General features: G+C 38.0%; 5 protein-coding genes, 1 non-coding gene and 1 pseudogene across 7 annotated transcripts; 4 read left to right on the top strand and 3 right to left on the bottom strand.

The window, feature by feature from the left end:
- Positions 1 to 2,077: 2,077 nt before the first annotated feature.
- LOC125587528 (histone-lysine N-methyltransferase, H3 lysine-9 specific SUVH7-like) lies at positions 2,078 to 4,213 on the top strand. Its single transcript, XM_048758236.1, has one exon. The coding sequence runs from the start codon at positions 2,136 to 2,138 to the stop codon at positions 4,209 to 4,211; it is 2,076 nt and encodes a 691-aa protein (XP_048614193.1). The 5' UTR covers positions 2,078 to 2,135; the 3' UTR covers positions 4,212 to 4,213.
- Positions 4,214 to 46,293: 42,080 nt separating this feature from the next.
- On the top strand, positions 46,294 to 46,400 carry LOC125588092. Its single transcript, XR_007324489.1, has one exon. It is a non-coding gene; the product is annotated as a small nucleolar RNA R71 (small nucleolar RNA).
- Positions 46,401 to 48,663: 2,263 nt separating this feature from the next.
- On the top strand, positions 48,664 to 51,925 carry LOC125587527 (annotated as a pseudogene).
- A 5,908-nt stretch (positions 51,926 to 57,833) lies between these two features.
- On the bottom strand, positions 57,834 to 59,927 carry LOC125587526 (transcription factor GTE5, chloroplastic-like). The gene is made up of 4 exons (XM_048758235.1): positions 58,554 to 59,927; positions 58,440 to 58,476; positions 58,227 to 58,331; positions 57,834 to 58,139 (listed from the first exon to the last, which is right to left on the bottom strand). The coding sequence occupies exons 1-4, from the start codon at positions 59,748 to 59,750 to the stop codon at positions 58,090 to 58,092; spliced, it is 1,389 nt and encodes a 462-aa protein (XP_048614192.1). The 5' UTR covers positions 59,751 to 59,927; the 3' UTR covers positions 57,834 to 58,089.
- Positions 59,928 to 60,882: 955 nt separating this feature from the next.
- Positions 60,883 to 62,312, top strand: LOC106427151 (probable aquaporin TIP3-2). Its single transcript, XM_013867883.2, has 3 exons — positions 60,883 to 61,141; positions 61,384 to 61,649; positions 61,716 to 62,312. Exons 1-3 carry the CDS (start codon positions 61,000 to 61,002, stop codon positions 62,109 to 62,111), a joined length of 804 nt encoding a protein of 267 aa, XP_013723337.2. The 5' UTR covers positions 60,883 to 60,999; the 3' UTR covers positions 62,112 to 62,312.
- On the bottom strand, positions 62,283 to 65,724 carry LOC106427149 (testis-expressed protein 2-like). Of its 2 annotated transcripts, XM_048758234.1 has the most exons (8): positions 65,320 to 65,724; positions 64,879 to 65,114; positions 64,159 to 64,786; positions 63,753 to 64,086; positions 63,506 to 63,600; positions 63,183 to 63,377; positions 62,936 to 63,108; positions 62,283 to 62,881 (listed from the first exon to the last, which is right to left on the bottom strand). In XM_048758234.1, exons 1-8 carry the CDS (start codon positions 65,611 to 65,613, stop codon positions 62,446 to 62,448), a joined length of 2,391 nt encoding a protein of 796 aa, XP_048614191.1. In that variant the 5' UTR covers positions 65,614 to 65,724; the 3' UTR covers positions 62,283 to 62,445. The 2 variants fall into 2 exon arrangements, with proteins under 2 accessions (XP_048614191.1, XP_013723335.2); XM_013867881.3 differs by having other exon boundaries at positions 62,283 to 63,108.
- A 1,514-nt stretch (positions 65,725 to 67,238) lies between these two features.
- Positions 67,239 to 69,657, bottom strand: LOC106427112. The gene is made up of 6 exons (XM_048758233.1): positions 69,292 to 69,657; positions 68,488 to 68,705; positions 68,177 to 68,399; positions 68,003 to 68,088; positions 67,815 to 67,906; positions 67,239 to 67,671 (listed from the first exon to the last, which is right to left on the bottom strand). The coding sequence occupies exons 1-6, from the start codon at positions 69,388 to 69,390 to the stop codon at positions 67,400 to 67,402; spliced, it is 990 nt and encodes a 329-aa protein (XP_048614190.1). The 5' UTR covers positions 69,391 to 69,657; the 3' UTR covers positions 67,239 to 67,399.
- Between the last annotated feature and the right edge of the window lie 1,459 nt (positions 69,658 to 71,116).

Genomic DNA, 71,116 nt, shown 5'->3' with positions numbered 1-71,116 from the left:
AGCATCTTAGCGGCTTAGCGCATATGTTTGCGCTTGTACTTATCGACAGCTTTTAAAAATTGTTTCTCCTGTAAATTACTTCTATCTATCATGTACTGTTTGTATTTTTCTAGAATGATTAATCTAATTGATTATTGACATGTTTGTTTTGTTTTTCGACATGCTTTGTTTCTTGTTGTGTTCTTGGCAAATTATTATCCATTATCTATCTATCTCTCCAGCAATATGCGAGTATCGGTTTTACATTTGAAGCTGTTGGAAATTTTATTCTAAAATTTGTTGTATATACATATCAGATTTCAGAATATATATCTCTAGTTTACACTTGTGCGTAAAAATGTGTATGGTTCGTGTAATGGCTTTCTTAAATAATTATCTCTAGTATACAGTGTGCGTAAAAATGTGTAAGGTTTGAGTGTATTATGTGTAACGTTAAAAACAATACCGTAATTGTATATGTGTACAACTATGAAGAATTTCTCAAACAAAAAAAAACTCATGACTATGAAGAAAAAAGAATTGTAAATAGGTGCTGCAGATTATAGTACTGTGCCACAAACTACCGCTTGGGATATTGACCTTTTCCATTATTCATGTTCTACGTTTCTGTCTAAATGTTATTGCGTATAATGAATTTGCTAGATATGATACTGTACTAATAACAACAAATTTCTTAAACATGTATGCGAAACAGATTTTTTTTTTTTAATTCAATGACTCAAAACAAAAGAACAGTCAGAAGTTTGGTAATTTTTGGAATGTTTATCTCAAACCATTCAAATTTTGAAAGTTATATATAGATATATATTATATTATTATAATTTAAAATGGAAGAAAAATATTTTTTTATGTTCAAGTCAAAAAGTTTTAAGGCAAAACTGGTAATACCATTAATGGCTATTATTAGATTCATTGAATAATACAAAAAAAATCTAAGGTTGTTTATGATTCAAAATCTTAGACGGTTAAGATGAATTAAGCTAAGATCTAAGGCTCTTATTCTTCTTGTAGACAACACCCTATCATGTTGAAATCCTTTTAAATAGAGGCTCTCTCTTATGTTGTTCGTCACTACCAACTATCAATAATCAGTATATTTGTTACTTCAACATATTCTATCAGTATAGTTTTCCTGTTTCTCCATTTACCGATCTCTCTTGTTTTTTCTTTTCTTTTGAAAGCTGAGCTACTTCTCATCATTTCTTCTCTTTCAAAGGTATTTGTTACTTTTCTCTTTAATATATAGTTCATGTTGAACTTGTTATATAATTTACTTATCCTTTTTGTTTATTTTATGTGTATTTATTTTTGGTGATGTTATCATTGAGACTATATTTTGTAAAATATGATTTAATACAAATTTCAGATTAATTTTCTCTTATCTCTACATTTTAGTTTTAATAATCATCCTACCATTGACTATCCTTTATTTTTTTAAGAAAATAAAAAGTAAAATGAAAGGACTATTGTTAATACATTGCTGTTCACTATAACTCAGATCTGAATATGTTGGTATGTAGTTTAGTAATTATTATGCGGTTCAAATATTGTGAAGATAAGATCGAACATTGAACTTGCTCTGTGTTTTTAACCACGCGTCTGTGGTCGGGTGGTCAAGGCGTTCCGTGGATCCCCAAAAGATCCGAGTTCGAATCCGCACCACACCAGATTTTCACGGCGTGTGGCCACCGGGACTTTTACATTCTCTTTCCGAGGAATGGTTTACCATTTTTTTTTGTTCTGTGTTTTTTTTTCAGGTAGACCCTAACGATCATTTCTAGTCTTTTATTCTTGAAGTTTTGAGATTAAAAAGAAAAATAAGACTTGATAAAAAAAATAAGATAAAATAAGAAAAAAAATAAGATTTTTTTAAGAAAAATATTAAATTTTATAAAAAAAAGTTTATTGAAATTGTACTTTTCTCAAAAAGTAAATTTAATGTTTGTGTTATGATTTTATATACGTATAGCTATTTGTTTTGATAATATTTTCTCAAAGCATTTATCACTGAGATTAAAATAAAAAGGAGATTTAGTGGTTGACTTCAAAACATTAATAATTATAGTTATGTGGTTGTTTAATGATTATGAACTTTTGATCATTATTTTTTCCTTAATGCAGGACTTACTTTTGCAATGGATGAGTCTACTCCAATCGAAGCTACGCCGTTCAGCTATCTAATCCCGAGCTTTGCTGACGATGAAGACAATCTGATGGAGAACATCTCATCACCAACTTTCCAAGGGGTTACACCACTTCAAACCGTTGATGATGAGACCCCTTACACAACACCACCTCCCATTCCTCAAGCCTCACCGCTTCAACCCACTAATGAGGAAAACTACAACACACCAACACCCTCTCAACCTCTATTACTGGCCACACCACTCAGCTTCGTTCCACCATCTGATGAATCCAACACTGTTGATGTCGATCCCAGCATAGGTCCTATCAAAAGAGGACGAGGCCGACCAAAAGGTTCAAAGAATTCAAAGCCGTCCAAGAAGAAGCTGGGAACGTCTCATCCCAACAATGAAGTGGTTGTATCTGGTCAAAATGATGAAACTCACAACAACACATCATTATCCCCTCATCCTCCTCTAGTGGCCACAAATCTTCAAGCTATTGTACCATACGATCACTCCGACAACAACTCTTTGGCTGATGATGATGCTGCTCCGAGTAGCGATGCTATTAAAAGAGGACGGGGCCGACCAAAGGGTTCCTCTGTGAAGAAGCTGAAACCCAACAATCCCGACGACAAAATGGTAATATTTTGTCCGAGTTTTGACTCGATGATAACCGAAGAGGAGAAAGAAAATGGGAATGAAGAGCTGGTGGACTCCGTTCGGATGCGTTTCAACGCCGTTTGTCGTCGTTTAGGCCACGTAAGCAGTGAGAAAGCTGTGGTCACAACTGCCTTCAGTATCTTTAACAAACAGGGTGTCAGGACTAACAAGAAGAAGAGAGTCGGTCCGGTTCCGGGAGTAAAACCAGGAGATATATTCTACTTTTGGGGAGAGATGTGTTTGGTTGGACTTCACACTCAGATGCCTGCCGGTATCGACTATTTACTAACAAAAGATGGTGCAGCAGAAGGCTTAACAACAAGTGTCGTTACATCAGTAGGACACTACAACGACAGAACGGACGAGCTTCATACTTTGGTTTACACCGGGCAAGGAGGAACGTGTAAGGATGGTAAACCTAGAGATCAAGAGCTTACAAGAGGAAACCTAGCGTTGGTCGCAAGTCAGAAAAAAGGAAATGAAGTTAGAGTGATTAGAGGTGTAGAGGATCCGAGCGATAAAAAGGGGAAAGTATATATCTACGATGGTCTCTATGTGGTAACCCATTATTGGATAGAGAAAGGGACCACCGGCTTTAATGAATTCAAGTTTAATCTTGTGAGACAACAAGACCAGCCTCCGGGTTTCGCTACGTGGAGGTTAGCTGAAGAATTGATGAAGTGTGGTTCGAGTAATCAGTTGAGGAAGGGTTTTGTGTTTGGAGATATTTCTCTTGGATTGGAGGCGTTACCAGTTCCGATCGTGAACGAGGTCGATGAGAACGACAAGGAGTGGCCTCTAGACTTCAACTACAGAGTCTCTTCCAAAAATTTAAGTATGATGATCATTCCAAACCATCAATCTACGGGATGCAACAACACTTGTAAAGGTGGTCAGTCATGTGGAGATCCGATGTGTTCTTGTATTCAAAGAAACGGCGGCCAGTTACAGTATGATAACCGCATTTTACTATATCGCAGACCGATGATATACGAATGCAGCGACCTTTGTGCTTGCCCCGCGGACTGCAAGAACAGGCTAACTCAAAGCGGGTTGAAGCTCCGGTTGGAAGTGTTTAAGACGAAGAGTTGTGGTTGGGGTTTACGTTCGTGGGAGCCCATACGAGCCGGGACTTTTATCTGCGAGTTGGTTGACACAGTTAAGGAAAGAGATGAGATAGAAGAAGACGACGAGTACGTCTTTGACACCTCTCGAGTTTACAAAAAGTTTAGGTGGAACTACGAACCAGAACTTGTGGGTGAAGACTGTTGGGACCAAGTCTCTGAAGTTTATAAACTTCGGTCGGAAATCTTGGTCAGTGCGAGAGCGTTTGGTAACGTTAGTCGGTTCATGAACCATAGCTGCTTGGCTAACGTTATGTGGCAGCCTGTTGAGTATGAAAAGGATGGCCAACCTTCGTGATGCGCCTCGGATCATAGACCCGGGCCAGGATGATGCGACCATGGCTGAGCCAGATGATTCTTCAACAAAAGACAAACCAGGATGGATTAATGGTGAGGATACTGATCTAAAACCAGCTGATGAGACTGAGGACGAGCTGGAACCAGCTGAAGAGAGTATGCTTGAGCTGAAACCAGCTGAAGTGATAGTAGATGAGCTAGATGAGCTGAGTGAGCTACGTGATACTAGCTTGGAGCTGAATGAGCTAAGTGACACTGAAGATGGAGCTGGTTTAGTTGCTGGGCGAAATGAGCATTTTTCAGCCCAAAGAAAAATTCATAACAAATTCAATTTGGGTCGGTTTTACACCAAATTCGACCAGACCTTTCCTCAGTCCATTTCAAGCCCATTCTCATCAAGAATGCCAAGAGGGAGTCAGCAAGGAAGTCTTGGTCGTGCATGGGAAAAAGAATTCAACAAAAATCATTAATTTCGGTCTTTAGTCAAAGTCTTCATTTCTAGTTTCCATGTCTTGTTTTTAGCACATTCTTCTTTGGATTTCTACAACTTGTAATCCTATATATAGGGCCTAAGAGCCACGAAATAAGACAAGCTTTTTCCCCTTTTATTTGAGTTTATCTCTTTGTTCTTTGTAGAACACTTCTTTGTTTCTTGGTGAGGTTATCTCCGAGTAAACAGCCTCTAATTCGTTGGACCTGTGCGTCATATCAGGCAACGTTTAGAAATCCTTCTTTTGGTGGACTTGTGAGTCATATCAAGCACCAACTGAAGTCTGGTAGTATCATTGGGCCATCCGCAACCCATTGTGTCACCGTTCAATCCATCAGTTCTCCCTTTTGGCGAGTTCATATCCCTTTAGTCCGGTCGAGTGATCCTTCCCTATTTTAGGGCGTATCAAGTGGTATCAGAGCCACTCAACCGGTACTATCTATCCATCTTTCTCATCTTTCATTTCTAAACACTTCTTCTTCATCTTTCTATCTCAAATCCGGGCCACTACCTTACCTATCGCCATTCTTCTATAAAAAAAAAAAAGAGAAAAGAAAAGAAAAAAAAAAAAAAGATCTATCAAAAAAAAAAGTTTGATTTATTTGGCTAGGTGGTGGAAGAGAAATCCTGCTGGCTGAGGAGAAATCCAGCCTTGGAGTGGTTAATACGGATTTCAAAACAATTCTCTTTATCTTTCTATCTTGTGTTCATCTCTTGCTTGCTTGGAGAAATCCATTGGGTTATTTGATTTGTTCTCTTAGAACTTTGAGAGGAGACTCTTGAGTGACCATAAAATCTGAGAGAAACACTTGTGTGGGTGAGATCAAACACTTGAGAGTGTGAGGATTATTTTTATCTGTTAACCTTTTGTGTTGAGAACTTTCAGGTTAAGATGTTTGAAGCTGATCAAAGAAGGCTTTTCAGTCAGTTTGAAGTCTGGGAGTTTTGTGACAACCTTGTGGAGGGTGTGGTGAAAGCCCTCAAGGACGTCAGCAAGATCCAAAAGAAGAGCACAACCACACGTGCATCTGTAGCTAAGCCTTCCTTATTCATCAATGAAAAACCCAAAGGTAAATCTGAAAACAACCTTGAAGATCAAAAAGATTTTTCAGATTCTTTACCAATTTTTGATGAGTATGATGAAGAGCTGATTGAAAGTTTGATCATTTGTGAGGATGAATGTGATCTTCCATCTCCAAAATCTGATTTTATGTTTGATGATGAAGAGACTAATGGACTAACCTGTTTTGAACCGGAGCATCCGAGTAGTCTTGTTCTATTTTCACAGGATTTTAAGGAAGAACCATTCGACTACTCACATCAAGGACTGCTTCTTGGCACCAGGAGACCCATGAACGATGATCTAGGTCCCATATTTGATGAGGAAGGCGAACCTGGTCCAACCTTTGAAGCGGAAGCACCAAGCATAACATCCATCATCATGGAGAACCAACTTTGCTTTGATCCCGGCACAACTCCTACGCCTTTGACCACATACATTCAAGAGCACTGTGAGAAACTTGATTTGATTAATTTTCTGCCTGATCTGTTTGATAAAGTCAGTTCCAATGACATAAAACTTTCTGGTCTTGATCATCTTGAAAAGTCATCTGAGCTTGATTTGCAACAACTAGTTTTCTGCTCTAGAAAATCGTTTGATTCATTTGTCTTCAAAGAAAATAGCTTTAGTCTGAGATCTTATGGACATGAACTGATCACTGGAATTTTGTTTGCATCCTCATATGCTTTGGAAGATTTTATGGTTAGCACATTGCTGGAACAGAATTCACATAAAGCTGAAACAGATTTTTGTGGTGATTCTGTTTTGAAACCTGTCCATTCTTATTCTGAATCTGATCTTGAACTAAAACTTTTGTGTTCTGAATCTGATCAAGTTAGGCACGTTTTAGAAATGTTCTATGGTAGTTCATGCCTCGAAAACATTCTGATTTACAACACCTTCTTTGATAAACATGCTGAGCCTTGGATAAGAAATTCTCAATTTGAACTTAATCTTTTGTGTTCTAAATCTGAGAAACTTGCGCATGATTTGAATTTGTTCTTTAGGAACTGTGCTATCACGTGCCCTGACACCATTCTGGTGTACAAGACTTACTTTGATAGGCTTCATGATGATCTGAAACGTGTGCTACATGTTCTAGGGAAAGAAACTTTGGTTTATGATCCGAACAAGTACTTGTCTTGTACATATGATCCTGGTATTTTAATGTTTGTTTTGAGTGTCCAGGATAAACATGATCAGTCTCCAAGAGGTGTCAGGAACAGAAGCAGAGATCGTGCTTATCAGTTTAAGACTTGGAGATGCATGTACTCGAGGAAACCAACTTCAAAACTCCAAGGAAGTTTCTTTCCAAAATTTTCCTTCACTAAATTTTACATGATTTTTAAATTCTTTTTGTCTGATTCATTTCCTTTTGATACAGGTAAAATGGATTTGAGGTCAAATCCTTTTCAAGAGGGAGGGAATGATGCGCCTCGGATCATAGACCCGGGCCAGGATGATGCGACCATGGCTGAGCCAGATGATTCTTCAACAAAAGACAAACCAGGATGGATTAATGGTGAGGATACTGATCTAAAACCAGCTGATGAGACTGAGGACGAGCTGGAACCAGCTGAAGAGAGTATGCTTGAGCTGAAACCAGCTGAAGTGATAGTAGATGAGCTAGATGAGCTGAGTGAGCTAAGTGATACTAGCTTGGAGCTGAATGAGCTAAGTGACACTGAAGATGGAGCTGGTTTAGTTGCTGGGCGAAATGAGCATTTTTCAGCCCAAAGAAAAATTCATAACAAATTCAATTTGGGTCGGTTTTACACCAAATTCGACCAGACCTTTCCTCAGTCCATTTCAAGCCCATTCTCATCAAGAATGCCAAGAGGGAGTCAGCAAGGAAGTCTTGGTCGTGCATGGGAAAAAGAATTCAACAAAAATCATTAATTTCGGTCTTTAGTCAAAGTCTTCATTTCTAGTTTCCATGTCTTGTTTTTAGCACATTCTTCTTTGGATTTCTACAACTTGTAATCCTATATATAGGGCCTAAGAGCCACGAAATAAGACAAGCTTTTTCCCCTTTTATTTGAGTTTATCTCTTTGTTCTTTGTAGAACACTTCTTTGTTTCTTGGTGAGGTTATCTCCGAGTAAACAGCCTCTAATTCGTTGGACCTGTGCGTCATATCAGGCAACGTTTAGAAATCCTTCTTTTGGTGGACTTGTGAGTCATATCAAGCACCAACTGAAGTCTGGTAGTATCATTGGGCCATCCGCAACCCATTGTGTCACCGTTCAATCCATCAGTTCTCCCTTTTGGCGAGTTCATATCCCTTTAGTCCGGTCGAGTGATCCTTCCCTATTTTAGGGCGTATCAAGTGATGTGCCCTGGTTCGTGGATCAGTCCATTGGAGCCAACCAGCATGGAGATCAGGACGTTCTGAACAATTTGACCGAGGTTCGTTCATTCGACCCTACTGATCAGACTGACCGAGCCGTCCCGCGTGCGTCCCGATTGGAGCTTCGGCTGGAACCACGTCCAGACGACCTAACCGACCGAACCACAGCCCGTCTTCCCCGACCAACTCGACATTCTAAAACCCACGGTCGAGCCAGAATTAGCTTGGATCATGAAGAAACCAAAGACGGACATGCATTCTTATCTGGCGGACCATCCGGACAGTCCCGCAAGCGTCCTTATCTTTACCCCGTGCATCCATCTGGTTCGGATGAACCTGGACAGTAGCCGAAGGGTTTCCTTGACCAGAACGTGAACCGAATGGTCATCTTTGACTAATCTGCATGGAAGACTGAGTCTTTGACTCATTAATAATATTCTAGTCAATGTTTCTATTTTCTATGCTTTGTTTTCCCACAATTCTCTTTAATTCTCTTTGACTACAAGTAGTATAAATATGTAGTCCCTTTGATGAATAAAATCAGTTCATTTTGGTTGTTTATTTTCGATTCTTCTTTTCTCTGAGTGAGAGAGAGAGTTCTTAGCTAGTTCATCGGTTTGAACCAGCTTGTTGATTTGGTGGTCAGCCAATCATCTTTTGTGTCGTTTGGTGGTTAGCCAACACACCTTCATCGTTTCTTAGGTGGTTAGCCTTAGATCGTGGTATATCAAGAGTCATTCCGCATCTCTTGACGATCCATTCATTCCATTCCAGTTCCAGAAGTGCCATCGCCTTCTCGGTTCATATCAAACACCCGGCCAAAGCCATCCTTCCCGTTTTGGGCGTATCAACTTGGTATCAGAGCCACTTTGGCTGGTTTGTTTTCTTTCATCTCTCATCTTCTCATCTCTCCACGTTTTTTTCTTTTCTTATTTCTTGGATCCGGGCTGTTCCTTTACTCCCTTGTGATCGCCTATTATAAAAAAAAAAAAAAAATCGATAAAAAAAAAAAAGTTTTGGCGTGAATCACTTCTGAAGAGAAATCCAGGGGGAGTGGTGGAAGAGAAACCCTGCTGGCTGAAGAGAAATCCAGCCTTAGGACAGTTAAGGCGGATCCATATCAAAAATCTCTTCATCTTACCTTCTCTTTTCTTTTTCTCACAAAAGTTTGTTTTGGGTTTTGATTGCTGAATTTTGACTGCCTATCATCCTTTGAACCAGTGAAAGAACTCTGAGTGACCATCTAAAAATCGTGAGGTAAACACTTTGAGAGTGTGAGGATTTTTATTTGCTAACTTTGTTAAGTGTTTCAGGATGTTTGGACTTCTCAAGAAATCAAAACCACTACAAGATGATGTCTACTTTCCTTTTAAAACTATTGTTGAAAAGAAGCAATTGATTTTTGACAAGAGACAGTTTGCTTCTAATGAATTTGATTTTGTGCAGAAACAAAGGAAGAGAGAAAACAGGTCCAATGATGAGAAGTGGGTCAGAAGTGGTGATCGTCTCTTCACCAAAACCAAGAGAAGCAACCGTGTAGTGCTTGATCAAAACGAGCTTCAAACTTATGCTAGTTTGGAGAAGATGTTGCATAAGGCAATTCATGCTATCCGACAGCTCAAAAGGAAGGGAAACACCAACACTTCTTCGGCACCAAAACAGCAATGTAAGTCTTCTTATCTTTCAAATTCTGATTTGAAAACTAATGAGATTTCTTTTGATAAAAGCAAAGCTGTGAAACCCACAAGCAAAGCTCATTCCACCAGGTGCTTCAAATGCCATAGGATCGGTCATTATACTAACAAGTGTCAAAAGCAAAAACCGTTGGTGACTTTGGAGAATGAGAACCTTGAAACCGAGCCAGAAAAGGAAGAGCCTTTGCCAATTCAAATACCGGACCAAACCCAAGGTGAACATTGTGCTGATTATGGTTTTTTTGCGTATAATCCTTTTCCTTTTAATGTTTCAGATTTGAGGACAAATCTTTTTGAAGAGGAAGGGAATGATGTGCCCTGGTTCGTGGATCAGTCCATTGGAGCCAACCAGCATGGAGATCAGGACGTTCTGAACAATTTGACCGAGGTTCGTTCATTCGACCGTACTGATCAGACTGACCGAGCCGTCCCGCGTGCGTCCCGATTGGAGCTTCGGCTGGAACCACGTCCAGACGACCTAACCGACCGAACCACAGCCCGTCTTCCCCGACCAACTCGACATTCTAAAACCCACGGTCGAGCCAGAATTAGCTTGGATCGTGAAGAAACCAAAGACGGACATGCATTCTTATCTGGCGGACCATCCGGACAGTCCCGCAAGCGTCCTTATCTTTACCCCGTGCATCCATCTGGTTCGGATGAACCTGGACAGTAGCCGAAGGGTTTCCTTGACCAGAACGTGAACCGAATGGTCATCTTTGACTAATCTGCATGGAAGACTGAGTCTTTGACTCATTAATAATATTCTAGTCAATGTTTCTATTTTCTATGCTTTGTTTTCCCACAATTCTCTTTAATTCTCTTTGACTACAAGTAGTATAAATATGTAGTCCCTTTGATGAATAAAATCAGTTCATTTTGGTTGTTTATTTTCGATTCTTCTTTTCTCTGAGTGAGAGAGAGAGTTCTTAGCTAGTTCATCGGTTTGAACCAGCTTGTTGATTTGGTGGTCAGCCAATCATCTTTTGTGTCGTTTGGTGGTTAGCCAACACACCTTCATCGTTTCTTAGGTGGTTAGCCTTAGATCGTGGTATATCAAGAGTCATTCCGCATCTCTTGACGATCCATTCATTCCATTCCAGTTCCAGAAGTGCCATCGCCTTCTCGGTTCATATCAAACACCCGGCCAAAGCCATCCTTCCCGTTTTGGGCGTATCACTTCGGTTCATATTGCCTTTTTTGCAAAGAGACATATACCTCCGTTGACAGAGTTGAGATACGATTATGGAATGTCTTATGATACTGGAGAGATCGATGAAGGCGGAAGCAGGGTTTTTACAGGTAAAAGGGTTTGCTTGTGCGGTTCGGAAAATTGTTGTGGTTCTTTTGAGTGAGGTTGAACATTTTTATTATTATTGTTGTCGTCTTTTTTTTTCTGTTGTTTTGATTATTATGGTCTTGTATTTCCTTTTAATCATTAAGAAAAAAACTTATTTAAGTTTTTAATCATAGTGTATATTATTTCATTATCAGTTAGATTTGTATCATTAGAAATCCAAATCATGTTTAAGTTAAGCCAATTAATATAAGTCATTTCTAGTCTTTTATTCTTCAAGTTTTGAGGTTGAAAACAAAAATAAGACTTGATAAAAAGAAAAAAAAAAGATCTTTTTAGAAAAATAGACTTGATACAAAAGACAATATAAGAAAAAATAATATTTTTTCAGAAAAATATTATTTTTATAAAAAAGAAGATTATTGAAATTGTAATTTTCTCAAAAAGTAAATTTGATGTTTGTGTTATGATTTTATATATGTAGTGCTATTTGTTTTGATAATATTTTGTCTAAGCATTTATCACTGAGATTATAATAAAAAAGAGATTTAGTGGTTGTTTTAGTCTTAGATATGATTCACGATTGAATTCAGAACATTAATAGTTATAGTATATGGAAGGTTAATTAGATGATAGTCTTGTGTTTTTCTCAAACTAAAAATTCAAAAAAAAAAAAAAACTCGTCAGGTCATGTACTTCTCGAGTTTACAAAAACTTTTGGTGGAACTATGAACCAGAATTTGTGGGTGAGACTGTTGGGACGAAGTCTCTGAAGTTTATAAACTTCAGTCGGAAATCTTGGTCAGTAGGAGAGAGATTGGTAACGTTAGTCGGTTCATACACCATAGCTAACGTCATGTGGCAGCCTGTTGAGTTTGAAAAGGATGGCCAACCTTCGGTTCGTATTGCGTTTTTTGCAAAGAGGCATATACCTCCGTTGACAGAGTTAAGGTATGATTATGAAATTTCTTATGATACTGGAGAGGTTGATGAAGATGGAAGCATGGTTTTTAGAGGTAAAAGGGTTTGCGTATGTGGTTCGGGAAACTGTCGTGGTTCTTTTGAGTGAGGTTGAATTTCTTCTTATTATTGTTGTTGTCTTTTCTTTTTTTTGCTGCTGTTTTGATTATTATGGTCTTGTGTTTCCTTTTAATCATTAAGAATAAAAAACTTATTTAAGTATTTAATCATATTGTTTACTTACGTTATTTCATTATCAGTTAGATTTGTATCATAAGAAATCCAAATCATGTTTAAGTTATGCCAATTAATATAAGTCATTTCTATTCTTTTATTCTTCAAGTTTTGAGATTGACAAGATAATAGGACTTGATAAAAAAGAAAAATAGACTTGATAATAAAAAAAATAAGAAAAAAAAATTATTTTTAGAAAAAACATTTTTTTTATAAAAAAAAGATTATTGAAATTGTAATTTTCTAAAAAAGGAAATTTGATGTTTGATTTATAATTTTATATATGTAGTGCTATTTGTTTTGATAATAATTCTCTAAGCATTTATCAATGAGATTAGAATAAAAAGGAGATTTAGTGGTTGTTTTAGTCTTAGATTCACGATTGACTTCAGAACATTAATAGTTATAGTTATATGAAAGGTTATTTAGTTGATTTTTTATTTGATAGTCTTGTGTTTTTCTCAAGCTAACAATTAAACTCGTCATGTCACGTATTTCTCAAGCTTACAAAACTTTAGGTGGAACTATGAACCGGAACTTGTGGGTGAAGACTGTTGGTATGAAGCCTCTGAAGTTTATAAACTTCGGTCGGAAATCTTAGTCAGTGCGAGAGCGATTGGTAATGTTAGTCGGTTATGAACCATAGCTGCTCGGCTAACGTTATGTGGCAGTCTGTTGAGTTTGAAAAGGATGGCCAACCAACCTTCAATTTGTATTGCGTTTTTTGCAAAAAGGCATATACCTCCATTGACAGAGTTGAGGGATAATTATGGTATGTATTATAATACTGGAGAGGTTGATGAAGATAGAAGCATGGTTTTTAGAGGTAAAAGGGGTTTGCTTACGTGGTTCGGGAAACTGTCATATTTCTTTTGAGTGAGGTTGAAATTTCTTATTATTATTGTTGTTTTGTCTATTTCTTTTTCTGTTGTTTTTTGATTATTATGGTCTTGTGTTTCCTTTTAATCATGAGACAATTAGCTGAATATACCCAACTTACTAAGAAATTAAGAAACTACCCTAAAGCAAGAAAAACTCATGTCCACTGTAGATATTTTGTCATTTTTTCTCATTTTATCCCTGTCCTAAATTTTTATATGTTTCTCTTTCTTGCCCTAAATTTTTAATATATATGATACAATAATTGTTAACCGCTTGGATAATATTAGTTGAATAGATAATGATTAATTTAGCACGTTAACATAATTTGTAACTTCTAACAGAATAATATATTAGTTAACGATTGCTACTTTAACCATTTTACCAATGTAAAAAGCGATAACATGTTTTGTAACAGTTAACCAAACATGTATCAGCTAATCATAATATGTTATATGTAATATTAATAAAAGTTTCAACGTAAACTGTTATGTGACTTGTTTTAACCTACTAACTTATTTCATAGCATCTAACAAACTATTTATCAGCCAAGTCAAACTATTTTTTAGAAAAAATTACAAACCGTTTTAAAAGGCCGTTAACATGTTTTATAACAGCTAAGTAGACATTTATCAGCTAATGATAATATATTTTGTGAAAAAATCGGCATCCACCGGTTTAGTAACAACTAACTAAACATGCATATGCTCACAATATGTGATTTGTAGCATGTAATAAAAAATTATCCGTTAACTTAATAAATATCGACTACAAGCACAAATAACTTAAATGTTAGATTCAGGTTTCATCAATGTCGGGAAATCTCTATATTTCTTGATTATATAAACCATCAATACAACCATGAGCTTTTACCAGCGAATGAATTGAAGAGATCTCACATGTATATTAAACAAAATTTCTTAGACATTCATATCACGGTCAGATTGAGTAAAAGAATAGAGATGATAGATAGAAAAACTCATGTGAGGATAGTACTCATTAGATTCATACTCTGTATTAATTGAAATATATGTACATGTTGTTGATTCACATCGTTGGAAATAGAAAAGATAAGGAAAAAAACATTTAGATTAATAGGAAAAAATTGTGTTTGGTGATTTTAAGAAAATACAAGAGAGAGAGAGAGAAGTAAGAAGATTGTTATGGGCATAAGATAATAAGAAGACACAAGATAGAGAATGGTTCAGATAGTTGGGGCATGGGTAATTCTGTATTATAAAGATATCAACAGTGTCAAAATTAGTCATAGGATATTTTGCAAATATTAGTTTTGTTGTGTATATGGAGCCTAATTTCTCTTTAATCATTAAAAATTTCTCTTTAATCATTAAGAATAAAAACTCAATTAAGTATTTAATCATATTGTTTACTTATTTATTTCATTATCAGCTAGATTTATATCATAAGAAATCTAAATCATGTTTAAGTTAAGCCAATTAATATAAGTCATTTCTAATCTTTTATTCTTCAAGTTTTGAGATTGAAAAAAAATAAGACTTGATAATAAAAAGACAAAAAAAAAAAAATAATAATTTTTTTTTAGAAAAATAGACTTGATAAAAAGGCAAAATAAGAAAAAAATAAGATTTTTGTAGAAAAATATTTTTTTTAATAAAACAAGAAGTTTATTGAAAATGTATTTTTCTCAAAAATTAATTTTGATGTTTGTGTTATGATTTTATATATGTAGTGCTATCTGTTTTGATTATATTTTCTCTAAGCATTTATCACTGAGATTAGAATAAAAGGGAGATTTAGTGGTTGTTTTAGTCTTAGATATGACTCACGATTGACTTCAGAACATTAATAGTTACAGTTATATGGAAGGTCAATTAGTGATTTTTTTATATGATAGTCTTGTGTGTTTCTCAAGCTAACAATTCAAATAAAACTCGTCATGTCAGGTACTTCTCGAGTTTACAAAAACTTTAGGTTGAGCTATGAACCGGAACTTGTGGGTGAAGACTGTTGGGACGAAGTCTCTGAAGTTTATAAACTTCGGTCGGAAATCTTGGTAATGCGAGAGAGATTGGTAACGTTAGTCTGTTCATAAACCATAGCTGCTCGGCTAACGTTATGTGGCAGCCTGTTGAATTTGAAAAGGATGGCCAACCATTGGTTCGTATTGCGTTTTTTGCAAAGAGGCATATACCTCCGTTGACAGAGGTGAGGTATGATTATGGAATGTCTTATGATACTGGAGAGGTTGATGAAGATGGAAGCATGATTTTTAGAGGTAAAAGGGTTTGCTTATGTGGTTCCGGAAATTGTCATGGTTCTTTTGAGTGGGGTTGAATTTCTTATTATTATTGTTGTTGTCTTTTTCTTTTTTGTTGTTGTTTTGATTATTATAGTCTTGTGTTTTCTTTTAATCATTAAGAATAAAAAACTTATTTAAGTATTTAATCATATTGTTTACTTACGTTATTTCATTATTAGTTAGATTGGTATTATAAGAAATCCAAATCATGTTTAAGTTATGCCAATTAATTTAATTATTTTCTAGTCTTTTATTCATCAAGTTTTGAGATTGATAAGATAATAGGACTTGATAAAAAGACAAAATAAGAAGAATTTTTTTTTTAGAAAACTAAACTTGATAAAAAGACAAAATAATAAATAAAAAAAAATTTAGAAATATATTTTTTTTATAAAAATATAAGATTATTGAAATTGTAATTTTCTAAAAAAGGAAATTTGATGTTTGGGTTATAATTTTATATATGTAGTGCTATTTGTTTTGATTTTATTTCTCTGAGCATTTACCACTGAGATTAAAATAAAAATGAGATTTAGTGGTTGTTTTAGTCTTAGATATGATTCACGATTGACTTCAGAACATTAATATTTATAGTTATATGCAAGGTTAATTAGTTGATTTTTATATGATAGTCTTGTGTTTTTCTCAAGCTAACAATTAAACTCGTCATGTCACATACTTCTCGAGTTTACAAAAACTTTAGGTGGAACTATGAACCGGAACTTGTGGGTGAAGACTGTGTTGGGACGAAGCCTCTGAAGTTTATAAACTTCGGTCGGAAATCTTTGTCAGTGCGAGAGCGATTGGTAATGTTAGTCGGTTAAGAACCATAGCTGCTCGGCTAGCGTTATGTGGCAGCCTGTTGAGTTTGAAAAGGATGGCCAACCAACCTTCGGTTCGTATTGCGTTTTCTGCAAAAAGGCATATATCTCTATTGACAGAGTTGAGGGATGATTATGGAATGTCTTATGATACTGGAGAGGTTGATGAAGATGGAAGCATGTTTTTCTTAGTTCAGGATTTACTTTTGCAATTGATGAGTCTACTCCAATTGAAGCTACACCCTTCAGCTATCTAATCCCGAGCTTTGCTGACAATGATAACCATCAGATGGAGAACATCTCATCACCAACTTCTCAAGTGGTTACACCACTCCAAAGTCCAAACGGTTGTATGAGATCCTTTACACAACAACACCTCCTATTTCTCAAGCCTCACCGCACAACAACACCTCCCATTTCTCAAGCCTCACCGCTTCATCCTGCTAATGACGAAAACTACAACACACCAACACCCTCTCACCAAGGGGCGAATCTAGAAAAATTTTATAAACGCCAAAAAAATATTGTTGATGGGGGCACTTTTACATTTTTTCTTCACTAAACTAATGATATTTAATAAATTAAATTAAACTATCAAAGAAAAAAATAAAAATCAGTAGGGGACACGTGACCCCGTACCGCCGTACTTCCATCCGCCCCTACTCTCACCTATATTAATGGCCACACCACTTAGTTTTGTTTCACCATCTGATGAATCCAACACTGTTGTTGTCGATCCCAACATAGGTCCCATCAAAAGAGGGCGAGGCCGATGTAATGGAATGTCTTATGATACTGGAAAGGTTGATGAGGATGGAAACATGATTTTTAGAGGTAAAAGGGTTTGCTTATGTAGTTCAGGACTCTGTCGTGGTTCTTTTGAGTGATGTTGAACTTTTTATCATTATTGTTGTTGTCTTTTTTTCTGTTGTTTTGATTATTATGGTCTTGTGTTTCCTTTTAATTTATTAATAATAATAAAAAACTTATTTAAGTTTTTTAACATATTGTTTACTTATATTATTTCATTATCAGTTAGATTTATATCATAAGAAATTCAAATCATGTTTAAGTTAATCCAATAGATGTGTATTTTATTGTGTCTCAATAAAAAGATGGATATTTTTATTTTTAATTAAAGAGAAAAGTCTTGTACTATTATTTCATTATCGGTTCATGTGTTGTTGTGATGGTTTTTGTTCAGAAAGGTATTTATTTGGGATTTGGTGTTACGTTTCAGTAGTGTTGTTGTCCTTGTGTGTCAGCTATGAACAAAGGATCCAAAAAGAGAGCATGGGATGGTAAAATCTACGTAAACTGTAATTTTGTTTGTGAAATTTGGGACCCTACTTTACAAATTTTCAGAAAATTTGGACCCTAAAATGCAAAGGAAAAAATAATTAATAGGACGGGACCCGGTGCAAATGCACTGTCTGCACACCCTTAAAGCCGACACTGTGAAAAAAGGATTCAAAAAGAGAGCATGGGATGGTAAAATCTACGTAAAATGGAAACTATTCTTGTGGAGGTGGACAATTTGGCTTCTCAGGCCTATCAGAGTTCTTCTCTATGTTTCCTTGAGATGTGTTTTGGGGATTTAAAGGATGTAAGAGGAAATGGGTTCTCTTGGTTTTCTTATGTTTGACAGGGTAAAGCTTCTTTGAGTTCAAGTGATCCTACAGGATTGGATTCTGTAAGGGATGAACCAGAGGAAGGGATGGAGGATCAAGATGAGTTCTTCATCGAAGACTGCTGCATTTGTACGGCATGAGATTTTCGTGAAGACCCCTCAGATTTTGAGGGCAATTTGCTTTATGCAGCTCGTGACAGGACTAGGCAGGTCAGATCATTCAAGGTCCTCGCTCTCTCTCTTACTCTCTTATGTTTCTTGTTTACCATAATCATCAGACAAAGGATAATGGATGCTTTAACTTCGTAAAGAATAAGAGAGAAGGAATATGAGAAGCTTGCAATATGATTTGGAGATGCAGGCATGGGTGTTGATGTGACGAACAGTAAGAAACATGCGACAACATATCCAGACCCTAAGAACACAGAGTCAAACCTGCCATTTGCATCAGACGATTGAGACACCTTCTATGCAGGCTTGACTGTCATGTGATGCTTTAAAGTTTGAACAATATTATACCAAGAACCAATCTGTTTCTTCTAATATGAAAAACATTAAATTCTTCTTAATGCACCTTCTAGTTTCCTTTACTGCTCTAAACAATAGATTTGTTCCACTTAAGACGCAGGGAACAAGCATGTTGATTAGAGGACGCATCTACAGTTCATTCTTCTGTACAGTAAAACATCTTTATACAGAAACCAATCCAATTGGGGCAAACTCATCGACTAAGAAAATAACATGACAGCTCTTATTCTAAACTCTAATTACCAGTATCTGATCCACGTCCAGAGGAGCTGTCACTGTCAGAATCTGCAGAACAAAAAAGAAGAAGAGTGATGTTAGTCGTGATGCTGATAAAGGTGATAAAAAGAGCTGACAGATAGGTTCAACATTTACCACTAGAGCTAGATCCTGAGTCACTGCTGGAACTGTTATAACTACTTGATCCACCTGCCTTGTTTTCTTGCCGAACAGGAGAAGAAGACATGCGAATAGCTTTCCCTGGTTAGAAACAATCATTATATATATATTCCATTGGTGTTTCCTTTTCGTGTGAAAATAAATACTAACTACATCCGAATTTGGTATGAGCTAGTGACCTAAAACCTTACCTGATTCAGTAACTCTCGATCTTTCGGTGCCAGTTGCCTGAAACGAATGATTATGAGGCAAAATCAATAAAGACCTGAAATAAATAACATTTGGCTAAGGAAGGAAATCTTTACCGGTTCTTGGATAATGTTGTGAGCAGATTCAGCATCTCGTTCTGAACCAAACCCCTGATCCTCCTCCTTTTTAATGCTCAAGCTCTCCTTATACCCAGTCACAAAACTATAAAGCTCCCAAAGCGTCTGGATGTCAAGACTATCAATATCCAGCTCAATCTCATCATCCTGTTGAGAGAGTTCCGGATTACTATCAAGATATTGAGAGAGAGAGCACAAAAACTTAAACTGTATCTATTAGATTAATGAATCATGTACAATGTGTTTCCTTTATATACATGTATACGGTATATCGAGAAGTATACTAAGCCTCTGTTTCTATACAAGTATTAGAGAGCCTAGTATACTCAATACGCCCCTCTCAAGCCTCTGAAACAGAAGGTAGAGTTGATGAAGTGGAAGGTAGAGATGATGAAGTGGAAGTTGAAGATGATGATGGAGTGAAGAGGCTTGAAACAGACATACGTGAGAGGATGTGATGGAATGGAGATGGATGAAGCGGCTTAGTGAAGATATCCGCATGATTGTCAGCACTGATAACATGTATGAGCTTGATGAAGCCCTTCTTGACCTGATCACGTGTCGTGTGACAATCAATCTCTATGTGTTTCGTGCGTTCATGAAACACCGGATTAGTCGCAATGTGAATGGTAGAGTTGTTGTCACAAAAGAGCTTAGCCGTGTGGTGAACCTTGATCTTCAAATCAGTAAGCAACTGCTGTAACCAGATAAGTTCACAAGTCGCCAAAGCCATGCTTCGATACTCTGCTTCTACTCACTGTCTGCTGCTTCTTACACTTCCAACTTATCAAAGATTTGCCAAGATACACACAGAAGCCAGTAACATAGCGTCGAGTATCAGGACAAGAAGCCCAATCTGCATCTACAAAAGCATTTAACCATGTCTCTGAGTCAGCAGCATAGAACAGACCTTGGCCAGGATTAGACTTCAGATAATGAATGATCCTTTGAGCAGCCTGAAAGTGGACATCAGTAGGAGCAGAGAGAAACTGACTCAACCGATGGACAGCATAAGTAATATCAGGCCGTGTTATCGTGAGATAGAACAACCGTCCAATCAACTCACGATAAGGAGTAGCATCAGGTAAAGAGACTCCAGTAGTTGCACTCAAAGGAATAGAGGGATCCATTGGGACTGCACACGGCTTTGATGCAAGGAAACCCGTATCAGCAAGAAGATCCAATGCATACTTTCGTTGAGAGACAGAAATGCCTGTCGAGTTTCTTGCTATCTCCAGTCCAAGAAAGAATCGAGCAGGACCTAAGTCTTTGATCTTGAAAGCTTGATGAAGAACCTTCTTAACATCAAGAACAGCTTGAGGATCATTGCTAGCGATGAGAATATCATCAACGTAGACAAGCAACGCAATAATGGATGATCCAGACGTCTTCACAAAGAGAGAGTGATCTCCTGGAGAAGGTGAGAACCCATCAGCTAGAAGAACGGAAGAGAAGCAGTTGTACCATTGTCTAGACGCCTGCTTAAGACCATAGATTGATTTGTTGAGACGACAAACCGGATTTGGTGGCAAGCTAACACCAGGAGGTGGAGTATAACCCAATGGTAAGCTCATGTATATCTCCTCATTGAGCTCACTATGCAAAAAAACATTAGTAACATCCATTTGATCCAGACTCCAACCATGCGAAGCAGCAAGACTAAGAATAAGCTTCACACTGGTCATTTTAGCCACTGGAGAGAAGGTATCGGTGTAATCAAGGCCCTCTTGTTGTGTATATTCTTTAGCAACAAGACGTGCTTTGGGTCTCTCCACAGTACCATCTGCATTGTATTTGATCGTATAGATCCATCTGCAACCCACAACATTTTTACCCGGGGGCAGAGAAACAACAGTGAAAGTCTCATTACGATCCATTCCCTCAAACTCCACATTCATTGCTTTTGTCCAGAACTTAGACTTCACGGCTTGCTTAAAAGATGTAGGTACTGTCTCAAGGGAACATGTAAGAACAGCATCTTTGAAAGAAAAGGAGAGGTTATCATAGGAGAGAACAGATGAAAGTGGATAAAGGGGTTCTGATGATGATGAAGAAATGATATTAGCAACATAATGGTTGTTCAAAGAAGAATCCATAGAAATCAGAGAACAATGGTAATCTGAAAGATAGGTAGGGGCCTTACCTGTTTGTTTTGGCCGAGCTCTACCAAGTCCAGTATCTGTTGTTCCAGAAGCCACAGCTCCTCCATCCAAAGGAACACTAGAAGGAACCGATGGTAATGCAGAGGATGATGATGCATGTGAATGCAAAGGAACATGAACAGGAATGGCAGAATCAATGGCAACAGGAACAGGCAATGGCAATATGGATTTAGAGAAGATAATATCTGGTTGGGAACTACTCTCAAGTTTCATAAAGGGAAAATCAGTTTCGTGAAATAGAACATTACGAGAGACAGAGACAGTACGAGTTTCAATATTGAGAACCTTGTAACCCTTAATGCCTGATGGATAACCTAAGAAAATACAAGGTTCAGCTCGAGGTGAGAATTTATGTCTATCCTTTTGTAAAGTTGATGCATAACACAAGCATCCAAACGATTTAAGGAAACTGTAATCAGGTTTCTTTCCTGTTAACTTCTCATAAGGAGAGATTTTGTTCAAAGTAATGATGGAGTTCTATTGATGAGAAAAACAGCATTAAGAACACAGTCACTCCAGTATTGTAATGGGACACTAGATTGAAACATTAATGCGCAGAGCAACGTTTAAGAGATGCTGATGCTTACGCTCAACAACAGAGTTCTGTTGAGGAGTGTAAGCACAGGAAAATTGATGCATAATACCATTCTCTCTTATCAGGTTTGAAAAGGCAAGTTCTTGAGCATTATCACTATGAATCATTTTGATATTAGCTTTATATTGAGTACGCACAAGTTTAACAAAAGATGGTAAGATAACGGAAACATCACTTTATATTTCATCATATAGATCCACGTTACACGAGTATGATCATCTACAATTGTAAGAAAGTATTTGTAACCCTCAACAGACTCAACACTAAAAGGACCCCAAGTGTCTATGTGAATAAGATCAAATGGTTCCTTAGACATGTTATTCTTATGTGGAAAAGGTAAACGACGCTGCTTAGCTAATGGACAGACAGGACAACTAGCATGTTCAAGTAAAGAAGACTTATCTAAAGCAATATCAGCAGAGAGATGTTGTAACTTGGCAGATGACGGATGTCCGAGGCGTTGATGACAAAGAGAACCATCAACCTTCAAGGATCCACAGAAGTTCAACGACGAAGAAAGCATATGTTGATCAAGAATGTATAGATTGTGAATCACAGAACCTCTACCAATCATCAAGCCCTGAGTATGCTCGTGTATATGACAAGAATCAAAACAAAAATGAGCAGAATGGCGATGTTGTTGTAATAGACTACTAACACTTATGAGATTAAACCGGAAAGATGGCATATGTAAGACATTCAACAAGACAAGTGATTCAGATAAATGCACTGTGCCAGTATGAGTTATCGGTTCCTTAGCACCATTTGGAAGAGAGACTGTAACTCCTGAAATAAGAGACACTGAACTAAACAGAGCCAAGTCAGAACAAACATGTGTAGTAGCACCACTATCTATAATCCAGGAACCCAAAGGGAGATTTGCAGATAAGGAAGAAAGTGTTTGGTGTTGAAAAGTTAAGGATTGATGTTCAAAACGAAGACTAGTGGAAGGAAAAGAAAAATTAGAGACAATACCACTTGAAGATTGAGCAGCCATGAAACCTTTGTCTGTGATTGACGCATTGACCAATGACTGTGAAGCAGGAGGTTCAAGAGGTCGCATATGAGACTGTAACTGTTGAATGAGCTGATGAACTTGATCAGGATGAAAAGCACTCAGATCCAAAGTCCCTGCCTGAGAAGCAATCGAAGAAGCAGTTGTGGCATTAGCAACGTTGTTCTGCTTAGAGTAAGATTGGGCAGGCTTTGTTTGAAGTTGTCTCTGAGAAGAACCAGACTGAGGATTGTTCTGAGAATTGCTTCGTTGAGAGTTGTTGTTGTTGTAGAATCTGTGACCAAGCGGATAACCATGCAACTTGAAACATTTCTGCACAATGTGTCCTGCAACGCCGCAATGAGTACAAATGGGACGTGGCCTAGAATGATAGGAGTTGTTGTTGTTCACAGTAGCATAAGCCGCATTCTCAACTGGTCCAGAGTAGTGAGACTGATCAAATTCACTCGTCGAGTTTTGAAAGACAACATTATCAACTCTTGTAGCCGGCTTAATACTCTTCTGACGCTCATCTTGAGTAACCAAGTTAAAAACTTCCTCAATTGGTGGAATAGGTTTCAGCATCAGAATGTGACGTCGAGTAGCTTCATAGGACTCATTCAAACCCATCAAGAATTTCATGACACGACTCCTTTGTTGGAGCTTTTCCCAAGACGTCGCAGCACTGCATTCACACTTGCCACACGTACACACAGGGAGATCAACATAATTTTGATACTCCTCCCAAAGCGTGACTAGGTCCGTATAATAGGTACTGATGTCTAAAGAACCTTGCTGGATGGAGCTCAACTTTTGCTCAATCTCAAAGATGCGAGGAGCATCATCCTGCTTGAACCGCGTCATAAGATTCTTCCAAATACATTCAGCACTAGACATGAAGAGCAAACTCTGACCTATCTTCTTAGAAATCGAATTCATAAGCCACGTAGAGACCATATCGTTGCATCTAGACCAAGCACCAGAATCTCTATGATCAGTAGAAGGTTTCAAGATTGTACCGTCAATGAAGCCGAGTTTGTTTCTGACATTAAGAGCCATACGAACAGAACGACGCCAAGAATGGAAGTCAGCACCAGAGGCAAGACGATCCGTAACAAGCGCCAATCCAGCATGATCAGAGTTATGAAGATAGTAAGGATTTTCATACTGATTTACGAGCGGACGAGTCGAATCAGAAGACAAGGTCGCCATCGAACGATTCAAGAAACGAGTCGAATCAGTTACGGGAAGTTGAGTTGAGCTGAATCAAAGTTCGCAAAACAGAATCAAAGATCAGGAACGAAGTAACGAGAAGAATGTGATGCGAATCGGAGCTCAATCGAATATGAATCAGAGCTCAGAGGCACGCAAGACAGAGGATGACGACGAAACAAACGATAGCAATCAGATCCAGAACTCGAATCACCAATGAGCTGAGGAAATCGAAGAAAAGATGAGAGATCGAAGCACTCATGGCGAGAATCGAAGCTCAAAAACGAAGAAAAATGGCGGAAAAGTTAGTTATGCTCTGATACCATATCAAGATATTGAGAGAGAGAGCACAAAAACTTAAACTGTATCTATTAGATTAATGAATCATTTACAATGTGTTTCCTTTATATACATGTATACGGTATATCGAGAAGTTTACTAAGCCTCTGTTTCTATACAAGTATTAGAGAGCCTAGTATACTCAATAATTACTCTTCTTTACAATCTGAACAACTGTCTCTAGTTTGTCATAAGGCAAGTCCTGAAGCTCTTCACTGAGTCTCCGTTTCTCATCCATCGTCAGGTCCCTAATATCAACAGGCGCCTCCTCATCTCCTTCAGGCTTCTCGAGGGAAGTAGTAGTGACAGCTTCAGGTTCCAACGGTGTCGTCATAGATTCAGCAATCTCCAAAATCCTATCTTCAAGCACCGTAGGCGGCAGAGAAGGAGGAGGAGGAGGAGGAGACGGGGAAGGTGTAGGAGCTGGTAAAGGCTCAACAACAGGAGCATGACGAGGAAACACAACATCACGAGCCGGTTTGATCTCCATGTGAAGATTATGATACTGCACTTCAATAGGAGCCGGTCTGGTTTTCAAATTGAAATCAGTCGTAGTGAATTGTAGAAAACCCAATATCTACAATTGATTACGACTAATAATATAATGGAACGAGTTCTGTATTCCATATAATGATTTATTCATCAACTCCTTTTGAACTTTATCAAATTGACCTACGGTAAGAAATTTCATTTGAATGCTACATCTGGTCTACCAGTTGGATGACAAATTTTAGTTTGAATCCCAGCTAATATATATAGATGCATGAGTTTGCATTTTAGTAAAGACAATACGTGTGTTTTAGTACGCGTGCATTTCAGCATCTTAGCGGCTTAGCGCATATGTTTGCGCTTGTACTTATCGACAGCTTTTAAAAATTGTTTCTCCTGTAAATTACTTCTATCTATCATGTACTGTTTGTATTTTTCTAGAATGATTAATCTAATTGATTATTGACATGTTTGTTTTGTTTTTCGACATGCTTTGTTTCTTGTTGTGTTCTTGGCAAATTATTATCCATTATCTATCTATCTCTCCAGCAATATGCGAGTGTCGGTTTTACATTTGAAGCTGTTGGAAATTTTATTCTAAAATGTGTTGTATATACATGTCAGATTTCAGAATATATATCTCTAGTATACACTTGTGCGTAAAAAAATGTGTATGGTTCGTGTAATGGCCTTCTTAAATAATTAACTAAGAATATGAGAGACCCTTCGAAATCAAAAATATATTATTAGGTTTGAGTGTATGTGTAACGTTAAAAACAATACCGTAATTGTATATGTATACAAACTCATGACTATGAAGAATTTCAAAAAAAAAAAAAAAAAAACTCATGACTACGAAGAAAAAAGAATTGTAAATAGGTGCTTCGATTATAGTACTGTGCCAAAAACTACTGCTTGGGATATTGACTTTTTCCATTATTCATGTTCAACGTTTCTGTCTAAATGTTATTGCGTATAATGAATTTGCTAGATATGATACTGTACTATAATAACAACAAATTTCTTAAACATGTATGTGAAACAGATTTTTTTTTTAAATTCAATTACTCAAAACAAAAGAACAGTCAGAAGTTTGGTAATTTTTGGAATGTTTATCTCAAACCATTCAAATTTTGAAAGTTATATATAGATATATATTATATTATTATAATTTAAAATGGAAGAAAAAGATTTTTTATGTTCAAGTCCAAAAGTTTTAAGGCAAAACTGGTAATACTATTAATGGCTATTATTAGATTCATTGAATAATACAAAAAAAAATCTAAGGTTGTTTATGATTCAAAATCTTAGACGGTTAAGATGAATTAAACTAAGATCTAAAGGCTCTTATTCTTCTTGTAGACAACACCCTATCATGTTGAAATCCTTTTAAATAGAGTCTTATGTTGTTCGTCACTACCAACTATCAATAATCAGTATATTTGTTACTTCAACATATTCTATTAGTATAGTTTTCCTGTTTCTCCATTTACCGATCTCTCTTGTTTCTTCTTTTCTTTTGAAAGCTGAGCTACTTCTCATCATTTCTTCTCTTTCAAAGGTATTTGTTACTTTTCTCTTTAATATATAGTTCATGTTGAACTTGTTATATAATTTACTTTTTCTTTTTGTTTATTTTATGTGTATTTATTTTTGGTGATGTTATCATTGAGACTATATTTTGTAAAATATGATTTAATAAAAGTTTCAGATTAATTTTCTCTTATCTCTACATTTTAGTTTTAATAATCATCCTACCATTGACTATCCTTTATTTTTTTAAGAAAATAAAAAGTAAAATGAAAGGACTATCGTTAATACATTGGTGTTCACTATAACTCAGATCTGAATATGTTGGTATGTAGTTTAGTAATTATTATGCGGTTCAAATATTGTGAAGATAAGATCGAACATTGAACTTGTTCTGTGTTTTTAACCATGCCACTACAAGAAAACAGCAAGGATTCTGAGGGAAAAAATCGTCGGAATTTCGTCGGAATATCATTATTCCGACGACATACCGACGAAACAAGTCGTCGGAAATAATTCCTCAGAATTTCTTCTTTCCTCGGAAATCCTTCGGAATTTTCCGACGGAATTCCGAGGAAACAAACTTCCGAGGAAATTCCGAGGATCACTATTTTGTCGGAAATGTCCTCGGAATATACCGAGGGAGAACTTCGTCGGGATATTTCCTCGGATGTTCATCGATCGATGCGTTTTTGGACATATATACATCGATCGATACGAATATACCGACGGACATATTCCTCGGAATATTCCGAGGAACATGTCCCTCGGTATATTCCGAGGAACCGGTTCCTCGGAATATACCGAGGGCAATGTCCCTCGGTATATACCGAGGGAACAGTTCCTCGGTATATTCCGAGGAACAGGTCCCTCGGTATATTCCGAACGTTTTTTTGTAAACAGATCGATCGATGGATTTATGTCCAAAAACGCATCGATCGATCGAGTAAAAAATATAATTAATTTCCTCGGAATGTAAAAAATATTAATATTATTAAAAAAATAAAATTTCTGAAATTTAAATTCGAAAATATGAAATTAAAATTAAAATTGAAATCATATTAATTAATATTCAAAGTTTCATAAATAAAAATAAAACATTCCGAGTTTTTGGAAAAAAAAAAACTATGGGTCTGGCACGTCCGGGAACACCTCGTTCGGGTACATCCTCTGCATCATCTCCATCATTTGCTGGTTCAGCCTCCTCTGTGCCTCATAGCCCGCCTGTTGAGCCGCCATCTGGGTCTCCAACAAAGATATACGATCATCTTTGTCCTTCAACTGAGCCGTAAGTACTTCTGGATCAACAAAGGGCGGTGGTGCAGAAGAAGGAGGAACCGACCGGGTGCGACGACCCAAACCGACCAAACGTCCCTTCTTCTTTGGAACCGACTGAATAGAAAATAGCCAAATTTACAAATTTAAACCAAGAAATAAATGAATTGAACTTGTAAAAAAAAAGAACTTACGGATTCAACGATTTCGTTGATTCGAAACCGGGACAAGTTGGTCGAAGCCGTCGAAGCGTCATCCTCGGTTTGAAGCTGAGACACTTCGTCTACCACCTGAGTTTGGACCAGGTCGACCACGTCCCTCACAAGACCGTCATCAATCTGGCCGGTCTTCTTGTTGGTATACGTCCTCCTCATTAGGGCGAGATCATCAACCGGCTCGCCATCATTTTCTTCCGCCTTGAAAAAAAACATAAATTAAAGAAACATTAGAAATTAGAAGAAATGCACAATAAATTAAAATTCTGAAACTCAAATAGTTGAAGAAAAAGCGGTTGAACTTACCATGTGATCTCCCAGAGTGGCAATAGATTGAGCACCCAAGTTATGTTTGTAGATGCCCTTCCCTTTACGGTCGCTCCTGCGGTTGGTGGAGTTGGTGGAAGAAGTTTCTTTCGTCTCTTCCTTATCCCAATGCGCACACAACTCCTTCCAGACCGTGTCGTTCATCGACTTTGGGACCTTTTAATAAAAAAAAAAAGAAAATAGTTTAATAAATTAAAAAATAGTTTAATAAATTAAAAAATTGTTTAATAAATTAAATCGAACCTTATTGATTTCCAACTTCTTCTTCCACTCGTGGATCTGCTTCCCATAGTTGTCCATAACTTTATGGACGAAGTGGTGATAGATAAAGAGCGTCTCATCGGAATTCCAGTTGAACTCTTGCTAAAAAAAACACAATTAGTAGAAAATTTATATTAAAGATTAAAAATATAAGTAAAAAATTAGAATACATACCGCAAACTGACGAAACCACAGAACCTGCTTGTCGGTAGGGAAGTGAGTGAAAGTCGGATGTCCACTGTCGAGGGCCGAGTACATCATACGGTTGATCCATGCGCTGATCCCGTTCCCGGATCGGTTGAACCTAATAAAAAGAATAAACGGTTAATAATGAATCCAAATTTAAAGAAAAAAAAATGTTTAATTACCATGTTTGACCCCGTCCATGTGGATACGGAGTGAGATACAGAAGATGGTCACGACCGGGCTGTTGAACCAACTCCGCAACACGCATCACTCCCGGAGGACCCGGAGGAACAGGAGCGGATGCAGCAGCGGGAGCGATAGGAGCAGGAGTGGGTGCAGCAGAGGGAGATGTATGGTTGGAGCTGTGGGGCGAAGGGAAATCCTGAAAACGGCTGGAATCCCGAGACTGGCTCCCCGTACCACCACGACCACGACGCTATCGAGGCCGTGTCTGATCATCATGAGACCTGTAAATTAAAAAAATATATTTAATAAATAGAGAAATATATAAATTAATTTTTTTTTTTAAATCCCAAATAATTTAATCACAAAAAAGATTTATATATATTAAAAATATTTAATAAATATATAAAAATAGTTCTAATAAACAAAAAATAGTTTTAATAAATAAAAATAGTTTAATAATTACAAAAAAAAATAGTTTTAATAATATATATATATTAAAAATATTTTTAAATCCCAAATAATAGTTTTTAATCACAAAAAAAGTTTTATAGATATTTTAAATGTTTTGTAAAATCCAAAAAATTGAATTTATATACAAAAAGTTTTTTGTAAAATCCAAAAAATTGAATTTATATAGAAAAATCGATTTGTAAAATACAAAATCGATTTTATATACAAAAATCGATTTTATAAATACAAAAAAAATAAAAAAATTATAAAAAAATTCTAAATCAATTCAACAAAACAAATTATTCAACCAAATCATAATTCTAAACCTATTATACAACCAAATCACAATCCTAACAAATCACCCTAACAAAAATCTATCAAAACAACACAAAAACCTAACAAATAGAACCTAAGAGAGTGGGATACGGTCCTTACATGATTTGTGTAAGAGAAGGGGGAGATCGCCGGAGATATCGTCGGATTTCAGGGGGAAATCGCCGGAGAGAAGAGAGGAGTCGCGCAGAGGAAGAAGAGAGAAATGGGGAAGAAGAAGGGGCTCGTGGTTATAAAACCTAGGGTCCGACGGACATTATCCGTCGGAATTCCGTCGGAATTCTAATTTCAATTTTCGCGAAATAATTGCCCGGTAAAATGAAAATATTCCGAGGAAATTTCGACGGATAGTAAAATATCCGTCGGAATTTCCTCGGAATATTCCGAGGAAATACCGAGGAACTAGTGTTTGGGGTTTCAAAACATCAATTTTTTTGCCGTATTTCATTTCTTATACAATTGTAATGCATACCATTGAGGATTCTTTGTATAGATGAGCATAAACCATGAAATAACAAATTTCAAAACTAATTGAAAGTATTCCCTTTACCGTTCATTAAAAGGTATAAGTGTTTCTCTTATGTTGTGGGATTTCGTTCATACAATCGGAAAAGTGTTAATTATACGGTAAGGAACAAATATTTGACTTCATAATGAACGTAAGACACTTAATAAGGGTTATATAGGTGTTATTCAAACCGCAAAACGTTGTTTTCGGTTTAAAAACCCTATTTCCTCAGAATTTCCTCGGATTATTCCGAGGGAACTCCGAGGAAACCCTCTTCTTCCTCGGAATTGCCTCGGAATATTCCGAGGAAATTCCGAGGAACTAGTGTTTGGGGTTTCAATACGTCAATTTCTTTTTATAAACGGATCGATCGATGTATATATATCCAAAAACGCATCGATCGATCACTAAGATGGACCGGACCGTAAGAATGTGATCGATCGATGAGATTATCCAATCGATCGATCGAGAATCTCAAGTGTTACTCGGAATGTCCTCGGAAAATCTTGTAAGTTTTTATATAAACGGATCGATCGATGGATATATGTCCAAAAACGCATCGATCGATCACTAAGATGCACCGGACCGTAAGAATGTGATCGATCGATGAGATTATCCCATCGATTGATCTAGAATCTCAAATGTTCCTCGGAATGTCCTCGGAAAATCTTGTAAGTTTTTTTATAAACGAATCGATCGATAAATATATATCCAAAAACACATCGATCGATCACTAAGATGGACCGGACAGTAAGAATGTGATCGATCGATGAGATTATCCCATCGATCGATGGAGAATCTCAAATGTTCCTCGGAATGTCCTCGGAAAATCTTGTAAGTTTTTTTATAAACGGATCGATCGATGTATATATGTCCAAAAACGGATCGATCGATCACTAAGATGGACCAAAGCGTAAGAATGTGATCGATCGATCCGTATTTGTTCAAAAATGCATCGATCGATGCGTGTGCGGGAAACAGAATTATAAGGCAAAACCCGACCTTTTTTGGATCTAAACCTCAGAACTTTCATCCCCTCTGATTTCCCCTATAATTCCCCCCCCCCCCTTTCTCTCTCTATAATCATCCGATTTGAACAATTTTGGGCTCTATTCCCCTTGATTTTTCGAGCTCTACCTGATTCCTACACTCGTTTTCACCCTAAGACAGGTATACTCCGCGAATCTCCACATTCTGAAATCGTGTTCTTGAGCAATTTTTTGGGTTTTGTGAATTTCTTATTTCCGTGTTGATTCATTGATCAAATATGCATGAAACAGATGTTTAAACATGGAATAGAACACAATTGTCTGTGATCAACGAGTTTGGAACAGGATTTGAGATGATTTAGGGATTGAGAATTTTTTTCAATTTGGTTTTTTTTTATCACAACTCGATTTCGCCTTTCATTTTCATGTTGCTTTGAGTTCTTAATTGATTATAACCATGTTGAGAGCAATGATTCTATTTTGTAGAGAATGAAGCGCACGAAAATATCAGCAAAGAAGAACACACAAGAAGAGGGTTCGTCTCAGCGAGAGAAGCAAAGGCCAAAGAAGTGGGATAAGTCTGGTACCACCCACTACAACAACATGAAGAAGGTAGCCGTTCCGGCTACACAACTAGCATGTCCTGAGACGATGACAATATTGGGAATCAAAGCAGACATTGAAGGGCTGTTCCAGAACATGGGTCTAGGCCAACTATGCAACCTCAACTAACGTTTTATGGTCTTATTTTCAGTTAATTTTGAACTTAGTTTTTTTTTTTTTCTTAATTATGAGTTCGTATTTCTTTTACATGGTTTCTTCGTTTTATTTGGTTGTGTTTTGAGTAGTTTTTAATTCGTATTCAGCTTTGCCTTGCTAGATAAACCAAATAACTAATATCCGAGGAAAGAGGTTATATCAAGTGTTCCTCGGAATATCCTCGGTATTTCTTAAAAAAAAAAAAAAAAAATCAATGGTAGTCTGTTTCCGAGTCATCATCACCAGATGAATCTGGATCTGGATCTTGTTGAAACTCTCCAATCACTGGTTCATCCTCTACGTGAACGACCGCTTCCTCTCTAAAGTCGGTTAAATCGACAACAAGGCCAACTCCAGCTAAATCTTCTGCTGCACTTAAGTTGCCGGATGTGCTTGGTTGTAGTGGGTCTTCCAGCTCAGAACTTCCCTGAACTCGGCCTCTCGGGTTGAGTCTTGTAACAGTAACCCATGGATCATCTATGTTCCTTACCCGGGGGTACTTGATATAACAAACCTGTAACATTTAGAAAAATTATAAATTAATACACATGATGATGAATCATTCTGAATAATTAACATTTAATTACCTGATCGGCCTGAGAAGCAAGAATGAAAGGATCATAATATTGCAGCTTTCGCCTCGTATTTACTGATGTAACACCAAATGCATCTGTTCTCACACCTCGATCTGGAGTGTTGTCGTGCCAATCACAATGGAAAACAGTACAGCGCAATCTAACCATGCCCAAATACTTGATTTCCAAAATCTCATGTATGTGTCCGTAGTATACATCATCTCCTGATGCAGAACAAACGCCAGCATCATAAGTCGTACTCGAACGTCTCCTCTTCTGAGTTGTGAATGCATATCCTCGAGTACAAAATCTCGGATATGACTTCACAACAAAGTTTGGTCCAACGACCATCTCACGTATCCAATCGTCAAATGTTTCACCTCTAGCCAAACTAGCAGACACCTATTAATAGCACATATATATATGTTATATCAATAAATGTGAATTAGTATAAATATGTGATAAAATATATTTTAATTTGTTTAAAGCCCTCACATAAGTAAACATCCATCCAGTAAATTCTCTCTGCTTCATTTCTTCTAGTTCGTCCTCTGTGGCGTATCTATACTCGAACCGCTTTTCTGCCATGAAAATCTTGTATATGATGACAATAATGTAATTAATTAAGATTTAAATTTCAACTTGTTAAAATAAAAATTTGTAAGCTCATTTATTTACCTCTCATATTGTAGAACGTCTTTGCAGTTGGTGAGCAAATATGTTTGCAAATGACTGCGCTCCTGCTCAGTAAGTCGACGGTCCTTTGGTTTTCTTCTAAGTCGTCCAACGTCTGTGAAAATGTCTGGAACCGTAACATGATATGTTGCCCGTTCACCTCTATCATCATGCTGAGCAGGTCTTCTGTTTTTGGTCTGAACTTCTGCTGGAAAGTAGTACTCGGCAAAGTTTGAAGTTTCTTCATTGATCATCTGTGCGACTATAGAACCTTCCACCCTACTTAAATTTTTCACCATCTTCTTCAAATGGAACATATACCGCTCATACAGATACATCCATCTATACTGCACAGGACCACCAAGTTCCAATTCTCTTGCCAGGTGAATAACAAGATGCTCCATAACATCAAAAAATGAGGGAGGAAATATCTTCTCAAGGTTGCACTGAATCACGGCTATGTTAGTCTTCAAATTTTCAATACCTTCAAGAGTCACTGATCTCGTGCATAAATCGCGGAAGAAACCACTTATCCCTGCAATTGCTTCATGAACATTTCGTGGTAATAGTTTCTTGAAGGCGAACGGAAGGAGGCGCTGCATCATTACATGGCAATCGTGGCTTTTCAAGCCAGTAAACTTTCCTTCCTTTCTGTCGATACAGTTATGCAAATTTGATGCGTAACCGTCTGGAAATTCCACATCATTTGAAATCCAATCAAAGAACGCATCTTTTCCCGCTGCATCAAGTCGGTATATGGGAAAAGGAGCCCTACCATTCTCATCAACATGAAGTTCTGAACGAGCACATATATCGACTAAATCCAGTCTTGACTACAAATTATCCTTTGTTTTACCTTGAACATTAAGGATCGTGTTCATGAGATTGTCAAAAAAGTTCTTCTCAATATGCATGACATCTAAATTATGCCTTAGCAGATGATCCTCCCAGTATGGCAGATCCCAGAAAATACTTTTTTTGCGCCAGTTATGTAGTTCTCCAACAGCATCTACCGGAAAACGCTCATGTCCACCGACGTCTGGCGTCCTTTCTGCACCAAAATCTCTTAGTTGTATCTTCAAATCTTTCCCACAAATTTCCGGAGGTGGACTGTCAAACACCCTCTTGTTCTTCGTAAACAAATTCCTACTCCTACGATATGGATGATCAGGTGGTAGAAATCTCCTGTGACAGTCAAACCAACACGTTTTCCTTCCGTGTTTTAGTTGGAAAGCATCAGTGTTATCTTGACAATATGGACATGATAGCCTTCCATGCGTTGTCCATCCAGACAACATACCATATGCTGGAAAATCACTTATTGTCCACATTAGTACTGCCCGCATTTGAAAGTTTTCTTTACACGAAACATCGTATGTTTCAGCACCTTGAGCCCATAGTTGTTGCAACTCATATATTAGTGGCTGAAGAAACACATCAAGTGATCTCTTAGGATGCTCTGGTCCGGGAACGAGAATCGAGAGAAACAAAAACTCTCGTCGCAAGCACAAGTTTGGGGGTAGGTTGTATGGTGTAAGAATGACGGGCCATAGAGAATACTATCTTCCACTCTTGCCAAACGGACTGAAACCATCAGTACATAATCCAAGGTAGACATTTCTTCTCTCATACGCAAAGTCAGGATACTTTGATTGGAAATGCTTCCACGCTTTTGCATCTGAAGGATGTCTGATCTCACCATCTGTTGAGTGCTCCGCATGCCATCTCATTGGTTGCACTGTGCGTTCAGACATATACAACCTCTGCAACCTTTCCGTCAAAGGTAAATACCACATCCTTTTATATGGCACTGGAACTCTTCCACTCGTATCTTTATAACGAGGCTTTCCACAAAATTTGCATGTAACCCGCTGTTCATCCGCCCTCCAATAAATCATGCAGTTGTCGCTGCATACATCTATTACCTGATACGATAAACCAAGACCAGCTACGAGTTTCTGAACCTCGTAGTATGAACCAGGAGCTACATTATCCTCGGGTAGAATACTTTTTACAAAATCAGCAATCGCATCCACACAGTCTTCAGCCAAATTATAATCTGTTTTTATGCCCATCAATCTTGTAGCAGATGATAAAGTTGAATGACCATCTCTGCAACCTTCGTACAATGGTTGCTTTCCAGCATCCAACATATCATAAAATCTCCTAGCTTCTGCATTGGGTAAATCTTCCCCTCTAAAATGATCATTTACCATCTGCTCAGTACCTACACCATAATCTACATCCGTTCTAATTGGTTCTTCTAATCTAACCGCTGGCTGAGGTTCGCTAGTACTACCATGTTCATAATCAGTTTCCCCATGATGATACCAAATTTTGTAACTTCGTGTAAACCCACTCAAATATAGATGAGTCCAAACATCCCACTCTTTAATAACCTTTCTATTTTTACAATTACAGCAAGGACATCTTAACATACATGTTTTTTCTTCCGGTTGTCGGTGAACTAACCCCATGAATTCGGTTATACCTCGTTGGTATTCTTCCGTAAGCAATCTCGTGTTCGGATCCAAATGAGGTCGATCGATCCAAGAACGAAAATAATTTGAAGAAGACATATTTTTTATGAATCAAATTCGTGTGTAAATAGAGTAAGAGGGAGGATGAAGATATGGAGTGAATGAAGAGGAAGAGGAGTGCTTGTATTTATAGTTTAAATCATGCCGACAGACCGAGGAAATTCCGACAGAGTTCCGACGGAAAAGGCTAGTTTGTCGGAATTTCCTCGGAATTTTGTAAAATCCCCCAACGGCTCTCCAACGGCTATAATATTTCCTCAGAATTCATCGGTTTTTTCCGAGGAACCCATTTTTCCTCGGAATTTCCTCGGAATATTCCGACGGATTGATATTTCCTCGGAATTCCGTCGGTATATTCCGAGGAAATTCCGAGGAAACCCAATTTTGTGTTTCCTCGGAATTTCCTCGGAAATTCCTCGGGATATTCCGGGGATTTCATTTTCCGTCGGAATGTCCGTCAGAATACCGTTGTTTTCTTGTAGTGTGCGTTTGTGGTCGGGTGGTGCGTTCCGTGGATCCCCAAAGGATCCGAATTCGAATCCGCACGACACCAGATTTTCACAGCGCGTGGCCACCGGAACTTTCACGAGAATGGTTTACCATTTTTTTTTTCTGTATTTTTTTCAGGTAGACCCTAATGATCATTTCTAATCTTTTATTCTTGAAGTTTTGAGATTAAAAAGAAAAATAAGACTTGATAAAAAAAGATAAGACAAAATAAGAAAAAAAAAAGATTTTTTTAAGAAAAATATTATATTTTATAAAAAAAAGTTTATTGAAATTGTACTTTTCTCAAAAAGTAAATTTGATGTTTGTGGTATGATTTTATATATGTAGAGCTATTTGTTTTGATAATATTTTCTCAAAGCATTTATCACTGAGATTAAAATAAAAAGGAGATTTAGCGGTTGACTTCAAAACATTAATAATTATAGTTATGTGGTTGTTTAATGATTATGCACTTTTGATTATTATTTTTTCTTAATGCAGGACTTACTTTTGCAATGGATGAGTCTACTCCAGTCGAAGCTACACCGTTCAGCTATCTAATCCCGAGCTTTGCTGACGATGAAGACAATCAGATGGAGAACATCCCATCACCAACTTCTCAAGTGGTTACAACACTTGATGTGTCCAGTTTTAACCCGATTATCTAACTGCAAGTGCACAGTAAAGTACGCAGTAGTAATACGGGATCGAATCCACAGGGACCGATGATCACACGTAGAGTTGCAGACAAGTTAATAGCTACAGCGAATCAAGATATAATTTTGATGGTTTTTATTTAATTTTCTCTAGTGTCACAAAGCATAAACAAGCTGTAAAAAAAGATGATTTAAATGATTTGAAAACTATTTTAAAACAAACGTTGGGCAATGGGAATTCTCAGGGATTTCTTTTTAATCAAGATACAATTAATGGCAGACACAGGGATATATTAAGAACCGTCTAGAACTCAAACACGATATTAGAATTAACCTACTTCTGTAGCGCTAATTCTCTATGTTATAGAAATCTCCACACTAACTTCCGCTGAGTTTCAATTTCTAAACAAGCATTAAGAACAGGTTCAATATGTTCACAAAGCGCAATAACATCAACTTCCGAGGGTTAAGGACACTTTGCTCATCTAAAGTATTTTCGGAAGTTCAAACAATCACTTTCGGTGCATCAAACAATCTAATATCATGAACTAAGTGATCAATTCAGTTCAAGCAGTAAGAAATCCATTAGATGAAGAACCAAAACGTAATCCCTTAGTCTACACACGTTTTATGAATCAAAACATCAAGAAATCCCCTATGAGAACCCCTAAACCCAACTAGATGACTACTCACACATAACTAAGCAAGAACAAAACGATTTTGATGAAGAAAACATGATAAGATTGTATTAAAACAGAGTAAAGGTTCAGAAGATCTTCTCCAAATGGTTTTGAGATGAACTCCTTTACAAATCTTCACAAATCACACAAAACAAGTACAAAACTCTCAAATCTCTCTCAAGAACTTGTAAATCTCCTTCTTGGTCGCCCCTGGTCTTTTCTGAGTCCCAAAGGTCGAGTCCTTCTGTCCATTATTGAGGGGAGTGGGTAAAAAGGAGTGAAAAGCTCGTTTGTGCGTGTGGAGCCCGTAGAGCGTGGGATCGGTCGATCCACATGGACCAGATCGGTCGATCTGTTGCTGAAACCGTGGATCGGTCGATCAACATTTACCGGATCGGTCGATCTGTGGCTCTGTGCGATCAATACTTCTCGTTCGGTCCATTGTTCGGTCCATCTTGCTTCTGAATAAATCCCGAATGCGTTCTTTTCTTTCAAGCTATCTAGTAACCTGCATATTACACTTAAGAACACCAAAACGCATCAAATAGACCAAAACATTAATTAAAACCGACCATTTAATTGCTCCAAAACGAGTTTAAAAATGTTAAAAACACGGAATATCAACTCCCCCAGACTTGAATCTTTGCTTGTCCTCAAGTAAAGAGGATTAAAATTTGGGAGCTCACTAACCCTCAGTAGACCTTACCTTGTGATTTCGCTAACCACTTAAATCAGAGACTGTCAAGGCATTCATTCCAAATCCCCACCAAGACCGCGCAAACCTTTCCATATTTCAGACCTGCAAGTCTCAGTTTCAAGTAATCAACTCTTTACATTCATTAAAAAGGGCGTGACCTTTCCACCAAAGATATCTCCATCAGGTATAACGGGCTTGGTGTTTGGGAGGCTGTTTTAGTGTTTAATTAGGTGAGGCTCAAGTGTTTGTGGGTATCAGCGATAACAAAAAATGCAAAACATTATGCAAAATCGCTGGAGAAACCGAGTATATTGATAACCACGTTTTCGAACTGCTCAAGTCTCAAATGATCAAAACCCAACAAATCTCAAACTCTAACCCCAAATTTAAACAACGCATCATCTCTGGTACACAAAATAAAAATAAAATGTCTAAATCAAATCTACTGAATGAGATATAAACATGAACTCTCTTTTTTTTTTTTTTTTTTTTTTTTTAGTTATGATTTATTATTATTATTTTTTTTTTTTTTTTTTTATTTCAGAACGAAAACTTATACAAACCGAAATCGAATATATACACTGCGATGCAATCACACACTTACAACACCCAATTTTTCTATTTACACCTCTAGACACACAGGTCCGTGTCTAACCACCTAAATGTTCCGATCCTACCTAAGCAGTCGGATGAACCATGTCTACCCTAATCTCTCCATTGTTTTTGCACATGTATGCACATATAATCAGCGTGTAAGAATGCATGGAGATGAAATAAAAGGGTAAGGTGTAGGTGTGGTACCAAACTATTGATGAGTCTGGCCATTCAGGATTATTAAAGAGTGGTAAAATGTGGTAAAGAAAATCCTGAATGTGTATATGGTGTACCGTTTCCTGATGTTGATTCCTGGTCAAAAGAAATTAAATTCATTAATGGTCAAAAATAGTTGAGTCGATTACAATTCACCGAGACTTGATAAAAGATTTAAGGAGAGGTTGTTTGGTCAAGTGGTTCCTCGGTTTGTCTGCGCTAACAGTCCTGAAAAATGGCCAATATGAAATGTAATGCACAACACACAAGGAAATAGTCTAATAATCATCACAGGGTCTGATAAAAATACGTAGAGAGTTTTTAGAGTTTTTTTTTTTTTTTTTTTTTTTTTAAAAAACACAATCAAATCCGATAAAGTAAGAAAATAAAAGAAATAATAGCAATATGGTACATAAGTAGCATCCTCCCCCAGACTTACTTCACACCGTCTCGGTGTGAAAATAATTCCAAGAGAGATTACCGATCAGGCGTTGCGGTCAGTGCGCCTCTTCGAGCGCCTCTCCAAGGCTCTATCATCATCAGAGTCCTCCGCTGCCTCAGGTCCAGCAGCGGTGTCGTGAGCGCCTGAGTCGTCATCGCTATCTCCAGAAACAGCTGGCTGTGATGCGCATCCCTTCTTAATGTTGCAGATTCCCTTCCACATCTTCAGCAGTATGGAGTTGTTGGTTTGATGGCTCTTGATGGACCAAGCGTTGATCTAAGCAGCGGATGCAGTAGCGGGAGGTGCTGGTGGCAGCATATACGGAGTGAAATCCGTGGGGAAAAGACTTTCCTCATCTTCAGACTCCTCCTCTATATCATCATGTGGTGCCTGCTGGTGTGTCGATGATGATGCGACTCCTTTCTTCTTCAGTGTCGCGGGTCTGGCGCAGAGAGATGCAGCGGTGGTAGAAATATGATAGCACCTGGATCAGTCAGCTCGGTGATGGCGGTATCGGGTAGCTTGACAAATTGCTCTCTCCCTTGTTGGTTCTGGAACTGGTAGATATGAGGGGCTGACTTGTCGATGCTACCTCGCCAAGGGCCGGTGAGGTAGTGGCTGCTAATGAGTGCTCTCATGTCGAAAAAGTTCTGATGCATCCCCTTCTTATCCACCACTCTGTCAGTAGGTGGAAGAAACACTCCACATTGCCTTAAGATCTGTGTGATAACCGCTCCAAACCCACATCTCTTCGTGTCTGAAACTTTGAAGTACGCAAGCTTCTCCGCGATCACAGCTCCTATGTTTATGTCCTTCCCGCTAACATAGGTAATGTCTGCGCCTTGAGGCCATAGGTGTCCAGCCCCGATGAACAGAAGAGCTAGCTCATCTTTTGTCACTGCAGCGGGTTCTGTCTTCCCATAGATAACACTGCTGATCACTCTCACTGCATATCGCAGAACAGGGCTACGAATTCTAGCTTGCTTGGCCTCTCGAGAGATGAAGTTTCCTGAAGCGATGAATGTCCAGAAATCATTGTGTTCCGGGAAGTCAGGAACACAAGATTGACGTCCTTTCCCGAACCCAAAGACGTCGCACAGCTGAAAGATGGTCATGGAGTGGAACTGCCTGTTCACAATGAAGGAGAACATAGCCTTATCAGCTACCGGGTTGTCCTCGTCAGGATGGTAGAGGCGGGCTGATGCGAGGAACTGCCTGGTCAAATCAGCATAGCAATCACAGTGGAGATCGAAGATGTACCCCATGCCAATTTTCTCGAACAAGGCTTCAATATCCTCGGTTATCCCCAATGCATCTGTAGTGTCTATGTGAGCGAAGCGCGACGGACCTATTTCCACGCCCCTCATCTGCTCATAGAAATCATCATCATGTATATCCCACTGTTGGGTTATCTCTCGGTTCGCAGGATGAGACCTGTCCGTCTTTCGGAACCTGCCCTTTGTGCTGAGCCTAGCAGTCTGTACCGAGGAACTCTCACGCTCACCCTGCTTCTTCTGTCTCTTAGGCATTATCTTGGATCGACCGATCCTATGTTTATGGATCGACCGATCCGTGACATGGATCGACCGCTCTTAGTATCCCGGATCATTACCTGGATCGCCCGTTCTGTTTCTTTTGGATCGATCGATCTCTGCCTGATCGTGATACATGCCTAAAAATCATCAAAAAAAAAAAAAAAAAAAACACAACCAAAAATCAATTCACACAAGAAAACATAATCACAAAAGAGAAAGAAAATCAAACCATGTGGGTTGCCTCCCACTCAGCGCTTGTTTAAAGTCGCGAGCCTGACTATTTTGTTGTCCTTAGGCGAGATCAGGTTCCGATAAAGGAATGTTGGTTCCTTCTTCGGGTTTTGCATCTGTGAAGTAAGGTTTTAGCCTCTGCCCATTGACTGTGAACTTCCTACCATTGTCTTCCAAGACAACAGCTCCATAAGGTCTAACCTCTGTGATGGTGAAAGGTCCGGACCAACGAGACTTAAGCTTTCCAGGAAATAGCTTGAGTCTAGAGTTGAACAGAAGGACTTTGTCTCCAGCAGCGAAGTCTCTCGGGATTATCTTTCTGTCATGCCACGCCTTAGTTCTTTCCTTGTAGATTTTGGTGTTCTCATAGGCGTTCAACCGAATCTCGTCCAGCTCGTTCAACTGAACCATCCTCCTTTCTGCAGCGGTTTTAATGTCGAAGTTCATCAACTTCGTTGCCCAAAAACCACTGTACTCCAATTCCACAGGTAGGTGACAAGACTTTCCATAGACCAGATTAAAAGGAGTGGTGCCCAAGGGAGTCTTGTAGGCGGTTCTATACGCCCATAAGGCGTCATCAAGCTTCACAGCCCAATCTTTCCTTGTTTTGCCTACAGCCTTCTCCAAAATCCCTTTGATTTCTCGGTTCGATATTTCAACCTGCCCACTTGTCTGAGGATGATAAGGTGTAGCTACCTTATGCTTTACTCCATGTTTCTTCAGCAGTTTATCGAACGTCTTGTTGATGAAGTGAGAGCCTCCATCACTAATAACCACTCTCGGGATCCCGAATCTTGGAAAAATGACTGTCTTGAACATTTTCTTGACAACACTAGAGTCATTTGTCTTGCTGGCTACTGCTTCCACCCACTTGGAGACATAATCAACCGCAACCAGATGTACTCATTTCCATAAGAAGATGGGAAAGGGCCCATAAAATCAATTCCCCATACATCAAAAACTTCAAGGATGAAATTTTGGGGCATCTCACTTCTCTTACTGATGTTGCCCTTCCGCTGACATGCATCACACTTTGAGACAAACTCATGGGTGTCTCTGAAAAGTGTAGGCCACCAGTAACCAGCCTGCAGGACCTTAGAAACCGTCTTGAATGTTGCAAAATGGCCTGCGTATTCTGAACTGTGGCAGTGGAAAAGAATCCCTTGCATCTCATTCTCCAGAACACATCTCCTGAATAAACCATTTGAGCATCTCTTGTAGAGGAAGGGATCATCCCAGTAGTAGTGGTTCACATCTCTCATGAACTTCTTCCTCTCATACCCCTTCAGGTTCGGTGGTTCAATTCCAGCACATAGGTAGTTTGCAAAGTCTGCAAACCATGGGAGATCATCCTGAATTTGTCTCATGACACAGCAATCAGCCTGATCCAAATACTCATCTTCCAGCAAGGTGATCACATAGACATTCTCCTCGGGTAATGTATCATCCAGTGGTGTTTCAGCTTCCACTCTCATTCGGGAAAGATGATCTGCCACTCCATTTTCTGCTCCTCTCTTGTCTCTGATCTCAATATCAAACTCCTGTAGCAGTAAGATCCACCTTAAGAGTCTCGGTTTAGCATCTTTTTTCGTCATCAGGTACTTCAAGGCTGCATGATCTGTGTGCACAATTACTTTCGAGCCCACCAAATAGGACCTGAACTTCTCGAAAGCATAAACTACTGCCAGCAACTCCTTCTCAGTGGTAGCATACTTGATTTGAGCATCATCAAGCGTTCGGCTGGCATAATAGATCACATGGAGTTTCTTGTCTTTTCTCTGCCCCAAAACAGCTCCAATCGCGTAATCACTTGCGTCACACATTATTTCAAATGGCAAGTCCCAATCTGGTGGCTGCACAATGGGAGCACTGACTAGAGACTTCTTGAGAATCTGAAACGCAGCGAGGCAGTCAGCATCAAAAACAAACTTCGCTTCTTTGCACAGCAGACGGGTGAGTGGCCTCGCTATCATAGAGAAGTCTTTGATAAACCTCCTGTAGAAACCGGCATGTCCCAGAAAACTCCGAATATCCCTCACTGTCCTAGGAGGCTGTAGGCTGGTCATAACTTCAATCTTTGCTTTGTCAACCTCGATACCCTGCTCTGATATCCTGTGACCCAAAACAATGCCATCTTTCACCATGAAATGGCACTTCTCCCAATTTAGCACCAAGTTCTTCTCCTCACATCTTTCCAGCACCTTGCACAGATTAGCAAGGCAGTCGGTAAATGAAGAACCGTAGACTGAGAAATCGTCCATAAAAACCTCCATAATGTCCTCAATAAGATCAGTAAAGATCGACATCATGCATCTCTGGAAAGTGGCAGGAGCATTGCACAATCCGAAGGGCATTCTCCTGTAGGCAAAAGTACCGTATGGACAGGTGAATGTTGTCTTCTCTTGGTCCTCTGGATGAATGGGTATCTGAAAGAACCCGGAGTAGCCATCGAGAAAACAGTAGTAGGGGTGGTTGGCTAGTCTTTCCAGCATCTGGTCAATGAAAGGAAGTGGGAAGTGGTCCTTCCTTGTGGCTGAGTTTAGCTTCCTGTAGTCAATGCACATCCTATGCCCTGTGACTGTTCTGGTAGGAATCAGCTCAGCCTTCTCATTTGTGATGACAGTGATGCCACCCTTCTTAGGAACCACATGAACCGGGCTCACCCAAGTGCTGTCTGAAATTGGGTAGATCACCCCTGCACTCAACAGCTTTAGAATCTCCTTTTTCACAACTTCCATCAGTTTGGGATTCAGTCTTCGCTGGTGCTCTATGGACGTCTTTGACTCATCCTCCAAGTGAATCTTGTGCATGCAAAGATCTGGAGAAATACCTGTAATATCATCCAAAGAGTACCCCAATGCTTTTCTATACTTTCGCAATTTTGAAAGAAGCAAAGCGGTCTCCACATTATTCAGGTTAGCACAAATAATAACAGGATATGTGGAATTCGGTCCCAAGAATGCATACCTCAGCCCAGCTGGGAGGGCTTTAAGTTCCACCTTTGGAGCATTCTCCTCACTCCAATCTGGTTGGGAGGATGACGGTTTGACGGTTTTATCGGTGCCTGAGTCTTCAAGGCTGACATAGGCGACATGCTTCTCAATCGGTGAGGCTGAATCCAAAATCTCAGAAAATCCAACCACTTCTTGGTTCATGAACCCGAACTCACTCTCCCTTTGGGTCAATGCGACTTGTAGAGGATCATCAGTGTGCAACTCTTCATCCATTTCCTCCACCAGTTCAGTCAATGTATCAACCCAGAAAGTCTGTCCATCAATAGTCGGATTTTTCAGCACCTTCTCCACATTGTATCTCATCGCCATGTCTCCTAGACGTAAGTCTATATGCCCATTCTGTACATCAATCATGGCTCCAGCAGTAGCTAAAAACGGTCTGCCCAAAATGAGAGGATCTTTAGGTTCCTCTTCCAGCTCCAGAACTACAAAATCGGTAAGCACATATCCCTTTCCAACACCAACAGGGATGTTTTCTAGTACACCGACTGGTCTTCGCACTGATCGGTCAGCAAGGACCAAGGAGATCCTTGTAGGTTTGTAGTTCGTCATGCCTAGCCTCTCAGAGACAGAGAAAGGCATTAGGCTCACTCCTGAACCCAGATCGCAGAGACTCCTCTCAAAGGTAAGTGATCCAATGCGGCATGGTAGAACAAATGCTCCGGGATCTTCACGCTTTTTAGGCATGACATTTTGTAGAACTGCGCTACATTCCTCATTGAGCATCAACACACCACGCTCTAGGCTCATCTTATCGGTAAGAATCTCCTTCATGTACCTTTTAAGAGAAGGTACCATCTTCACCGCTTCAACGAATGGCAATCTCACATGTAACTCCCCAACAAGGTTCTTTAGCTTCTCGTACTCACGTTCTTTGATCTTCTGCCTTGGTCTGGATGGGTATGGAGCCTTAGGAACATAAGCAGGAGGCGCCACATACACCTCTTCAGGTTCAGAGGAATTTGGCTTTGTTGACACGGGATCGGTCGATCCAGATGGACCGGATCGGTCGATCTCCTTCCCCTTGGATCGGTCGATCTGTTCTTGAGATCGGTCGATCTCTTTCTCATTCGATCCCTCAATCGTTTTTCCACTCCTAAGTGTTACAGCATTCACAAACTCCTTGGGATTCGTCTCTGACTTCCCTGGTAGAAATCCAGGTGCTGTTCTGCTGCTGGAGGCGGTTTGAGCAACTTGCTTTTCCAAAACTTTCAAATGGGTGTTCAAAGTTTCAAACTTCCCATTAAGCTCTCCATACATGTTATCCACCTTGGTGTTTATCTCTGCAGTGCTATTCTTCTGACCTTCTAGCACCATTTGCAGCATCTTCTTAATTTCGTTATCCTGAGAAGACTGTGACGAAGAGGCATTCCCTTGATTCTGGTAGTTGTTGTACTGCTGCCTTTGCTGAAATCCTGAGTTGCCCGAGTTGTTCCCCTGATATTGATTTCTGTTCTGATATCCTTGGTTGAACACACTCTGGTTCTGATTCTGGTTCTGCCTGTTTCCTGCCTGAGGGTAGGACTGATGTTGTGGATTCTCCACATTGTTGCTCCGGTAAGACAGATTATTTTGCTGATTTTGACTCCATCCAAGGTTCTGATTGTAGCCTCTGTTGTAGTTTCCTTGACCACCAATGTAGTTCACATCAGCTTGCATATCATCTGAATCATCACCAACAGTTTCTTGTGAGGAACGATAGCCTTGCTCCTCCACAAATTTCACAGATTTCTGATCTCTCTTGAGAAGCATCTCAATCTTGGCATTCAGCTCATCTATCTTCTTGGATTCATAACCAACACCCTTCTGGCTGGTGTCAAACCTTGACTTGCGGTTTGCTTTGCTGGATGACAGGTTGTTCAGCAAGGTGTAAGCTTCTTCAACAGTCTTGGTCATGAAATCACCATTACTTGCTGTGTCCATGGCATCTTGACTCTCTTCATGAACTCCATTATAGAAAATGTTCAGCAAGCTCACATCAGTGTAACCATGGTGAGGGCAGTCCTGTGTGTACTCCTTGAAACGCTCCCAAGCCTCATGAAAGCTTTCTGAATCAAGCTGCTGAAAGCTTCCAATTCTGCTTCTCAGATATGTGGACCTTGACTTGGTGAAGAAATGCTGTAGAAAAGCAGCTCTTGTCTCTTCCCATGTAGTAAGAGATCCTGGAGGGATGGACTTTAACCATCTGATAGCTTTATCAGCTAAGGAAAACGGGAACAACCTGCATTTCAAAGCGCCTTGAGGAACTCCATTATGTCTGCTGGTGTCACAGACTCGCTCAAAATGCTCCAAGTGATACATCGGGTCCTCAGACGGGTTTCCATGAAACGGATTTTTCTCCACCAAATTAATGAGACCAGTCTTGATCTCAAAGTCTCTTCTCTCAATGGGAGGTGGGCGAATCCCAGAACGATCGGCATAGAATGCATCTGGTGTATCATAATGTGCAAGCGTCATCCTAGGCATGCCATAGTCTCCAGCCTGTTGTCTTGCAGCTACACCAGCCTGCTGATTATCACCAGCATTGTTGCCTTCTCGTTCATTACAGGAATTGGATTTTGCGGGTTGTCCTGAAACTGGTCTTCTTGGTGTTCAGCCATTTCAACCTCTTCAGCGGACTCAAGTCTTTTCTTTTTCACTTGTCTCTCTAGGCGGCCGAGCTCTAACTCCAAAGGTATTAAATTCGATGATCCTTTGCTTCTAGTATGAAATCCGCTCATTCACCTGAAAACACAAACAGAAAGAGAAAGACAGAAACATTAGACAAAATAAAAAAAATGCTATAGTCTTAAACTGATCATTAACTCTAGGGTGACCAAATGGTCCCCGGCAACGGCGCCAAAAACTTGATGTGTCCAGTTTTAACCCGATTATCTAACTGCAAGTGCACAGTAAAGTACGCAGTAGTAATACGGGATCGAATCCACAGGGACCGATGATCACACGTAGAGTTGCAGACAAGTTAATAGCTACAGCGAATCAAGATATAATTTTGATGGTTTTTATTTAATTTTCTCTAGTGTCACAAAGCATAAACAAGCTGTAAAAAGATGATTTAAATGATTTGAAAACTATTTTAAAACAAACGTTGGGCATTGGGAATTCTCAGGGATTTCTTTTTAATCAAGATACAATTAATGGCAGACACAGGGATATATTAAGAACCGTCTAGAACTCAAACACGATATTAGAATTAACCTACTTCCGTAGCGCTAATTCTCTATGTTATAGAAATCTCCACACTAACTTCCGCTGAGTTTCAATTTCTAAACAAGCATTAAGAACAGGTTCAATATGTTCACAAAGCGCAATAACATCAACTTCCGAGGGTTAAGGACACTTTGCTCATCTAAAGTATTTTCGGAAGTTCAAACAATCACTTTCGGTGCATCAAACAATCTAAATCATGAACTAAGTGATCAATTCAGTTCAAGCAGTAAGAAATCCATTAGATGAAGAACCAAAACGTAATCCCTTAGTCTACACACGTTTTATGAATCAAAACATCAAGAAATCCCCTATGAGAACCCCTAAACCCAACTAGATGACTACTCACACATAACTAAGCAAGAACAAAACGATTTTGATGAAGAAAACATGATAAGATTGTATTAAAACAGAGTAAAGGTTCAGAAGATCTTCTCCAAATGGTTTTGAGATGAACTCCTTTACAAATCTTCACAAATCACACAAAACAAGTACAAAACTCTCAAATCTCTCTCAAGAACTTGTAAATCTCCTTCTTGGTCGCCCCTGGTCTTTTCTGAGTCCCAAAGGTCGAGTCCTTCTGTCCATTATTGAGGGGAGTGGGTAAAAAGGAGTGAAAAGCTCGTTTGTGCGTGTGGAGCCCGTAGAGCGTGGGATCGGTCGATCCACATGGACCAGATCGGTCGATCTGTTGCTGAAACCGTGGATCGGTCGATCCACATTTACCGGATCGGTCGATCTGTGGCTCTGTGCGATCAATACTTCTCGTTCGGTCCATTGTTCGGTCCATCTTGCTTCTGAATAAATCCTGAATGCGTTCTTTTCTTTCAAGCTATCTAGTAACCTGCATATTACACTTAAGAACACCAAAACGCATCAAATAGACCAAAACATTAATTAAAACCGACCATTTAATTGCTCCAAAACGAGTTTAAAAACGTTAAAAATACGGAATATCAACACTTCAAACCGTTGATGACGAGACCTCTTACACAACACCACCTCCCATTCCCCAAGCCTCACCGCTTCAACCCACTAATGAGGAAAACTACAACACACCAACACCCTCTCAACCTCTATTACTGGCCACACCACTCAGCTTCGTTCCACCATCTGATGAATCTAACACTGTTGATGTCGATCCCAGCTAGGTCCTATCAAAAGAGGACGAGGCCGACCAAAAGGTTCAAAGAATTCAAAGCCGTCCATGAAGAAGCTGGAAACGTCTCATCCCAACAATGAAGTGGTTGTATCTGGTCAAAATGATGAAACTCACAACAACACATCATTATCCCCTCATCCTCCTCTAGTGGCCACAAATCTTCAAGCTATTGTACCATACGATCACTCCGAAAATAACTCTTTGGCTGATGATGATGCTGCTCCGAGTAGCGATGCTATTAAAAGAGGACGGGGCCGACCAAAGGGTTCCTCTGTGAAGAAGCTGAAACCCAACAATCCCGACGACAAAATGGTAATATTTTGTCCGAGTTTTGACTCGATGATAACCGAAGAGGAGAAAGAAAATGGGAATGAAGAGCTGGTGGACTCCGTTCGGATGCGTTTCAACGCCGTTTGTCGTCGCTTAGGCCACGTAAGCAGTGAGAAAGCTGTGGTCACAACTGCCTTCAGTATCTTTAACAAACAGGGTGTCAGGACTAACAAGAAGAAGAGAGTCGGTCCGGTTCCGGGAGTAAAACCAGGAGATATATTCTACTTCTGGGGAGAGATGTGTTTGGTTGGACTTCACACTCAGATGCCTGCCGGTATCGACTATTTACTAACAAAAGATGGTGCAGCAGAAGGCTTAACAACAAGTGTCGTTACATCAGTCGGACACTACAACGACAGAACGGACGAGCTTCATACTTTGGTTTACACCGGGCAAGGAGGAACGTGTAAGGATGGTAAACCTAGAGATCAAGAGCTTACAAGAGGAAACCTAGCGTTGGTCGCAAGTCAGAAAAAAGGAAATGAAGTTAGAGTGATTAGAGGTGTAGAGGATCCGAGCGATAAAAAGGGGAAAGTATATATCTACGATGGTCTCTATGTGGTAACCCATTATTGGATAGAGAAAGGGACCACCGGCTTTAATGAATTCAAGTTTAATCTTGTGAGACAACAAGACAAGCCTCCTGGTTTCGCTACGTGGAAGTTAGCTGAAGAATTGATGAAGTGTGGTTCGAGTAATCAGTTGAGGAAGGGTTTTGTGTTTGGAGATATTTCTCTTGGATTGGAGGCGTTACCAGTTCCGATCGTGAACGAGGTCGATGAGAACGACAAGGAGTGGCCTCTAGACTTCAACTACAGAGTCTCTTCCAAAAATTTAAGTATGATAATCGTTCCAAACCATCAATCTACTGGATGCAACAACACTTGTAAAGGTGGTCAGTCATGTGGAGATCCGATGTGTTCTTGTATTCAAAGAAACGGCGGCCAGTTACAGTATGATAACCGCATTTTACTATATCGCAGACCGATGATTTACGAATGCAGCGACCTTTGTGCTTGCCCCGCGGACTGCAAGAACAGGCTAACTCAAAGCGGGTTGAAGCTCCGGTTGGAAGTGTTTAAGACGAAGAGTTGTGGTTGGGGTTTACGTTCGTGGGAGCCCATACGAGCCGGGACTTTTATCTGCGAGTTGGTTGGCACAGCTAAGGGAAGAGATGAGATTGAAGAAGACGACGAGTACGTCTTCGACACCTCTCGAGTTTACAAAACGTTTAGGTGGAACTACGAACCAGAACTTGTGGGTGAAGACTGTTGGGACCAAGTCTCTGAAGTTTATAAACTTCGGTCGGAAATCTTGGTCAGTGCGAGAGCGTTTGGTAACGTTAGTCGGTTCATGAACCATAGCTGCTTGGCTAACGTTATGGCAGCCTGTTGAGTATGAAAAGGATGGCCAACCTTTGGTTCATATTGCCTTTTTTGCAAAGAGACATATACCTCCGTTGACAGAGTTGAGATACGATTATGGAATGTCTTATGATACTGGAGAGATCGATGAAGGTGGAAGCAGGGTTTTTACAGGTAAAAGGGCTTGCTTGTGTGGTTCGGAAAATTGTCGTGGTTCTTTTGAGTGAGGTTGAACATTTTTATTATTATTGTTGTTGTCTTTTTTTTCTGTTGTTTTGATTATTATAGTCTTGTGTTTCCTTTTAATCATTCAAAATTAAAAACTTATTTAATTTTTTAATCATATTGTATGCTATTTCATTATCAGTTAGATTTGTATCATTAGAAATCCAAATCATGTTTAAGTTAAGCCAATTAATATAAGTCATTTCTAGTCTTTTATTCTTCAAGTTTTGAGATTGAAAAGAAAAATAAGACTTGATAAAAAGAAAAAAAAAAATCTTTTTAGAAAAATAGACTTGATACAAAAGACAATATAAGAAAAAATAATATTTTTTCAGAAAAATATTATTTTTATAAAAAAGAAGATTATTGAAATTGTAATTTTCTCAAAAAGTAAATTTGATGTTTGTGTTATGATTTTATATATGTAGTGCTATTTGTTTTGATAATATTTTGTCTAAGCATTTATCACTGAGATTAGAATAAAAAAGAGATTTAGTGGTTGTTTTAGTCTTAGATATGATTCACGATTGACTTCAGAACATTAATAGTTATAGTATATGGAAGGTTAATTAGATGATAGTCTTGTGTTTTTCTCAAACTAAAAATTCAAAAAAAAAAAAAAACTCGTCAGGTCATGTACTTCTCGAGTTTACAAAAACTTTTGGTGGAACTATGAACCAGAATTTGTGGGTGAGACTGTTGGGACGAAGTCTCTGAAGTTTATAAACTTCAGTAGGAAATCTTGGTCAGTGGGAGAGAGATTGGTAACGTTAGTCGGTTCATACACCATAGCTAACGTTATGTGGCAGCCTGTTGAGTTTGAAAAGGATGGCCAACCTTCGGTTCGTATTGCGTTTTTTGCAAAGAGGCATATACCTCCGTTGACAGAGTTAAGGTATGATTATGAAATTTCTTATGATACTGGAGAGGTTGAGGAAGATGGAAGCATGGTTTTTAGAGGTAAAAGGGTTTGCTTATGTGGTTCGGGAAACTGTCGTGGTTCTTTTGAGTGAGGTTGAATTTCTTCTTATTATCGTTGTTGTCTTTTCTTTTTTTGTTGCTGTTTTGATTATTATGGTCTTGTGTTTCCTTTTAATCATTAAGAATAAAAAACTTATTTAAGTATTTAATCATATTGTTTACTTACGTTATTTCATTATCAGTTAGATTTGTATCATAAGAAATCCAAATCATGTTTAAGTTATGCCAATTAATATAAGTCATTTATATTCTTTTATTCTTCAAGTTTTGAGATTGACAAGATAATAGGACTTGATAAAAAAGAAAAATAGACTTGATAAGAAGACAAAATAAGAAAAAAAATTTATAAAAATAAGATTATTGAAATTGTAATTTTCTAAAAAAGGAAATTTGATGTTTGAGTTATAATTTTATATATGTAGTGCTATTTGTTTTGATAATAATTCTCTAAGCATTTATCAATGAGATTAGAATAAAAAGGAGATTTAGTGGTTGTTTTAGTCTTAGATTCACGATTGACTTCAGAACATTAATAGTTATAGCTATATGAAAGGTTATTTAGTTGATTTTTTATTTGATAGTCTTGTGTTTTTCTCAAGCTAACAATTAAACTCGTCATGTCACGTACTTCTCAAGTTTACAAAACTTTAGGTGGAACTATGAACCGGAACTTGTGGGTGAAGACTGTTGGTATGAAGCCTCTGAAGTTTATAAACTTCGGTCGGAAATCTTAGTAAGTGTGAGAGCGATTGGTAATGTTAGTCGGTTATGAACCATAGCTGCTCGGCTAACGTTATGTGGCAGTCTGTTGAGTTTGAAAAGGATGGCCAACCAACCTTCAGTTTGTATTGCGTTTTTTGCAAAAAGGCATATACCTCCGTTGACAGAGTTGAGGGATAATTATGGAATGTATTATAATACTGGAGAGGTTGATGAAGATGGAAGCATGGTTTTTAGAGGTAAAAGGGGTTTGCTTACGTGGTTCGGGAAACTGTCATATTTCTTTTGAGTGAGGTTGAAATTTCTTATTATTATTGTTGTTTTGTCTATTTCTTTTTTTGTTGTTTTTTTGATTATTATGGTCTTGTGTTTCCTTTTAATCATGAGACAATTAGCTGAATATACTCAACTCACCAAGAAATTAAGAAACTATCCTAAAGCAAGAAAAACTCATGTCCACTGTAGATATTTTGTCCTTTTTTTCCACTTTACCTCTGCCCTAAATTTTTATATGTTTCTCTTTCTTGCCCTAAATTTTAATTATATATGATACAATAATTGTTAACCGCTTGGATAATATTAGTTGAATAGATAATGATTAATTTAGCACGTTAACATAATTTGTAACTTCTAACAGAATAATATATTAGTTAACGATTGTTACTTTAACCATTTTACCAATGTAAAAAACGATAACATGTTTTGTAACAGTTAACCAAACATTTATCAGCTAATCATAATATGTTATATATAATATGAATACAAAGTTTCAACGTAAACTGTTATGTGACTTGTTTTAACCTACTAACTTATTTCATAGCATCTAACAAACTATTTATCAGCCAAGTCAAACTATTTTTTAGAAAAAATTACAAACCGTTTTAAAAGGCAGTTAACATGTTTTATAACAGCTAAGTAGACATTTATCAGCTAATGATAATATATTTTGTGAAAAAATCGGCGTCCACCGGTTTAGTAACAACTAACCAAACATGCATATGCTCACAATATGTGATTTGTAGCATGTAATCAAACAATTATCCGTTAACTTAATAAATATCGACTACAAGCACAAACAACTTAAATTTTAGATTCAGGTTTCATCAATGTCGGGAAATCTCTATATTTCTTGATTATATAAACCATCAATACAACCATGAGCTTTTACCAGCGAATAAATTGAAGAGATCTCACATGTATATTAAACAAAATTTCTTACACATTCATATCACGGTCAGATTGAGTAAAAGAATAGAGATGATAGATAGGAAAACTCATGTGAGGATAGTACTCATTAGATTCATACTCTGTATTAATTGAAATATATGTACATGTTGTTGATTCACATCGTTGGAAATAGAAAAGATAAGGAAAAAAACATTTAGATTAATAGGAAAAAATTGTGTTAGGTGATTTTAAGAAAATACAAGAGAGAGAGAGAAGTAAGAAGATTGTTATGGGCATAAGATAATAAGAAGACACAAGATAGAGAATGGTTCAAATAGTTGGGGCATGGGTAATTCTGTATTATAAAGATATCAACAGTGTCAAAATTAGTCCTAGAATATTTTGCAAATATTAGTTTTTTGTGTATATGGAGCATAATTTCTCTTTAATCATTAAGAATAAAACTTAATTAAGTATTTAATCATATTGTTTACTTATGTTATTTCATTATCAGCTAGATTTATATCATAAGAAATCTAAATCATGTTTAAGTTAAGCCAATTAATATAAGTCATCTAATCTTTTATTCTTCAAGTTTTGAGATTGAAAAAAAAAATAAGACTTGATAATAAAAAGACAAAAAAGAAAAAAAATAATTTTTTTTTAGAAAAATAGACTTGATAAAAAGGCAAAATAAGAAAAAAAATAAGATTTTTGTAGAAAAATATTTTTTTATATAAAAAGAAGTTTATTGAAATTGTATTTTTCTCAAAAATTAATTTTGATGTTTGTGTTATGATTTTATATATGTAGTGCTATCTGTTTTGCAAATATTTTCTCTAAGCATTTATCACTGAGATTAGAATAAAAGGGAGATTTAGTGGTTGTTTTAGTCTTAGATATGATTCACGATTGACTTCAGAACATTAATAGTTACAGTTATATGGAAGGTCAATTAGTGATTTTTTTATATCATAGTCTTGTGTGTTTCTCAAGCTAACAATTCAAATAAAACTCGTCATGTCAGATACTTCTCGAGTTTACAAAAACTTTAGGTTGAGCTATGAACCGGAACTTGTGGGTGAAGACTGTTGGGACGAATTCTCTGAAGTTTATAAATTTCGGTCGGAAATCTTGGTAATGCGAGAGAGATTGGTAACGTTAGTCTGTTCATAAACCATAGCTGCTCGGCAAACGTTATGTGGCAGCCTGTTGAATTTGAAAAGGATGGCCAACCATTGGTTCGTATTGCGTTTTTTGCAAAGAGGCATATACCTCCGTTGACAGAGGTGAGGTATGATTATGGAATGTCTTATGATACTGGAGAGGTTGATGAAGATGGAAGCATGATTTTTAGAGGTAAAAGGGTTTGCTTATGTGGTTCGGGAAACTATCGTGGTTCTTTTGAGTGGGGTTGAATTTCTTATTATTATTGTTGTTGTGTTTTTCTTTTTTGTTGTTGTTTTGATTATTATGGTCTTGTGTTTTCTTTTAATCATTAAGAATAAAAAACTTATTTAAGTATTTAATCATATTGTTTACTTACGTTATTTCATTATTAGTTAGATTGGTATTATAAGAAATCCAAATCATGTTTAAGTTATGCCAATTAATTTAATTTTTTTCTAGTCTTTTATTCATCAAGTTTTGAGATTGATAAGATAATAGGACTTGATAAAAAAGACAAAATAAGAAGAATATTTTTTTTAGAAAATTAAACTTGATAAAAAGACAAAATAAAAAAAAAAGATTTTTTTAGAAATATGTTTTTTTTTAAAAAAAAAAAATAAGATTATTGAAATTGTAATTTTCTAAAAAAGGAAATTTGATGTTTAATTGGGTTATAATTTTATATATGTAGTGCTATTTGTTTTGATTTTATTTCTCTAAGCATTTATCACTGAGATCAAAATAAAAATGAGATTTAGTGGTTGTTTTAGTCTTAGATATGATTCACGATTGACTTCAGAACATTAGTAGTTATAGTTGTATGCAAGGTTAATTAGTTGATTTTTATATGATAGTCTTGTGTTTTTCTCAAGCTAACAATTAAACTCGTCATGTCACATACTTCTCGAGTTTACAAAAACTTTAGGTGGAACTATGAACCGGAACTTGTGGGTGAAGACTGTGTTGGGACGAAGCCTCTGAAGTTTATAAATTTCGGTCGGAAATCTTAGTCAGTGCGAGAGCGATTGGTAATGTTAGTTGGTTAAGAACCATAGCTGCTCGGCTAATGTTATGTGGCAGCCTGTTGAGTTTGAAAAGGATAGCCAACCAACCTTCGGTTCGTATTGCGTTTTCTGCAAAAAGGCATATACCTCTATTGACAGAGTTGAGGGATGATTATGGAATGTCTTATGATACTGGAGAGGTTGATGAAGATGGAAGCATGTTTTTCTTAATTCAGGATTTACTTTTGCAATTGATGAGTCTACTCCAACTGAAGCTACACCCTTCAGCTATCTAATCCCGAGCTTTGCTGACAATGATAACCATCAGATGGAGAACATCTCATCACCAACTTCTCAAGTGGTTACACCACTCCAAAGTCCAAACCGTTGTATGAGATCCCTTACACAACAACACCTCCCATTTCTCAAGCCTCACCGCTTCAACCTGCTAATGACGAAAACTACAACACACCAACGCCCTCTCACCCAGGGGCGAATCTAGAAAAGTTTTAATCGGAAGCACCATATTATAAACACCAAAAAAATATTGTTGATGGGGGCACTTTTACATTTTTCTTCACTAAACTAATGATATTTAATAAATTAAATTAAACTATCAAAAAAAAAAAATCAGTAGGGGACACGTGTTCTCGTACCGCCGTACTTCTCCGCCCCTGCTCTCACCTATATTAATGGCCACACCACTTAGTTTTGTTTCACCATCTGATGAATCCAACACTGTTGATGTCGATCCCAACATAGGTCCCATCAAAAGAGGGCGAGGCCGATGTAATGGAATGTCTTATGATACTGGAGAGGTTGATGAGGATGGAAACATGATTTTTAGAGGTAAAAGCCTAAAAGGGTTTGCTTATGTAGTTCAGGACTCTGTCGTGGTTCTTTTGAGTGATGTTGAACTTTTTATCATTATTGTTGTTGTCTTTTTTTCTGTTGTTTTGATTATTATGGTCTTGTGTCTCCTTTTAATTTATTAATAATAATAAAAAAAATATTGTTTACTTATGTTATTTCATTATCAGTTAGATTTATATCATAAGAAATTCAAATCATGTTTAAGTTAATCCAATAGATGTATATTTTGTTGTGTCTCAATAAAAAGATGGATATTTTATTTTTAATTAAAGAGAAAAGTACTTGTACTATTATTTCATTATCGGTTCCTGTGTTGTTGTGATGGTTTTGGTTCAGAAAGGTATTTATTTGGGATTTGGTGTTACGTTTCAGTAGTGTTGTTGTCCTTGTGTGTCAGCTATGAACAAAGCATCCAAAAAGAGAGCATGGGATGGTAAAATCTACGTAAACTGGAATTTTGTTTGTGAAATTTGGGGTTCTATTTTACAAATTTTCAGAAAATTTGGACCCTAAAATGCAAAGGAAAAAATAATTAATAGGACGGGATCCGGTGCAAATGCACTGTCTGCACACCTTTAAAGCCGGCACTGTGAACAAAGGATTCAAAAAGAGAGCATGGGATGGTAAAATCTACGTAAACTGGAAACTATTCTTGTGGAGGTGGACAATTTGGCTTCTCAGGCCTATCAGAGTTCTTCTCTATGTTTCCTTGAGATGTGTTTTGGTGATTTAAAGGATGTAAGACAGTAAGAGTGAGTACAAGGAAATGGGTTCTCTTGGTTTTCTTATGTTTGACAGGGTAAAGCTTCTTTGAGTTCAAGTGATCCTACAGGATTGGATTCTGTAAGGGATGAACCAGAGGAAGGGATGGAGGATCAAGATGAGTTCTTCATCGAAGACTTTGATGCTGCTGCATGTGTACGGCATGACATTTTCGTGAAGACCCCTCAGATTTTGAGGGCACTTTGCTTTATGCAGCTCGTGACAGGACTAGGCAGCTCAGATCATTCAAGGTCCTCGCTCTCTCTCTTACTCTCTTATGTTTCTTGTTTACCATAATCATCAGACAAAGGATAATGGATGCTTTAACTTCGTAAAGAATAAGAGAGAAGGAATATGAGCAGCTTGCAATATGATTTGGAGATGCAGGCATGGGTGTTGATGTGACGAACAGTAAGAAACATGCGACAACATATCCAGACCCTAAGAACACAGAGTCAAACCTGCCATTTGCATCAGACGATTGAGACACCTTCTATGCAGGCTTGACTGTCATGCGATGCTTTAAAGTTTGAACAATATTATACCAAGAACCAATCTGTTTCTTCTAATATGAAAAACATTAAATTCTTCTTAATGCCCCTTCTAGTTTCCTTTACTGCTCTAAACAATAGATTTGTTCCACTTAAGACGCAGGGAACAAGCATGTTGATTAGAGGAAGGCATCTACAGTTCATTCTTCTGTACAGTAAAACATCTTAATACAGAAACCAATCCAATTGGGGCAAACTCATCGACTAAGAAAATAACATGACAGCTCTGATTCTAAAGCTAAACACTATCTTGACTTGTCAGCTCTAATTACCAGTATCTGATCCACGTCCAGAGGAGCTGTCACTGTCAGAATCTGCAGAACAAAAAGGAAGAAGAGTGATGTTAGTCGTGATGCTGATAAAGGTGATAAAAAGAGCTGACAGATAGGTTCAACATTTACCACTAGAGCTAGATCCTGAGTCACTGCTGGAACTGTTAGAACTAGTTGATCCACCTGCCTTGTTTTCTTGGCGAACAGGAGAAGAAGACATGCGAATAGCTTTCCCTGGTTAGAAACAATCATTATATATATTCCATTGGTCTTTCCTTTTCGTGTGAAAATAAATACTAACTACATCCGAATTTGGTATGAGCTAGTGACCTAAAACCTTACCTGATTCAGTAACTCTCGATCTTTCGGTGCCAGTTGCCTGAAACGAATGATTATGAGGCAAAATCAATAAAGACCTGAAATAAATAACATTTGGCTAAGGAAGGAAATCTTTACCGGTTCTTGGATAATGTTGTGAGCAGATTCAGCATCTCGTTCTGAACCAAACCCCTGATCCTCCTCCTTTTTATTGCTCAAGCTCTCCTTATACCCAGTCACAAAACTATAAAGCTCCCAAAGCGTCTGGATGTCAAGACTATCAATATCCAGCTCAATCTCATCATCCTGTTGAGAGAGTTCCGGATTACTCTTCTTTACAATCTGAACAACTGTCTCTAGTTTGTCATAAGGCAAGTCCTGAAGCTCTTCACTGAGTCTCCGTTTCTCATCCATCGTCAGGTCCCTAATATCAACAGGCGCCTCCTCCTCATCTCCTTCAGGCTTCTCGAGGGCAGTAGTAGTGACAGTTTCAGGTTCCGTCATAGATTCAGCAATCTCTAAAGTCCTATCCTCAAGCACCGGAGGCGGAGGAGACGGAGGAGGAGGAGGAGACGGGGAAGGTGTAGGAGCTGGTAAAGGCTCAACAAGAGGAGCAGGACGAGGCAACACAACATCACGAGCCGGTTTGATCTCCCTGTGAAGATTTTGATACTGCACTTCAATAGGAGCCCACTTCTCCTCAAACATGCTCAACAGAAACTTAGCCATACTATGCACCTCATGCCCCACAGGATTATACAAAATCGCATTGTTGAAAGTAAGTCTAACATCTTCAGCAAAATCCAACGGCGACTCATACAAACCTTCCCCTAACTTAGCCTTCACTGTACCCAAATCCATAGGCTCTTTAACAATGGTGTGGTAATCATGCAAACCAAACCCTTTAGCATCAACGGGCACATTGAACACCCATCCATCCTTATGCTTCATCAACTTCGTCAGCAAATTGAGACATTTCTTGAAAATCTGAACCGTACCTTTATCACCTCTCTTAACTCCATTCCCAGTTTTCAGCTTCTTGTTTCCCCCTTTACCCATGGACCCGGTTGTAAAGTTTCCGCCTTGGGGATCGAACTGTGCGATCAAGCTCCGAACTTCGTCTAGCTCAGCTGTTAGTCTCCGCTTCAAGCTCCTGACTTCAAGCTTCGAAATTGAGCTCAAGCTAACCTTCAACATGGGAGGATGATCTTCCTCCTCCGACGCGAACGGGTTTGACGGAGAGAGGAGAGCAGCCGATCGCGCGTGTTGAGGAACCACCATCGGCTTGGTCCGCCTGTGCTTCGTCGTCTTCGAAGCTCCACCTCCTGAAGACATTTCTAAAGGTTTTTTTAGCTCGGAGGACCGTGATTAAGGGGATCCAAGGTCGATGAAATCGAAATCGAAATCGAAATCGAAAGAGAAGGTTTGAATCTACATGAAGATCGGTTCTCGATTTTGCAATTTACGAAAACCCTAGGGAAGCAAGCAATACTGTGGCATCAATAGCTCACGCGCTTGAAACTCACGCGCCATTATTACTTTTTTTTTTTTTTTTTTTTACTACCAATTTTTTACTATATAATAAAATCCTGTTATGAAAGACAAGCTAAGAAAGTCAGCAGCCAACCGTTTATGTTGAAAAATATAAAAGATGTGGGGTCCGCTACACTATTTGCACAATAAATTTCTTTCTATATATACGAACATTTACGTTAGTTGTATTACGCATCTCAAAACCTCAACCTTCTCTTCTCTCTCTGATAAAATCTTTTTATCAGTGTTAAAATTTCTACGGGTATAAAATTTTGCCTTTATCTAAATTCCTGCGAAACAATAAAATACCAGTTCTTTTTATAACAAATCCTCAATGATACTTACTTGCAATCAACAATTGATAGTTTGATAATAATACCTTTCCAACACTAGCAGTTTATACACTGTAGTGTTCAAGTACGATGGAGTATATATAGCTCCAGCGAGGATAAGATCCAACTTGTTCACGGTGGTAACTATTTTATTTGAACATATAATCATGTAGGCTGTTTTTTAATTGGCCTCAAAACTCAATAATTAATCATCTAATAGGTCTCTAAAGCAAGTTTTTAATCAGATACATACAGTTTAATCTATCTTCTTCTTCTGTTTTTTACTAAAAGATTGTATTACATCATGGTTTGTGATGTATCATGTGATTGAGAGTACTTTCTGTGAGTCTGTCTCACATGAAATGACAAAATAGGTGACGAGGAAAGCCGAAACCGGATCGATATTTTAGAGAACTGTAACTCGATCCACTTGTCACACATGCATAGAAATGTAGTCACAACCTGGATAGTTATACAAACACATGTACACTAGGAACTGCACAGATTGAGAGAGGATCAGGTAAGATCGAGGAATGGATAGACACGAACAGGATCCACGTGCTCAGCTTTAGACACTCTTTATATCAACATCTGTCTCCAAATTACTTATAACCACTTTTGCTTCTTTTAAGCCCTCGCTCTCTTATGTTACTCTTCCCTATCCTCTTCTTTATCAAAGTTATCGGTTTTAATCTTTCATTTAAATAAAGAGTTCTTAAATGGCAACATATGCTAGAAGAACATACGGCTTTGGGAGAGCTGATGAGGCGACGCACCCGGACTCCATTAGAGCCACTTTGGCCGAGTTTCTCTCTACTTTCGTCTTTGTCTTTGCTGGAGAAGGCTCCATCCTCTCTCTAGGTTCGTAGTTCTTTTAGCTATATATGCGTAGGAGTTATCCAATAACTTTTAGCCAATTAGTATTGCCATCTTTTCTTACAAAAATATTAATCACAACGTCAGATATTTATTTATATCAAACATTTTTAGATTTATCAAGATTTTTTTTATTATTATTTATCAAGATTTTTGTTCTAACAAAGACGGTAGAAAGAAGAAAACATTTATCTTATTCGGTAATTAATATATATTGGTACGAGCAGACAAGTTGTATTGGGACACTGAGGCTCACACGGGGACAGACACGCCGGGAGGGTTACTTTTGGTGGCGTTAGCTCATGCATTGGCACTATTTGCGGCAGTTTCGGCGGCCATCAATGTCTCTGGTGGTCACGTGAACCCTGCGGTTACTTTTGCTGCTCTAATCGGTGGCAGGCTCTCAGTGATCCGAGCTATCTACTATTGGGTTGCTCAGCTTCTAGGTGCTATCCTCGCTTGTCTCTTGTTGAGGCTTTCCACTAATGGCAAGGTATATCATTTCTCATCGAATTTTGAAAATATATGCTCCTGAGTCCTGACTGTGACTGTGATGCAGAGACCAATAGGGTTCCATGTAGCGTCTGGAGTCAGTGAGCTTCACGGGCTATTGATGGAGATCATACTTACATTCGCATTGGTTTATATCTTCTACTCAACTGTAATCGATCCCAAGAGATGGAGTATTGGGATCATAGCCCCCCTAGCCATCGGGCTCATAGTTGGGGCAAACATGTTGGTAGGAGGACCATTCGACGGAGCGTCAATGAATCCGGCTAGAGCCTTTGGTCCATCATTGGTTGGATGGAGATGGGAAAACCATTGGATATATTGGGTTGGGCCCTTCATTGGAGGTGCACTCGCCGCACTTATCTATGAGTACATGATCATCCCCAACGTGAACGAGCCTCCTCGCCATAGTGTCCACCAACCATTGGCCCCGGAAGATTACTAGACCGTACCAAGCTACATGTCGAAGGTTCTCTCTTTGTATCAAGAATCTCTGTTTTGCTTGTGTTGTTGTTTGTCTATTTGTTTTTTTTTTCTTGCATGCAACTTTATATGTATAATTGAGTCCAGACCAGGACAGTATCTGTGTGTTCTTGTATCATATGTAACTATTTGATAATAAAAAAATTCGGTATTTCATTAAAAATGGTCAATTATGGGATCAAGACGGAGACAATGATGGCTTTTCTCTCAAGAGTACTGTACATGTAACAGTGCCGGTCGGTTTCTATAAATCAGTTAATGTATCTGAAACCTGCGAAGGCTTCTTTCTTCTCATGTTAAGAAGGTCCTCTCATCTTGTCAACAATCTGTCTACTCTTTTCCTCCATGTGACGCCTCTTCTCATCCAACTTCTCCCCCATTTTCTTCCCAAGACTCAGCATCCTTGCTCTCCTTCCCAGTTTCTTTCCCCTTGAATCATCGTCTTCGCTTGAAACTACTGACCAAGATGGTGATGATGACTGAACAAAAGTGCTGCCTCTTGAGTTCGTCTCCTGCTTTTCGCTGCTGCTGGGTAGCAGCAATGGAGTTTTCAGTTCTTCCAGAGATTTGTCACTCTCTACTGTTTCAGGTCTGGAGGAACTTGACACTGCGGTAGACATAACCTCTGCTTCTGTATTCGGTTTCTGAACGGCATTGGCAGCTTCATGCACTTGCTCAGACTGAGCACAGGAGGAAGAAGACACAGTCTCCGCTTCAGAAATAACCGGCTTCTGGGTGGCGTTTGCAGTTTCCTGCATTTGCTCAGACTGAACACAAGAGGAAGAAGTAGATGGCTTGTCAGATTTAGACTTCCCCTCTGTTGCCTGGTGATCGCTTTCTTGATTCAGCCACATGAATGGAGCGGCTTTGCGTTGAACCCAATCTTCTTTTTCAGCAATCATCCAAGGAATCGTTAGGCTTTCACAGTTTGGAAGAACCACTGCTTCTCTTATTGCCGTCTGCACAATCATAATGTTATCTCAAAGTTCACTACAAACCATATAAGAGAACGCAAAGGAGAAGGTGTACCTACCTTAAACCGGTTGATCAAGAACATAGCAACATGGCTGTTGGTGATTTTGTGATCCCCAACGGAAGATGCGAGATCGAATTGTATATCAGGCATGCTCGTGAATCCAAACCATAGTTGATCAGAAGGAGGCGGCTTCATGTGTACACGCAGTGTCCCTCTAAGAGAAGAAACCCGTATTGACAAAGAGATTGGTACCTGCAATTGAGAAACAGATAAAATCTAAGATCCTACACTGAGGAAAAGTTGCAAAAAATCCAACAAAACAAAACAAAAAAATCATCTTGTAGATATTTAAAAAAAAAAAAGAGAGGAGGAGAACCAACCTGGGAAACTTGCTCAGCAATATTTTTTAGAATAGACTTCCATCTGGATACACCATTTGGAGAAGCTTTGGTTCCTTTTGAGCCATTGGATTCATCTGAAAGCAACAAAAAGAGGGTAAGAACAATTGTAATCATCATCTGAGCAATACTTTTGAACATGCATTACGCTAGCAAGAACTCGGTAGGTGAAACAAGAGGTGACTGCACTAATCAATATTTAGTAAACATTGAACTTGCTTGTTTTTACCATTTTTCACTTCTCCTGCATCAACAGGGATGACTAATTGCTTTTCAAAATCTTCAACACCGTTCGACGAGACTTCTTCCCCAGCAGAACTTGGCTGCAGCCTCGTGTCGTTTATGCCTTTTTGAAGATCCACCTCCCGGATATTAACCCGTGTTTCAACGTCAATCACCAGTTCACCAGAGTATTCAATATCTACCCCGAACGCCCACACACCACTCATCTCCATTGGAAGAACCCGAGTACCATGTATATGAGGTGGGAGATTACCAAGGTCAACATCGGAGCAGATTAGTTCTCCTATGTAACTCGGAGTCCTCATGTTGGATAACATCCTCTGTTTAAAAACCACAAAGACGTAAGGAAATCAATTCATCTCAAATTTTTGAGTTCATGAAAGCATGCAGACCTGGATTCGCGCTTGCATTGAGTCCTTCACTCCTGTTTTCCGTATGAGATCGAAGAAAAGCCTGGAGATTAGCAAGTTCCACGCCAATGTTCCTTCATCCATCTCAAACTTCTCCTCAGAGTCTCCATCCGAAACCCCGGAGAAATGACTTGTATGGCTCACAGAACGTGAAAAGACAGGCGCATCAGCTTCATCTCTGACATCATCTCCCACCCTCTTCCCTGGAACGCTGCTTCCATTTTGTGAATCTTGGTAAGAACGCACAGAGGTTCTCCTCTCTTCACGATTTGATCGCCTTCTTGAAAATCTCCTCAAGAACAAACGAACTTTGGAGGAAGAGCCGTCCGTTCTGTTCCCTCTGTCAATCGTCTCAAAACTAAACCCAAGAGACGGTTTCATAAACGAAGGATACGCAGCGTTGAGAGACGTGACGTAACTACGGAAGTCTTGTTGTAACTTGGTGGAGTACCAAATAAACCTTTCCGGATTCTCGCAAGAAGCAAGACGAAGAGCTTTACACCATGATTCCTTTTCCCAAGAAGTCTCGAGATAGATGTAAAACACCTTGTTTCCTTTGTATACGTCTGAGGAACTCTTGCTTTCGACTTTTATAGGGAATCTTTTGGCCCTAACAAATGAACAATCAAGCTTCATATAGAATCTAGCAAAGCTTCACAATTCAAATCGCTATATTACATATACAGATAGAGTTGGTGGTACCATTTTCTTGTAGGGAGATCAGAGCCTGAAACAGCCTCCACAGAGCAGCATTTTAATGAAACAGTAGTGAGAGTGCCGTCAGACTCTGACAAGATGAGTTTGTGGTCTTTGATCCGAGCGAATTTGCGAGTTGGATGAATCTCCAAGAAAGCTCTCTTCCTCTTCTGCTCTGTTGGTAACTTCTCCTTCCACATGTTCTTGAGACCTTCATCCAACTCCAAAACCCAGATCGTTCCCTGGAAAATATTAAAAACTTTCATTACAGCAAAACAAGACCGAACAGAAACTGTCTGGTTCTAATGATCCAAAAACTCAAAATTCACGGTCTCATCCGAAACAGTTGACTTGAACTCAACAACTCGCAAGTAACGCAACATGCAAACATTCCGAGGTTAAAACCTAGAGTTTAGAGGATTAATCGAGGAATTAAAGATCGATCACCTGTTTGTTGGATTCACGAGGATTGCTGATCTCCTTGGTAGATTGATCGGAACCGGGTTTTGAATCAACCCGGTTATCTCTCTTCCGGTTCAATCGGTTCAGAAGATACATCAAACCCGCAGCTTCGGCCGCCAAGACGGCGAAAATTCCCAGGAAGAATCCAGAGAGGAACACGAAACTCGTGAAGGAAAACATATCCTCCGGGGAAGCTGGAAGGTCTTCAATGAGATGAAGGTTACTTGTGAGGGAATCAGGAGGAGGAGGAGAAGATTCGTGGCGTCGGGGTTTGTTCATGTCAGTGTACAATGCCAAAAGATTGGAAGAGGAGAAGATACTGTGGGATTAGTCATCTCTCTCTCTCTCTCTCTCTCTCTCTCTCTCTCTGGAAACGTAATTCTAAACTTCCAACCAATACTAATTTGACGAATCAGAAACATATTTAATCTCTTAAGTTAATTAATAATAACTTCTTCTTTTTTTGTCATCAAGTTAATTAATAATAACTAGTTGATATACTATAATATTTAAAAAATCACGACCAAGTGTTTTTAGAATTAAAATTTCATAAGAAGTAGATAAATATATTTTAAACTTCAGGTGCAAAAAAAAAAACTGTTTCATTGGTCAAAATATATAAAATAAAACATGTTTTATCAAGTAAGAAACTATGATTATATAGTACGCCACGACGTTCTTAACTCAATCCGAAGTACCGACCTTAGCCCGAACCGGAAAAACCGAAACCGAATTCGAACTGTTTTACTAAAATATCCGAATGGGACTTATGAGCTTACTACTTTGGACTTTGGTTATAACCCGAACCAAACCGAAATCTGAATTAGGAACCGAAGATATCCGAAATTAGTTAAATATGTTAATGTTTTTATATATATTAAGGTGATTTAGATAATTTAGATTATTCAAAATATTTTTGTAGTTTGTTTTATTTGTTATTTTAAATACTTTTTAGTTAATTTAGATAGTTTAACTAATTTTTAATTAGATTTGTAAATAATTTATATATTTTGAAATTTTTTTGGTCAATTTTCGAGGTTTTTTAAAATATATTTTTGTACGATTTTAAACATTGGTTAAATCCGATCCGAACCGAACCCGGAAGGAACCGAACCGAACCCGATCCGATAATTAGTAAAAACCGAATGGTACTTATGAGCATAACACCGAAAATCCGAAAATCTGAATCACCCGGACCGAAACCGAACGGACCACCGAACAACCCAGGCCTATTATATAGTATCTTATGGACTAAGATGCTTGAGATAGCTTTCATTACAGATTCTTGTGTACTATCACAGATTGTTAAATGTTATTAGTTGTCGTAAGCATGTTTCATTCATTAGACAGAAGTCAGAAGACACAAGTAACACAGCTCATAAGGTTCATTTCCATATACATATACCATCGGTTTCCAACCCGCAAACGCAGCTTTTGTGGTTGGTTGTTGGCATTTTAAAACAATTATAGAAAATGGTACAAATCGTTTCAAATCATTCTGAACCTTTTAAAATCAAAAGTTGGTTTCAGCTAGCGTTTGAGATTGCAAATGGTTGTGTAATGTTTTTTCTGTTTTAAGAAAATAAAACTAAAAAATATTCAATAAAAATGTGAATTCAAATAATAGAAATTGTAAAATGTATATGTATTATATTTTAATTTATATTATAAAACTTTAAAAGAAAATATTTTCTATAATTTTAAAAAATTTAATAGTATGATTTTATAGATATAATTTTATATTTATTATAATATTATGATTTTTAATATTTTATAATTATATAAAATATATCAGTCGTACAAATCTCTAAAAAAACGCTTAAAACTGCGACCAATTGTACCTCCAAACTCTCGCAACCACGTGCGGTTACACCTGCCCGACCCTTTGTCTCTCACAAAACAAATAAAAAGACCATTGTTTATCTCATCATTTGTAAACTCAAAAACAAAACCCATGTTCTTTTTTTTTCCATGCTACAACACAAGGACGAGAAACCTCTACATTATGTACCTAAGAAAACAACAAAAAACAGAGCTAAAAACCAGAGTTCTGTCACTTGGACCTCTACAAGCTCTTGTTCACAGAGAAAAAGCTGTAGTCATGGTGATCATGAACATTAAGCTGTTTCAGCCATGACTCCGCTGCCCTTCCAAGATAAACTAACCGCTCTTGATCACCAGATTCTTGTTTCCCCCACAAACCTCCTTGCATTTTGTATGTAACTAAACCAAAAGGAGCCAAAGGGAGTCTCTTGGTCACCACCGGTTCATCATCAAACCACAATGTTTCTTCTTCCATGCTTTTTTTATTCTTATCCTCTCCCTCTACCAAATTACCTAATAAATCAAACAGAGCTAGATGTTTCAACATTTTGTACCAAGATAATGTCTATATGCTAAGAAATTTTATTGCAATCTAAGTATATTATAACACCTGCAAGATTATTTTTTTTGGGGGAAAGAACATAAATATTATATACCTTGTAAGGCCGAAGATAGCGTATGATAACTCAAAAAACACGTTGATAAGTCTTTATCGGTCTTCTGAGATGGAATATGGTATATCGGATACCTAAAGCCACAACGAAAGTTCAAGACTTTGTCATGATCAAGGCCGAAAAACACTTGCAGGCAGAGATCAAACAAGCAGAAAATTTTCTAGACTCACCAAGCAATGGCCATCCAACTCGCTGGAGACAAATCAACACTCCTTAGCGTCAAAACTCTCGGATACTTCTCAGCCAATTCAGTAACCTAAAACCAACCAACATAAGAGAGAATTTTCTAAGTTGTTAGGTTCTTTAAGCACGATAAAGAACATAGGATTACTACAAATGAAAACCTTGGTGATAAGAGGAACTCGCAAGTGCGGTTTAGTTGACTCAAAGTACTGAAACTCAATGGAACCGAGCTTATCTCGCATTGAAGGAGTGTCACAAGCCGAGTCATCCGAAACAGAATCCCATATTTTGCTAGAACCACTACTCGTTGACCTTGATAACTTCTCAATCTCACTATCATCACTCCAGCATTCACTCTCAAAATCAACCACATCACTTTGGTTCCTGCAACAAAACCATAGATTCACTTCTCAAGTTTTGTAACACATAGAACACTATTATCCCCCACTAAATTCACTATAATCAATCTAACCTGGAAAAGGCTGGAGATTTGCTAGTATAGAGTTGAATGGCTGATAGATATGGAACATAGTACTGCGTAACGGATTCGCCATTGTTCAACTCAACCTTTGATCCAAGTCCATACGCGCTTAGCTCATCAAAACAGTCCCAAAGTTCACTGAGCCTGAAATATTCAGTCTCATCTTTGCTATGTTGAGTCCATACACTATTCAAGTCATTCTCGCAGCTCTGCAAATCACACCAACCAAAGATCAAACTCGGAGACTAACTGTAGCTTACAAACAATTTAATCCATCCATATGTTTACTGATAATGCTAACTAATGCCAACGTATTACAACAATGGTATTAATGAAACCACATGCTATTAATCACGCATTAAATATCAATAATTGCTGAATGAGACAGTCATCTAATGATATAAAGATGAAGAAGACACGTTTAGAGAGGATATACCTACCTGACTAGAATATTCAAACCAATTTCAGTTATCAGATATTTTATATTAAATTTATTTTTTTGTATATAGTGTAAGATAGGTGATATACACTAATATATAGTAGAGTATCATTCTCAATCACATATTGATGTCGCGAGTTTCCACGTGGTGAAATAAAACTTCACGAAATGCCATGAATCCTACAATTATCTGTCATTATCTGTAAAATTCACCGATTAAATATGGGAGATTTGGTGTACAAAAATCTACTAAAATGATTAGTTGAAACCTGAGAATATGCTAAATGGATTCTCTAACATTCTATGAAGGTAAGAATTCACACCAAAAGAAGAAAATGAAAACAAAAGAAGTGTACCTTTGACATAGAAGAAGAAGGAGGCTTTGGAGTGATTCCTCTAAGAAACCTCTCTAGATTTGATCGGACTTTCGTCGACGATGATGACCACCACCACATTCTTGTCCTGGAATTTTCTGAAAAAACTAGATGATGAGGACAACCTAGAAAGAAGGAAAGAAAACAGAGAGACTAGCTACAGGAACAGTTTAGGTGGGTTTGTGTTTTGTGTTGTTTTTTGGTTTGTAATAAGGAAAAAGGAAAAATGATCTCTTAAAACTGTAAAGATGAAGGGGAAATTTTAGATGGATTGTTTAGAGATTTGTTGGGAGAAAAGAGGAATAAAAGTTTGCAGCAGAGTGAAGATTTTGGAGTATGATTTGCTTCTATTTAGTGGAAAATGAAACATCACCAAACATTCCCTCTCCTCTTTCTCTCTCTCTTTCTCTCATCCTAATCTATTTTTACTATTTGTTTGGTAATTAATTTAGTCATTGACTAAAAGGGACCATTTTGACAACTAAAATCTCCTTTTTGCTTTATCTTTTCTCTCTATCTCCCTCGTAAGATCTTATCGTTAATATTTTTTTACCTTTGTTAGGTAATTTTCCGCTAAATATATCTAATATTACAAAGTTTGTATGTTTAGCCCGTAAAGCTATTTTATTAAGGGAAATTAATTGGAAAGCAAAATGGCCATAGTTATGTATATATTTATAGTCGACAAAAAGATCTAAATATTGATAGGATTAAAATGTAAGGATTCATGTATAGAATTTTCTTTAAATTTCTTGTGTGGACAATATGTATTTCCATTCGGTTAGTGTCAGAGAACAGTGTTTTTACTGAATTAGAAGGTCGAAGTTACAATACTTTCATGTATGTAAAATATATTTATAAGATTCACATACTAAAATATATATAAACGTATGAATGTTGTATATGTCATACGTAAAATATATAACTTTGTATTCCTGAAAATTCAATCTGCATGAACTAGAAATCTTTTAAAAGAATTTTTTTTTGCTTTTAAAAGAATTTTAGTTTTGTAGAAAAGGCGAATTTTCGGTTAAAAGCGTCACAAATATTTATAACTCACATGCCAAATCCACAAATTATAAATTACATGATGCCAAAAATGATGAACAAGCTCAGTTATCAAACTCCCATAAAGAATAGTCAATTAAAGTTGCACAAACACAAAGATTATAACACAAAGAAGATTATAAAAACTTCTCTTCTTATTAGATTTAGAAACTCTCTCAAAACTAAACCTTTCAATGTGTTTCTCTTGATAGAACATCTCTCCGTGAGAACTCTTTATATAGGAAGAAGCTACATCTTTTCCTAAGGGCGAAGCTACATCTTTTCCTAATAATAATATGAAAACATTCCTAACCTCGATATGTTTTCATTTTTCCTTAACCCATCAAACTTTAATTTAATGAGTTAACTTGCTCCTCAAGTTAATTGGAATTATCCAACATTCTCCCCCTTAATTCCAACTTGAATCTTAGGTATGTTGATCTTCTTAACTCCGATGAACTTGCGTAGACCGTTAATAGGTGCATCGCATTTCTTCGATACGATGTTGCATCAGAACATGAGTATAGATGCTTCACTGCTTCTCTATGACTTTCTCTTAAGCATCCTATGGTGCTTCGATACGATGTTGCATCAATCTCAGGCTCCTCCTCTGCCTTTGATACTTTCAAACTCGTGTGCATCGGAACATGAGTATAGTTACATGACTCCATCTTCGTCTTGACAAGTATACCTTGCGCGTATCCTTCTTGTTTGATGTGAATGCCATCAGCTCCTTATGTTACTTCTATACCAAGATAGT

This window comes from Brassica napus, chromosome C5 (assembly GCF_020379485.1).
Source record: "Brassica napus cultivar Da-Ae chromosome C5, Da-Ae, whole genome shotgun sequence".
Taxonomy (NCBI): Eukaryota; Viridiplantae; Streptophyta; class Magnoliopsida; order Brassicales; family Brassicaceae; genus Brassica; species Brassica napus.
This window is presented reverse-complemented; position numbering and strand designations above follow the sequence as displayed.

What these genes read in the sequence shown, in the direction of transcription:
- LOC125587528 (XM_048758236.1), top strand. Translation starts at nt 2,136, where the DNA reads ATGGATGAGTCTACTCCAATCGAAGCTACGCCGTTCAGCTATCTAATC.
- LOC106427112 (XM_048758233.1), bottom strand. Translation starts at nt 69,390, where the DNA reads ATGTGGTGGTGGTCATCATCGTCGACGAAAGTCCGATCAAATCTAGAG. An exon ending in AAATCTCCAGCCTTTTCCAG is followed by an intron (nt 68,400 to 68,487) that starts GTTAGATTGATT and finishes GTTTTGTTGCAG; the next exon opens with GAACCAAAGTGATGTGGTTG. An exon ending in GAGTTCCTCTTATCACCAAG is followed by an intron (nt 68,089 to 68,176) that starts GTTTTCATTTGT and finishes GGTTGGTTTTAG; the next exon opens with GTTACTGAATTGGCTGAGAA.
- LOC106427149 (XM_013867881.3), bottom strand. Translation starts at nt 65,613, where the DNA reads ATGAACAAACCCCGACGCCACGAATCTTCTCCTCCTCCTCCTGATTCC. An exon ending in CAATGCAAGCGCGAATCCAG is followed by an intron (nt 64,087 to 64,158) that starts GTCTGCATGCTT and finishes GTTTTTAAACAG; the next exon opens with AGGATGTTATCCAACATGAG. An exon ending in TGCAGGAGAAGTGAAAAATG is followed by an intron (nt 63,601 to 63,752) that starts GTAAAAACAAGC and finishes TGTTGCTTTCAG; the next exon opens with ATGAATCCAATGGCTCAAAA.
- LOC125587526 (XM_048758235.1), bottom strand. Translation starts at nt 59,750, where the DNA reads ATGTCTTCAGGAGGTGGAGCTTCGAAGACGACGAAGCACAGGCGGACC. An exon ending in ATCGAGAGTTACTGAATCAG is followed by an intron (nt 58,332 to 58,439) that starts GTAAGGTTTTAG and finishes GTTTCTAACCAG; the next exon opens with GGAAAGCTATTCGCATGTCT. An exon ending in CTCAGGATCTAGCTCTAGTG is followed by an intron (nt 58,140 to 58,226) that starts GTAAATGTTGAA and finishes TTTGTTCTGCAG; the next exon opens with ATTCTGACAGTGACAGCTCC.
- LOC106427151 (XM_013867883.2), top strand. Translation starts at nt 61,000, where the DNA reads ATGGCAACATATGCTAGAAGAACATACGGCTTTGGGAGAGCTGATGAG. An exon ending in AGGCTCCATCCTCTCTCTAG is followed by an intron (nt 61,142 to 61,383) that starts GTTCGTAGTTCT and finishes TGGTACGAGCAG; the next exon opens with ACAAGTTGTATTGGGACACT. An exon ending in GGCTTTCCACTAATGGCAAG is followed by an intron (nt 61,650 to 61,715) that starts GTATATCATTTC and finishes ACTGTGATGCAG; the next exon opens with AGACCAATAGGGTTCCATGT.